Below are 72,089 nucleotides of genomic sequence, written 5' to 3' on the forward strand. Positions count from 1 at the left end.
TGAAGAATACGTGTATTTTAATTTTTTGTTCCATATTAACTCCCATTCTGCTAACCTAATTGAGTGTCCAAAATGTTTTGCCCATTCTATCATACATTTCTTTATTTCTTCAGTTTCTGTGGACCATTCTAACAACTGGTTATATATGATAGTAATATCTTTCTTATTGCTCTGTAACAATTTATCCCCAAAAAAATTTAATTCACTAAATCCTGTTTCTTTATCCTTCACAAATTGCTCTTTGATTTGTGCATATTGGAATCATGTTAAGTTGTTATACTTCTGTTTTACTTCTTCTTGAGATCTTAATTGGTATTCTCCCTTTTCCATTACAAGTAACTCTTTATATCTGGGCCATTCTGACCAGCCCAGATATTTCTTGCTGTTCGCCTCTAATGGTGATACCCACATTGGGGTTCTTGTGTATAGGTTTCTTTTATATGTATCCCAGATTTTAATTAATGCTGAACTGATAAAGTGGTTGCCAAAGTTTTTTTCTATATTTCTTTTTCCGTACCACAGGTACGCATGCCAACCACGTCTCAGGTCAAAACTTTCTAACGCTAAGATATTCTTCTTTTGTAGTAATGCCCAGTCTTTTAACCATGATAATGCACACGTTTCAAAGTAAAGTTTTAAATTTGGGAGGCCAAAGCCTCCCTTCTTTTTTGTGTCCGTCGTTATTGTATATCTTATTCTTGGTCTCTTTCCTTTCCAAATAAATTTTGTAATTTCTTTATTCCACTAATTAAAGATCTTATTGTTTCTTATTATTGGCAAATTTTGAAATAAATACAATTTCGGTAGAATATTCATTTTTATTATTGCTATACGACCTAATAGTGAAATATTTAAATTCTTCCAATTTTGCAAGTCCTTCACTATTTCTTTCCACTTCTCTTGGTAATTATTCTTTAATAGCTGTGCATTTTTCACAGTAAGCCAGATTCCTAGATATTTAATTTTCATTGTTATTTGTATTCCTAATTTCTATTGTAATACTTCCTGGTTCTTTTTGACATATTCTTTGTTAGAATTTTTGTTTTCTTTTTGTTAAGATAAAATCCTGCTAATGACCCATAATCTTCTATTTTCCTTATCCAATTGTATATTTGGGTTCTTGGTTCCTCAATTATGCAAATAATATCATTGGCGAAAGCCCTTACTTTGAACTCATGCTTCTCAACTTTCAACTATCCATCCCTGTCCCTTTCAACTATCCATCCCTTCTAATATTTCTTAATAGAATTTCAAGGGCAAAAATAAAAATTAATGGGGAGAGAGGACAACCTTGAGTAGCTCCTTTTTTATCCTTATATTTTCTGTACATTGACCATTCACCAAAATCCTGGCTTGTTGTTGATCATAGATGGCATTTCACTGCATTACTAAATTTGTAACCAATATCTATTTCTTTAAGAAGTAATTTAACGAACACCCAATTTAAATTATCAAAAGCCTTTTCCGTGTCAATTGACAGTAAAGCTACTTCTTTTTGGTGATTTGTCTCATAATATTCAATTATATTTAATATTGTTCTGACATTCTCTTTTATATTTCTTCCAGGAAGGAAGCCATTTTGTTGTTGTCCAATCCAATTATCTAAAAATTCTTTAAATCTGTTCGCTAATATATTTGTAAAAATTTTATAGTCCACATTTAATAAAGAGATTGGTTGATAATTCTTTTTTTAAAAATAGTTTTTATTGAATTTAAATTTTTCATACAATAATTACTTTTATCACATAGCAGATATATAATGTTTCATGCAATACTTGCATCATTCTTTTATATCTACTGTTGATTTATATCTACTACAATGTTAACATTTATCCATCTATATTTCTTCACCACTGTGTATCCTCCCACCCCGAGCCACTTCTTATGTATTGTCCAACCAAAATCTCATTTCTTACTGAGCCCTCCATCCCTTTTTTGAAGTCCTTTCTCAATAAATTTCCCCCATACATCCTCAAAATCATTTTTTTCCATATCCCTCTTTTAACTTTTAATTTGCATGTTAGCTTATCATTTATTGCCAATTTCCATACTTCTTTATACCATTCTTCAATCTGAACATTTATTTCTTTTCTCCAGTTCCTTGCTATAAGCAATCTTGCTATTGTCAATAAATTTGTTATTGCTTCTTTTTCTTTTTTATCCATCTTATTGTTATTATAAATTGATAATAATGCAATACCAGGCTTCTTTCCAATTTGATGTTCATTATATCCTCTATCTCTTTAAATATTTTACACTAAAATTTCCTTACATATTTACAATGTCACCACATGTGTATATATGTTTCCACTTCCTGACAGCCTCTCCAGCAATTTTTTGGATGGTTTTTATTAATATTTGACATTTTTAATGGCGTTAAATTTCCAAATTATCTTATAATAATTTTCTTTAACTCTTATTGATAAATTTTTCAAGTGCCTTTGTTTCCACAATTGCGACCATTCCATTTCATTTATTTTCATCTCTAACTCCTCCTCCCATATTTCCTTAAGAGTGGTATTTTTTCTCTCTCCTTCTTTTATTCCACCCAATATTCTATAGATTCTACCAGTTACACCTTTCAATTTTTTATAATCATCTGTATCCCTTCCATTTTGTATTATTTGTTCAAATTGGTTAGGTTCCCTCCCCTCTTTATTATTTTTACCCAATTCTTATACCATTGCTCTAGCTGAACTCCATGGAACCATGTCAATTTTATTTCCCCAAATTCCTCCTTTATCTTTTTCTTCTTCATTCCACTCTTAATCCAGTCTCCTATTTTGTTTAGGTTTTTTCCCCTTAATACTTTATCCATTATATTTTTAAAAATTTTTGGGAACTTCCTTTCCATTATAATTGGAATTATTCTTGAACCCTCCGGTATTAACTTTTTCTTATATTTAATCCATATGTCTAATACATTCTTTAACATTGGGTTTCCGATTTCCCTAATTTCCTTTCTTATAAAATCCTTAAAAAATATATTCCATATTTCTTCCTCTACTTTTTCAGAATCTATGTTTAACCATTCTATACCGTCCTTGTTTATCATTCCTTCAATAACCAGTCTTAATCTATTAGCTTCGTAATATTGTTTTGTATTTGGGAGTGCTGATCCTCCTTCCTTTTTGTGGTCTGTACCATAATTTTTTGTTTATTCTATTTCTCTTATTGCCATTACAATAATTGTTTATCATTAGCTGCCATTTATTCAATTCTTTTTCCATAATTTGGAGTGGTAGTATTCTGAATATAAAATTTATCCTTGGAAGTATTTTGATTTTTATTAATGCAATTTTCCCGAACCATGATAAATTTAAATTTCCATATTCTAATAATTGCTTTTTAACCTTATCCCTTAACACTATTATATTTTCCTCTTCCTTGGTTTATTTGCATTTTCAAAATTATTTTGTTTAATGTATTTTAAATGTTTTGCAGTTTGTTCTAATTCTAATTGATCTTTTTCTTTTTGCAAATTTCTAATTTCATTTTTTATTTTTTGGTCCTGGGGTTTTTATTTAAGTTCTTTTTCATTTATAACTAGTTTATTGGATAATTTCATTATTTTACTGTTTCTTTGTCTGTTTCTCCTGGTCTTTTGATGAATTAAATGTCCCCTCATCACTACTTTATATGTATCCCATACCACTTGTTCATTTACTTCTTTATTATCATTTATCATAAAGAATTCTTTTGTTAAATCTTTATTTTTCTTTATATCTTCTTCTGTTTTCATCAAAAAAATTTATCAAATTTCCATCTGAAAGATGCTCTTTTATGATTAATAGTCAATTCAATGGGATTATGGTCTGATTTTTCTCTGGGGAGAATATTTATCCAGTCAATTTTGGTAGTAATAGAATTTGTAGCCCAAATCATATCAATCCTTGACCATGTCTCATGTCTATTTGAATAAAATGTGTAGTTCTTTTCCCCAGGATTTTTTATTCGCCACACATCTTGAAGGTCATATTCCTCTTTTAAAGTTATAAAATTTTGGGGAAGCCTCCCAATCTTGTCTTTATTGTTCCTACTCGCTTTCTTACTTTTTTCCATTTCAGGATTTAATACCCCGTTAAAGTCCCCCAGGATAATTATATGATCTGTTTCTGTCTTTGAAATTTGTTCTCTTAAACCTTTTGTAAATTTAAATTTGGGGCCATTAGGTGCATAAATATTGCATATTAAAATCTTCTGCATATTAATTTTTATTTCGACTGCCACGAATCTTCCCTCTGTGTCCTTAAATTTTAGTTCAGCTGGAATATTATTGTTCACATATATTACCATTCCCCTTTTCTTTTTTAAGTCACTTGAGAAAAATTATTTTTTTTATTTACTAAATGTGATACATGTTTCTGGCAAATATGCATCTCCTGGAGTGCGACTACATCATATTTTCCTTTCATAATTTTATTTGCTATAGCCTTCCTCTTAATTGGTGAATTAATTCCGTTGACGTTGCTTGAATAGCATCTTAATTGTTGTAAATTTCACTCTTCATCTTGATTTTTTCCTTCTGTCGATTCACTGTCATTTCCTTCACCATCTGGGTTATCCCAGTCCATTCCGCCCATGGCCCCTCCAAGGTCTTGTTCTTCGGGGGAGTGATATCTAGCTCTCTTGGGCTTTTTCCTTTTATCCAAGGTGAACCAGTTGATTTTTCAAAATTCTCCTTTTTAAGTTTTTTAATAGAACTCCATTGCTTTCTCTTCAGACATAAGCCAATGTTTCTCTTCTCTAAAGGACACCGTAATACCTTCTGTCTTCTCTCACCTAAACCTGATTTTTTTGTTTTTTGAGTTCATCAGTTAAGAAAAAATATTTCCTTCTTCTATTTAAGATTGCCAAGGGGAATTCTTTTAAGATCACAATCCTAGTATCTTTATAATAAAGAGGTTGTCAACTGTTCTGTATTAGAACTTCATCTCTTATCCTTTTCTTCACGAAGTATACTATCGCATCCCTTGCTACCTTATTTCTTTTAGAATAATTAGTTTGAATCCTGTAGCACCTGTCAATCTCATTCTCTACCTCCTGATCCATAGTTTGTGGTAGATTCTCCATCATTTCAGCAACAATTTGTCTTATATTTTCATTCTCTTCCTCTTGAATAAATCTTAATCAAAATTGGTATTCCATTTCTCTTTGATCTAATTTTTCTTGCATCCTCTCAACTTTTGTATTTTTAAATCTCCAATCCTTCTATCTTCTTCTTCATTTTACTCCGTGATTTTTCTAAATTTGTTGTGCTCTCTTACATCCTCATATGTCTTTCTCATTTCATCTTTTAGTTGACTAATTTCATACTTGATTTCTTTCTTCATTTTGAACAGTTCTTGTTGAATTTCCCTTTGTCGTTTATTTTGTTCCTCTGCCATATTTTGTAATTCCTTTTGATAATTATCCTGTTTTTGAGACATTTTCTGAATTTCCTTCATAATGTCTTTCATGCTAATCTCCTCTGAGAGAATCTTCTTGCCATACCCTTATTGTCCTTGAATTCTTTTTCTAATTTTGTCTTAAGCCCTGCCATTGTTTTATTTTGGTTTTTTTAATTATTATTAAATTTATTTATTTATTTATTTAATTAATGGTTTCTTTTTATGGTCTATGTCACAGTCTATCCACTTATGCAATTCAGTCTCAATTCAATTCCCTAATAGTTATTAATAGTCCCTTCCTTGAGGTCTCTGTATGTTTAGCAACTTGTAATTAATTTTCCCCTTGTATATATTTATGCCTCTTCCCTATAATATATCCAATCCTCAGTCACAGTCAATCCTCTATCTTTCCCTCTTCCTGACCTCTCCAGCTGTCTCTTCTTTCCCGCACTGGTCTTTTTAACATCTGGTTCCCACCTTCTTCACTATGTCGATCTTCCCACACACCTTGACTCTCTCCTCTTCTCCATGTAATCTGCGATCCACCTAGTACATCTCTGGCATCTCTATTGTCCCCCGTCGTTCTTTTCACCTCTCTTTTCTTGCCTTTTGACCTCCTGTTCAGAAGCTACTGCTCTGTATCGCTATTTTTCTATGGTTCCTGTAATTATAGTCCTCCAGTCTGGCTTCTAAATGCTTCCACACCCACCCCCCCCGGGAGATTGACTTCCTGTCAGGAACTGTATGGTGGTGCATCTCTTTTAATCTTCCCTTTTTTGTTTCCTTTGTTTCTGCCCTTCCTTCTCGCCACCTCCTTTCGCTTCTTTCCACCCTTCTCTTTTTAGATTCCTTTTCCGGCCTCTCCTCCAGTTCCAACCTCTCAGTTGTTTATGAAGAAGGGCAGCCATAGTCAAAACAAACTTCGCCCAAGATCAGTGGCTCCATTTTGAGGTGTTTTACTGCCTTTTCCCCCATAATTCATAATAGTCTTTAATTGTCCATTTAAACCCTTCCTTTCCCCAGTCCAAATTCTTTATCTCTAATTATTTCTATCCTTCGGTGGCTTTAATATCCCATAATTTTTTAAGTCCCAATTTGTTTCCATTTAAATAGTCCCTCTGAGCAAAAGAATTCATTCTCATGGAAACTTACATCTCGTTTCCAAGATTCTTCTTGTTCTCTTCTTTTTATTTTAAAATGAGCTGGGCTGGCAGTTTGTGCAGAGGTTCCCCTCTGCTTCTCGCCTTGCGGTCTGCGCCCTCCGCAACTCAACCGGACCTGCCAAAACTCCTCTTTTCAGAGGGGTTTGGGATCTAGGGTGGTCGCTTTGGAGGCTTGCGTCCCTCCCTGACTCAATCAGCAGGGAGAGGGGAGCTGAAGGCCACATAGGCTGATGGCTTGCTAGGAGCCCTTAGCAAGTGCGTCCCGCCGCCATCGTGGCTCGCCAGAAGTCATATCATGGAGTGTTGTTCTTGATGCTTCCGGGGTGCAGTGTTGTTGTACCTTAAGTGCTTCTGGAGCTCTTGAGTGATGTTACTATAGTTCTCCAGGAGTGCATTAGGAATCGTAGCTGATGCCAGGGCATTCTGTAGGCGCATTAGTTGTTCTGTGGCCAAGAGCTCAGTTATTCTTTGGTTCAGACAGGGGGTCCATCTGACTCTGCAGTGGGTTCTTCCTGCTGGCAGTAAGAGGGGTTGATGGCATTCAACTGTGTGGGTTTCTTGGGTGAAGGAGTTTAAGTGGAGTGGGATAGGAAACTGATCGCTATGAAATTTAGGCTTGACTTCTAGAGGTTTTGGCATATGGAAGAAAGTCCCTTGAGAGGGCTATATAATCAATAGAACTCATTTTGAAGCCAGAGAGATAGGTAAATTCACCTGGATGGTCACCTTCCAGGGCACTGTTTAAAATGTGGAGGTTCAGTCTTGCGGTTGTTTGAGCCAGACACAAACCTGAAAAGTTTGATTTCTGGTCTTTGGAGCAATGAGTTAGGAGAGGTATATTGTATTTGTAGCACTTGTATTTGTAGCACTTGTAAAGGGTGGAGTTATCAGGTCCCATTCTTGTATTGCGGTCCCCTCCCATGATTACAGATGTGTTTGTGTTTTGCCCTATAAGGTCAGATGTGTAATTTTCCAGTTCTGACCATAAGGCTCTGATTTGGGCTATCTTCCTCATTGCAGGTATATAGACATTTATTATCAGCAGAGTGTGGTACTTGAATCGAATTATCACTGCCATGGCACTTGTTTTTAGTTGGGAAGGGGCCTTGTTATGGCACATAGGGTGGTGGAGTAGGAACCCAAATCTACCTTTAGCTCTTCTGGGTTTAGCCCCAGGCTCTGATCCTACTGAGTATGAGTGAAATCTGTTAATTATCAATTCATTTATAGACCATGTTTCCTGGATCAATATGATATCATGGTGATAAAGGAAGTCTGTGAAGCAGGGGTCTCTGGTGAATGCAAGCCACCCATGTTAGAAAGGTGATCTTATGCTGGTAATCTGGCTGTCATAAATCAGGGGGAGCTAGGGCAGTCTCTATTGGGCTTCTCTTCTTGTATGAAGGTGGTGTGGGTTGTGCTTCTGATGGAGAGGCTGATTCCTCAATCAGTGCCACATGTGTAGTAAAATGTGGATCATTGGTGAGCAAAGATAAAGGAAGTGAGGGAGGCTGTTTCTCCTGTAAGATGGGCTCCTTCTGAGTACGGGAAGACCTCACAGAGTGAGAAATGAATGGGGAGGCACATGGGGAAACAGCTCCAGTCTGTTTCTCTGAAGTGCTTGTGTGAAGTGGTAAGTGAGGTTTGCACTGCCCTTTGATTTTGTTTTTGGCTGTAGTTGCTGTTAGTGCTCTGAGTGTTTCAGAGGAACTACTGTCATTAGAGGAGTCACTTACAGATAAATCAGTACAGTGAACTGATAATTTCCTGATGTGCTTTCCCATGGAAGGAGAATTCAGAAGAGCAGCTGGATTTGGGCTCATGCTGGATTTCCATGTCATTGTTATTTGGTGCCTGTGTAATCATATTTTCAAACTGTGCTAATTTAATTTTCAAATTGCTGGGTTCTGTCTGAGTTTCTGATCCAGGAACCTTTAAAAGGTCATGCTCTCTTCCAGCGATGAGGTCACAGACTAATAAATCTTTAAAGACCCTATTGATAGCAATGAAATGTTTGAGCCATAGAGCATTTTTCAATTTTGTCAGGCCATCAGGTATTGAGGAATTGTGGAAGGTAAGAAGTATACATTTGGCACCTGTATAATTTGGGAGGTAATGATGATCTTTTAAATCTATCAGTCTGTGCTGATAATTTAGTATCTGTGATAGCGAGTTTAAAATGTGTTGGCGGCTGCTACATTTAAATTCATTTTGGTGAAAGCCAACATATCTCTTGACAAGGCTGAATGATGTATTTTTGGGAGGAGCTGGCTAAGTGAGGTTATCTCTGTTACTTTCCTGCTCTGGAGAATGTCCTGGGCTGGACCCTCGAAGTGGGGAGGCCAGTCTAGTTGGTGCTGGATTTATGGTAGGTGGTTCAAGAGATCTCTTACTCACAATTTTTTGTCGTCTCTGCAGAGGGAATGTAAGAGTCAATTCTCATCTGTTTTCCTGTTTCTGAATTATTTGTGAGTCCCTGTTTCATTGCTGGTGTTGGTCCAGGTTCTTTTCTTCCCCCTGAGTGACATTTTGAAATGTGGATCTTGGGTCATCTGGTGTGAGCTGCTCTCTGTTTGGGAGCTTAATTCAGGAGCTGTTAGTTGGTTGCCATCTTGGTCCCTTCCCCTTGTTATGTACACTCATTTCTTCCAAATCCTTGATTATCACACCTCTCTTATTATGTGGATCGTCAAACATTTGCAGCTTTTCTCTAACATCTGGTGATGGATTCAAAAGATCAAAGAACTCTTCATTGTATATTTCCAGGAAAGGCACTTTAATAGAAAATTCTGTACCATTCTCAGCAAACTTTTCAATTATTTGATGAAGTATACATGGAATAACACCACTAAGTGGATCCTCTTTCCATGTATATTCTTCATTAGGTGAGCTTTCTCCTTCCATAGTGAAGGTCTTTCCTGCACCAGTGTTCTGCACTCACTTATTGCGGGGTTACATTCCCACGATAAGTGAAAATCTGCAAAATAGGGGCACTATTTTTATTTTAATATTTATGCATTTTTAAAAATAGTTAGGTGGCCTTTCTCCCGGGGAGATGCTCCGGGGAGCCATGCCGGGAAATGTGGAGGACTTGGAAAAGGTGGCGGAGTTCTCCACGAGTCCCACCCCTACTTCCAAGTCTTCCCTGTTTCCTGGAGTAAAACAGCGAGTCCGCAATAAGTGAATCGCGAAGTAGCGGGGGAACACTGTAGATAAAGCCCATAAGCACTTCATTCAAGATGGGACAGATGACCCTGTGGTACACTTCAATTTGTTTTGCTTGAGCTCCAAAAACCATGTCAAAATTTGTCTTCATTGACATTTTATCAGCACGGTGGTGCAACGGCTTAAACTGCTGAGCTGTGGAACTTGCTGACCAAAAGGTCAGTGTTCTGAGCGGGGTGAGCTCCCATCGTTAGCCCCAGCTTCTGCCAACCTAGCAGTTTGAAACCATGCAAATATGAGTAGATCAATAGATACTGCTCTGGTGGGAAGGTAACTGTGCTCCATGCAGTCATGCTGGACACATGACCTAGGAGACATCTATGAATAACGCTGGCTCTTCAGCTTAGAAATGGAGATGAGCACCACCCCAGAGTTGGACATGACTAGACTTAATGTCAAGGGAAAACCTTTACCTTCACTATGTCTTCTATGATCTCACAATTTTGACTGATTGCCACACAAGGAAGGTAAAGCAAACTGCAGGCCCCTTTTCCTTTCCAAAAATGTAACCTGGAATATCTGTCTACTAGCTCCACCTGAATGTATATATTCAATTCATCTAAATCTCATCACAATAGGACAGGGCGTGAAAGTTGAGAGCATTTAAGGCACACACATGGAGTGCTCCCACTCTCATAAACACAGTCCATATTAACTCCATTAATTGAAGCCTCCTCCCATTGAGAAATGCTCATTTCATTGACATGTTATGCCATTAAGAAGTTTTCCAGCTTTCCATTGCCATTCGCTGATAAGTATCAGAGTGCAAATTGCAGGAAAGTTTTCACTCATAGTACTGTTTATGCCCCATAATTTTTCATTGTGTTTACCGGACCCCTTCCTTTGTGTAAACTCAAGTTGAATTGTTAAGTCAATTAGAAACTGATTTACATGTTACAAGCTGCATTCCTCGGGTTCATGCCCCTTTTGGAAGGCCAGTCAAAGAATAGACTCAGACTTCAAACCAACAAATGGCAGCTGTTTATTTTTCCCACCATGGGAGAACTAGCAATGGCATCAGGGAGAATCCCCAGCCAACAGAACAATCAGAGGTTGGTGCAGGTATTCCAAATGGCTGTCAAAATGAATAAATATTGTCTGTATATTCCAGTGGGATATGTCAGATCTTTGGGAGTGCAGACTTGAAAGAATAAACCTGTGTTCTTTCTCCTTCAATCTGGTTCATGTGCTGATTTGACCTTTGGGATAGTGTTGCATGCCGAGCTCTAAACCCATGGTTCTATGGGTTACTGAAATCACTTTACACTATCAAAAATACTTAAGTGCACATCTTGCTTAAACTGGAATTAATCATACAGACCCAGAGCTTGGTTTTCAAATGAATTCAATTCATATCTCACTGGAGTGAATTACAGCTCTCCCAGTAAACAAGCATCATTCTGGCTTGAATAACGTTTTTGCTATAATCTAGATCCACATAATGAATGAGCTTACCTTGAAATCCTTTTTGCCTTTCACCTTTTAATGAGAGTACCAAATGTTTCTTTTTGTTAGTAATGAAAATCCATTCATTACACAAAACAGCAGCTGGGAAGTAGGTGGTGGCAGAACTGTTCAAACTCTGAAGCAAACAGCCTGTTTTCACTTGTGTTGTTGTTTCCTCATATTTATGTCTGGTGGTTGCATAAAGCCACCCTTAATGGCATCTGTGGAGCATTTTTAAAATGTCATTTTTTCCCTAACAGACCTTTCCTGTTTAATCTCTGAAAAAATGAAATCACTTATTCAAGAACCTGAACAAGCTAGGTTTATTTTCTCCCTAATTATTTGCTTGCTTTCTGGCATTCCCTTAATATTTGAAATAAATGATCTCTGACATCAGCTGCGGAAGCTGTGAAGCTAAAAGAAAAGGATAAAGAAAAAGAAAGAAATTATGTGGCTTTCTAATAAAGCCTCAGGCTGGAATATTCAACATACAATTCTAACATCTACCCTTTTTGAAAATAATTTTGATGGGAGAATTTTAGTGGTTGTCTATTAATGTGCTTAGTTGCCAAGGAAGATATCTTTTCATTCAAATTATCTTCATGACACCAAAAAAGAAAATGTCTTTTTATTGACTTGTCCTTCACTGTTGCACACTGCTCATATTGCAGGACTTTGGTCCATTAATAGAGAATGCATTACAACAGAGATTTTTTTAGCACTTTTCTTAAGGCAAATGCAGTCTCTGTTCTGCCCTCTATTTCAAAAATATGCAATTTGAGATCATTTTAACTATCACGACTCAATGCTATGGAAACTGGATTTCTAGATTAATAAGGCACCAGCCCCCTTTGGCAGACTAAAAAACATGTAAAACTACAACTCTCATGATTACATAGTGTTGAGCCATGACACTTAAAGTAGTCTCAGACTGCATTAATTCTGTGGCATAAGTGCATCTTCAGGCACATTGTCATTGAAGAAGGAAAGATCTTGAAAACATCTACCAATTACGTTTGCTATTGTGTTGCAATTCCCATTATCCTCAGTCCACATGGCAGATAACAAAAAATGTTTGGGAGTTCAATAACATCTGGGGACCCAAACTGGGGAAAAACTAAAGAACACTAACTACCATGTAAAAAATATAGTTGGCCCTCTGTATCCATGGATTTTGCATCCAAGGCAACCATAAGGCTGATAAAAATGAATTTGACACCACTATACTCCTATTGATGCAGTCTAGAATCACATTGGCTAAAAGCTTCTGCATCACACTGTTGACTCATGTTCAGCTTGTGGTCTACCAGAACTTCTAGATCTCTTTCACGTGTACTGTTTACAAGCTAGGTGTTTCCCATCATGTATCTGTGCATTTCATTTTTTTCTGCCTAAGTGTAGCATTGTACAGTTTTTCCTGTTGAAATTCCTTTTGTTAATTTTGGCTGAGTTCTTCAATCAGTTGAAGTAATTTGGATTTTGATCTTGTCCTCTAGGGTATTAGCTACCCCTCCTAATTTAGTGTCAACTGCAAATTTTGTTACCAGACCTTTGTCTTTTGTGTGCTCAGCTTATGCTGATTTTTCTTTTAAAGTACAGATTGTGAAAGAGTTCCTTATAGGTTCTTTCCCTGTTTCTTCTTACACTTCTCTTGATCTGCCAAAGAGATAATGTCTTAGCTTTGTTTCAATAAACAGGCATTAAGTATGGCTCTCTATCTCTTCTAGCTAGTTAGCTAGCTAGTTAGAATGTTTCTATCTCAATGATTTTTTCATACTAAAGATTACCTTTCTCACTTAAGAGTAGATTCAATGTGATTACTTTCCAAGGAAATAGGCAAGGTCTTTGACCAGTCTGATATTTACAAAGTGTTCAGTCTGTATATATGTGAGCTACAAGTCCATGTTCAGCCATCACGGCTATTTTCTTTGTAGAAAATGCTGTAATATGGCAAGAGTTGTTAATATGGCATTTATTATACATTAAAATGGTACGTGACAAATATCCATAAGCATTTCTGTGCAAGAACCAACATCTCTGCATCAAAATATTATTGTTTCCGGCACAGAAAAAGCTGGTTGCTGTGCAAAACAACCACGCATGAAGTTTTTAACTGTGAAAATTTATATCAATCCAGGATTCTTCCTGTCACAATTACTTAACGCTTGAAAAGGATGTTTTTGATCATTTTTCTGAATATTTCTGAATTTTCTTTCCATCCATTGCATTCCCCCAGTGAAAGATTATCTTGGTTTGAAAGATGGAGAGCAATGCTATTTCCCCAAAAGACCTGCCACCTTGGGACTTACAACTGAAGATCAATCATGTTCTTATCGTACCATAATCTAAAAAGACACTTTGATGGGAGAGGTTCCTCTTATAGATTACCATTGGAAGCCAGTTAGGGTAATCTGGAGAGGAAAAAATGTTCTCTCCAACATGACCAACTATTCACACCTTAAACAGTATCAAATTGATATGTACTCTCCAATAATGTGTTTCTGTGCACTATCATGCAACACAAAGCTATACACTGCCCTGGCATTGTTAAGATAACCAATTAGTTCTCTGGCTATTTTAATCTGCATTATGGTCTGCTAGGTCACTGTTGCTGTCATCTTCTGGAGTTAAAATCCTTAGGCTGGCAGCAGAACATTCTTGGAGTCTTTGCAGTTCTGGAAGCTACTTGTTTTGGAAGTCAGCCAATGTCACAGTTTGGCAAGCTTCAGAGTGCAGAGTTTGCTATTCAGGCAGAGTGTTTTGTTTAATTTTAGGGCATTGTTTTTAACATCATTGCATCATTTTGGCAACAGAGCATTAATGACAAGGCTCTTTTTCTTTCTTTTCTAACCTCTAAAGGACATACATTCATACATGTGCATTTATTGTAAATAATTTAATATCTGGCATTTACATTCTTTTAACAATCTCAGAACACTTTTAGGTAGAACACTGTGTTGCCACCAGTGCTCGGTCTAAAATCACACACAGCAGTTTTGAGAGCAGCCCAAATAGTAAAGTGACAATATTAATGTAACTAAAGATACAATATGATATACAGTGTTCCCTCACTTATCGCGGGGATTAGGTTCCAGGACCACCCGTAATAAGTGAAAATCCATAAAGTAGGGACACTATATTTATTTTAATATTTATACATTATTTTAGTAGTTATACACTATTTTAAGTCTTTATTAAACAATCGTGTGTTGATAAATTCTTCTCCTCCTGTTGCTGCTTGGGCTCCTTTTTTCTTCCCATGGCTTCTTCCTCCCTTCCTTATGCTGTAAATTGTAATTTTTTTATGATTTATAATAGTCTTTTAGAGTTTATTGAAAAACCGCAAAACAGCGAATCCACGAAAAGTAAACCACGAAGTAGTGAGGGAACACTGTATACACTATTAGGTTTAAGTGACTATACAACAAGCACAATTGAGATGCCTGTACCACAAAGCATTAAGATACTTTACCTCATGATGCCCCTATCGTATGCTATTAGCATGATCAGAGGCAGCGACAACTTACTGGTATGGTGACCATCCCTATCACATCTCCAAGTGTGGTGCAATTGCGATGCTTCCAATTAGGGGCACAACTCTGCCCTCCTCCCAGTTTCACTTCTCCGGCATTTTCTTAAACCTTCTGACATTAAAAAACTTCACACTTTCAGTGATAAAATTCAAAGTTAGGGCATGCTAAGTACCAACAGACCTGCTCAGAATTTTCCCTCATGTACAGAGATGAGTCAGGATTGTGGACTTGTCCTCCAGTCCTTTAAGACAGTCTATCCTTGTGCAAAAATTCATATATTTCTAAAGTAAGTAAAGGTAAAGGTTTTCCCCTGACGTTAAGTCCAGTCGTTACCGACTCTGGGGGTTGGTGCTCATCTCCATTTCTAAGCTGAAGAGCCGACATTGTCCATAGACACCTCCAAGGTTATGTGGCCAGCATGACTGCATGGAGTGCCGTTACCTTCCCGCGGGAGCGTTACCTATTTATCTACTCACATTTGCATGTTTTCGAACTGCTAGGTTGGCAGGGTTTCTAAAGTAATCCAACAAATTTAAACTGTGAGTTTTAAAATTACATTATATTAATATTGTATTTTTATGTATGTATGCTATCGTGATGTGTTTTAGCTGTGTTGTGCCCTGCCTCGATCCATGAGGAGAGGCAGGTAACAAACAAAACAACAACAACAGCAACCTTTTCCTCCTCCTCCTCCTCCTCTTCATGTTTTAAATTTGCACAGCAAAGCTGAAAAAAACAAGTGCCTTTTCATCTGTTTGTTAACTCCCACCTAGGTGGCATTTATCACAAAATAAGATGAGTTTCAGGCAGCTGTCAAATTCATAAGCTCTTTTGCAAATTAAATCTAGAGATACAAATTTGGCCTAAGCATGTGGTAGCAGAGACCATCTACTGAAAAGAATGTTCATGGGAAGAGTTTGGAAAATGTGGCCTTTCAGATATTGTTGGACTGCAGTTTTAATCATTCCTAGCTAAGAGTCAGTTACAACGGTTGATAATTCTCTTTCCCTACATTGTGTGTAGAACAGGTGACTTTCAGGCACCCTGTGTCTGGGGCTACAGTTCGAAAAGGGCACCCAGAGATCTTAGGGGTACATTGGTTCCTTCTGTGCTGAATAAGCAACTGGCAGATATTTTTCCAAAAATGCTGGGCTTGCTTTTTACATCCCATCAGCTACATTTCCTGACTTGCTTTGAACATACTTCTACCCTGATTCAGTCATGCTGCATGCAGCTGTAAAGCTTGCACTTTTTTAAAATAGCATCCTGTGTTTTCATTCTTAAGATGATTGATGCATAAGATAGTAATTCTTGTAGATGGCATATGTGCTTGTCTCCCCCCTCTTTCAATCTTGAACAGGGCTGGAGGTTTTGCTTCTCAGCATGGGAGGAGGCGGCTGATGTGATTTCCTCCTTCTTTTTTCTTGACATTCACCTTGTTTGTGCCCTTGTCTCATCTACCATGAGTCAAAATTAAGAGTCCTTTGGCCACAGCAGGTGTTCGATCATTGCAGAAGACACAGCAGCTGTATACTCTCCTGCTGCCTTCAGGCATTTGAAGGGAGTAGCAGGATTTATTCACTTCTATGGCTCACCTTATTTATTTATTCCAGGTTTTTATCCACCTTTCTTCCAAGGAGTTTAAAGTGGCATACATCATGGATGTGAAAGCTAACATGGTGTAATGATTTGAATGTTGAATTTGAACTCTGGGAAACCAGGGTTCGAATATCTACTTGGCTGTGGACACCCATTAGTTGGCCTTGATAAAATCACACTCTCTCATCCTTAGAGGAAGGCAATGGCAAACCTCTTCTGAAGAAATCCAATTAAGAAAACACTTGAATAGGGTGACCTTAGGGTTGTCTAGGATGTGAAGACATACAACACCACAACATCATGGGGTGATCAGTTATGGCTAGGCTAACTAGGACTGGTGAAAGTTGAAGGCTTCAAACAAGATACACATTGATCCACACATGACGCACATGGCTTCCCACTCTCTTTTATCCTCATGAAGGCTCCACCAGGTGGTTCAGGCTAGGGAATGGTTGGGCTGAGGTCATCTGTTGAGCTTTATTACTTCACTAGGAATTTTAACTTGGTCCTATCCAGTGCTATAATCCACACAAGGTGAGATATGACTAATCTAATTCTATGGAATGAAAATTTATCTACAGTACGGTTTTGCAACCATATCTGTAGGAGATATGTTCAATAACTTACAGTGGAAACAGGAAACTGGATAACAGCAACCCCTATTGAAATGAAGGACTTCTTCCAGAGGTTACTACAAAGTCATCCTGAAGGACAGAGACATACAGGTATCCTGGGAATGCTACCAGAAACAATCAGAAGAAGAAAATTGGGCCAGTTAAGAGCAACATGATTCTTTCAGTGTTTGCGAGAAAACAAACCCCAGTTTACGTTTTCTTTCCAGTCCGTAGATCAACAATCACAGACAAGGAATGTTTGCCTAAGAAAAAATAGGCTGGCTAAACCTTTTAATTTCTGTGGATCAACTTATCTTATCTTTCCAGAGATAATCACTTGCACAGATAATATTATAATCACATTTTAAAGGATGTCAATATGTCTAGCATGTCTTCAGAAAGGCTTGCGTATTCCAATAAAATCAACCTTTTGGAGGAGGGGGGAAGAGAAAGGAAATGAAGTCGTCTGTATTAACATTCATTTCCAAGAAGCTTGATGGGGGTGGCTTTAGCCAAATACATTTCAGAATTTGATAAGGGGCATTGACCTTGCTGCCATTGAACTTTTCAGCATTCTTGATGTACCGTGTGGCTTTCCTGAGTTTTCAAAAGAATCCCAATCTATGCTTTCTGACTTGGAAGAAAATTGCTTTCACACTTCGTAAAACTAATCAAAAATTCTTTTTGCCACCCATCTAGTTTTGATTTGTATTGGCTTGCTCGGTGCATTTTCCTCACAAAGAAGCAATAATAGATTGGTCTTCAAATGGCATGTCATGTTATTAAGATTTCTTTTCATTGATACTCAGTTTTGCCTCTCTTTTAAAACTAGCCCTGCAGCCAGACACCCAGCGATCAAAAGGTGAAGCCATTCCTAGCATAAAAATAGAAATATTTACCAAATTTTCTTGTGACAGATTAATGCTGTCGGAAACACAGTAGCAGAAGCATTGTAAGACATTAGCAACAAGGTAAATGTTTTCCTCCACACTTTGCACTGTAGTTTCATAGGGCAAAATATTTAGACTCAGCTATTTGGTTCACAAGCTCTGAAAGCACCAGAACTATATACACCATTAATGTCACAGGAACAAAATTCTTTGCAGCCTAAGCTTATTTAGTCAAGAGTAAATTCCACTGATTTTAATGAGGCTTTCAAGAAACAGGGAAGGTTAGGATTAAAGCCAATCCACAACTCACAATAAAGCAGATCAGCTTATGGTCACATTGTACAGTTTGTCACTATTGTTGTCATCCATAGCAGATAAGGGACTGAGGTTTGCAGTTTGCAAGTTCCCCCAGTAAGTGTAGAGTTAAGTAACAGGATTTTTCCAAGGTTGCCTTTTATTCTTTTACAATATAAAATTGTTCAATTAAACCCCTCCATCCTCAAATAGAATAGACAGGAAATACTTTGCATTCTATCAACTTCGGCCTTATTTTAGCTGTTGTATCCCATCCGTGAGCCTTCAGGAGATACGATAACAAATAAAACTTATTATTATCATCATGGTGAAACATTATAGTGGGCAATCAGGATCTATGGGCTCTAGATTTGCAATCTCCACTAATTATGGATTGTGCCACATATTACCAAATGGTGGTGATGTGAACGCGGACACGCTGAAGCATGCACATTCATGTTTGTGTGATTTAATAATATGGGGCATGAGTTTTCATATTCATGCATGGTCTCAGAACCATACCCCCACAGGTATGGTAGGCACATTTTGTTTGTACTTATTAATTAGACTTTAGCTTCCCCCCTTTCCCCCTCAAATAGTAAATCTATGAAAAAAATATACAGTAGTGGTTCCCAACCTGTGGTTTGTGGACCACCAGTGGTCTTCAAGAACTAAAATATTGTCTGCGGCCTCATTGTTACTACTACGGATAATAACACAGCCCAAACAAACCAATTTTGTCCTTTGTGTCTTCATTTTTAGGCCTGTTACTGGGGTTATTTGGGGTGCTGATTCAGCACTAGATTATTAAATACGGTTTTCTGTGGGCGAGCAGATGGCAACTACTGGAGGGCATATGTTCTGTATCAGAAACTAGAGCTGATGTGGTCTATTCAGTGCAATTTTCTGAATCAGCACCCCAAATAACTAAACTGAATCTAGAATTGAATGTTAGAGAGTGGTCCCTGGTCAAGTGATCCCTGGTCAAAAAAAGGTTAGGAACCACTTATATATAGTATACACTTGGACAAAACATGGAATGCAAGGAAGCATCTGACTAACTTCAGCTTTAAGTTATAATTAAATTTTATCAGATTTATCAGATTTCAACTGAGAATGTTGAGCTAAATAGTCTCCTTATGCCCACCGTGTAATCTGCTTGGTCAGCTCCTGACAGAGGTAAACAGAAAGGATGCAGCATTTCTGTGCTCTTCTCATATTCAGATGCAGAATGACTGGATGCTAATGGATTCTGAAAGATCTGGAGCACAGGAAAAGATGGTTTCGAATTTTGGGATACTGGTATATACATACATTGATATATTGGAGGTGGCACCCAAATTTAAACATTAAATTCATTCTAAGGTTATTTTATGCACAATATTGTGAAAGGTAACGGTGCTCCATGCAGTCATGCCAGCCACATGACCTTGGAGGTGTCTACGGACAACGCCGGCTTTTCGGCTTAGAAATGGAGATGAGCACCAACCCCCAGAGTCAGACATGGCTGGACTTAACATCAGGGGAAACCTTTACCTTTACCTATTGTGAAATGATTTTGTGCATTGAAACAAAGTTTCTGGTACACCAAACAACTGAAAAGCAAAGGTGATGCTTTCTCAGCTGCCCATGCAGACAATTATTGAGAATGTCAGATTTCATAATATTTGATAAGGGATACTCTCCCTACATTAAAATAGAATATATAGTTTAAAAAACAGATAAATAAATAAGTGTCAAGGGCCAATCATCATCATCTCCAAGTAGAAGAACAGCAAAGCAGTTCCTGCCTTCAGGCTTATACTCTAATTAAGACATGACAACAAAGGAAAAAAGGATGGTAGGGTGGGAGGAGATTACCATTAATCCAGGAGATATACTCTTTTTTTTTCCTTCCCTGGGATGATTATTTTATTATTGTGTGCTGGGCTGCAGAGAGGGCTTTCTACCCACTTCTGGGGCTAGGTAAGATGAAACTATGTCTATGTTCCCTAAAGATCATGTCTGATCTTGGAATCTAAGCAGGGTCAGACATGACTAGTGCCAGTGACATATTAACACATGGGTATGCTGGGCAATTGCCTGCACCCCCCACAAACAAGGGGCCACTTGCTAATCTATACACAGAATGGAATGTAACACTAATTTTCTGATCATCAGCCTCGACATTCAAATATCCCACTAATTTGGTAGGAGGCGAAAAATTATGACTTGTAGCGAAGAGGTGGCATGTCCGCATTCATAAGAGAAACCTTCTCTTGCAATAAAGACATACAGTTTGCTTTTGTTCACATCTTCCCCTTTCTCCTTCTCTTCTTTTTATGTTTTAATTTTTAATAAGTTTTATTGAAGATTTTTTCCATAAATATAAAATCAAAACCAGAATAATATCGATAACCTGCATCCCTACCAAGAGAAAGAAAAAAAAGACAGAAAGACAGGAAAAAAGAGAAATATGCCCTCCCCCCGCCCCAGATGTGTGTGTGTGTGTGTAGGGGCGGGGGGAGTCTGGGGAAAAACAAAAATGCACACACACACATATACATGGGTGGAGTTACACTTAAGAAATGTATCTGTTCCAACTTACATACAAATGCAACTTAAGAGCAAACCTACAGAACTGATCTTGTTTGTAACTTGTATGCACTAATATTGTAGGCTCAGTTTCAGAGGAAGTGGCAAAATCACCTCTGAATACTCTTTGCCCTCCCCGCCAAAGAATGGGTGTGCCTTGCCAAACTACAAATCCCAGCATTCTATAGCACAGAGCCACGAAAGTGGAAGTGGTGTCAAACTGCATTAATTTGCCAGTGCATAGGCACCCTCATTGTAATTCATGGTTAAATAAAAGGCTGGTAAGTAGAGACATGTAAAACACATGCAAGATTGTGTTGTGTGTGAGAAAGAGAGCACTCAAAAATATTCAGTGGAGATTGAATGACAATCTGTTGAAATCAGAATTTGTAAAAAAAATAAAGAAAGAAAATGGCTGGTCAGGAAAATTAGAAAGAAAAAACAATCACAATATGTGACGAAAATTTGTTCAGAGGGAAAATCTTGCTCAAAAGACCAAGAAATAATAAACCAATTCGATACATTCTATAAAACGTTATACTTTAAGGACCAAATAAAGAAGGAGGGCAGGAAAACAGAAACTACAAAAAAATTACAGATCAACAAAGAGAAACTGAATTTCTTTTTTTACTTGGGTGATGGAGTTTTTATGCAGGTATATGCATAATGTAGGTTTTCTGTAAACCATGTTGCCCAATTGTTGATTGGGTTTGCGGATGACTAGGACATTTAGAAACAGCACTTTTCCTTCGTTTTCTTTCTCCATGGCGAATTGGATGTTTGGGTGGACGCAGAGGTTGTCCAGGAACTTGTTTAGTTTTTCTTCATCCACATATGTCAGCCATATAGTGGGTTTTTTGGTGCTTTTTCCAGGGCTTGTTTTACAAAGTGTTCCATGTAAAAATTTCCTATGACCGAGCTACTCCATCTTAACATAAGATTTTTTTGTTTTTTATTCGTTCAGTTGCTTCTGACTTTTTCTGACCTCATGGACCAGTCCACGCCAGAGCTCCCTGTCGGCCGTCGCCGCCCCTAGTTCCTTCAAAGTAAAGCCAGTCACTTCAAGGATACCGTCCATCCATCTTGCCCTTGGTCGGCCTCTCTTCCTTTTCCTTCCATTTTCCCCAGCATCGTGATCTTTTCCAAGCTTTTCTGTCTCCTCATGATGTGGCCAAAATACTTCAACTTTGCCTCTAATATCCTTCCCTCCAGTGAGCAGCCAGGCATTATTTCCTGAATGATGGACTGGTTGGATCTTCTTGCGGTCCAAGGCACTCTCAGGATTTTCCTCCAGCACCAAAGTTCAAAAGCGTCTATCTTCTTTCACTCAGCCTTGCTTATGGTCCAGCTCTCACATCCATAGGTTACTACGGAGAATACCATTGCTTTAATTAAGTAGACTTTTATTGCCAGTGTGATGTCTCTACTCTTCACTATTTTGTCAAGGTTGGCCATTGCTCTCCTCCCAAGAAGTAAACGTCTTCTGATTTCCTGGCTGCAGTCTGGTCTGCAGTGATCTTCATGCCTAGAAATATAAAGTCTGTCACTGCCTCCATGTTTTCTTCTTCTGTTTGCCAGTTATCAATCAGTCTGGTTGCTATAATCTTGGTTTTCTTGATGTTTAACCGCAACCCAGGTTTTGCACTTTCTTCTTTCACCTTGGTGATAAGGCTCCTCAGCTCCTCCTCGCTTTCGGCCATCAGAGTAGTATCATCTGCATACCTAAGGTTGTTAACGTTTCTTCCAGCAATTTTAACTCCTGCCTCGGATTCATCAAGCCCCGCATGTCGCATGATGTGTTCTGCGTGCAAGTTGAATACGGAGGGTCTTGTTCTGTCCAGAAATACAAACAGCTGGTAAACTGTGAGTTGTAGGTCAAAACACCCGGGGATCCACAAGTTGAGAACCACTGCAAGACCTTGTAAATCTACAGATCACCCAATTCCATAGCTTTGAGCCATGGCAGTTGAAGCAGTGTCAAAACTTAATGAATTCTTACGTTACTGAAAGTATTTGAATCCATGAGCAGGCAAAAGGCTGGTGTGCAAAGATGTAGGCAAAGCTCACTCTCTTACAGAGAGATGAATGTGCAATGTGAACTGTTGTGTAATATTGTATCCTGAAACATAGAATCATAGAGTTGGAAGAGACCTTGTGGGCCATCCTGCCCAACCTCCTGCCAAGAAGCAGGAAAAGGCATTCAAAGCACCCCGTGTAAGTGTGTGTTTGTGTGTGCGTGAGAAGGAGAGCGCGCATATCCTAGAGAGGCCGAGCCAGCTTCCACACAAAGCCCCAATTTCCTCGAGCCTCGCTCTGCGGAAGGATATTTTCCTTCTTTGCCCCGCAACCACCTCATTGAATGAGAAAGAGAAAAAAAACAGGGGCGGGGCGAGTGAGGCCTAGAGGGGTCGAGATTGGATGGCTGGGAGCGTGATTGACGCAGCTACGGCCCAATGGGTTTCGCGGCGGGCGGGCCTCGCGCGGGGACTCTCTCTGCCAGCGCAGTCGGGCGGCGCGCGGGCAGGCGGGCTTTGTATGTGTTCGGGGCTCGCGCCGCCAATGCAGAGCTCCTGCAGCCGCCGCCGCCACTGCCGCGTTGCAAAGGGAAGCGAGAGGATCCCGGCCACGTAAGCCGCTATTAATACCCGCCGTGCTGGGGGAAGAGGATGCCTTGCTGAAAAGGGGTGGGCTCGGCCATCCCTTCCTTCCTTCCTCTCCTCCCCAGCTCCGTCTACCTCCAAAACCGACGCCTGCAAGACATCCAGAATATATATTCATGCATGATCAAAACAGCTTGTATCGTCCTTTCTTTGCATCCCAAGGAAAGAAAGAGAAAGGGGATCCCCTTCCATCATCATCGTTTGGGTGCTGATTATTACTATTATTGCTTTATGGATAGCTGAAGGAGCGTTTTATCCTTGGTTGCACTTATTTTTTTATTATTATTCTGATCCAAGGGGAAAAGGGAGACAAATACCCTCAGGGTTTTTGTTTTTGCAGCGCGTGGTGGATCTTTGTGCACCTTTCTTTCTTTGCCTCCAGCGGAGTCCCAGGTTATCAAAGGAAGAGGAGGGGGAAATAACATCAAAGATCAATGACCAAATAGAGGGGAGATTCCCACTGAAGGGGACAAGGAACCGAGAGCTTTTTTTCCTCCCCTTGCCGGAGCTTCATTCTGAAAGTTAAATGCTCCCTCGTTTCTGGAGAGAGAGAGAGAAGGGGACAAAAAGCACCAGACGCCATCTACAGTTAAAAGGAAGGTAGAAAGAGCCAGCAGCATCATCATCATCGCAATTGCATCTCGGTTTCTAAAGTAAAGAACGGGAAATCCTGCCTGCTGGGTAAAGAAACAGTGAGTGCTTTTGAGAGAGGCGTGATCAAGGAAGACTTGGGAGAGCAACTTCATACGATTGTTTTTGTATTATTATTCCTATTCTGCACAGGACAAAAAGAAGCAAGCGGATGCTTTGCAATCGTGGGAAGACTTTGCATTGCAAAGAGCAACCAAATCGTATTTTATAATCATATATATGTATATATATACACAGAGAAGAAACAACTGAATGTTTTGTGTGACGCTTTTGGAAGAGGAGAGATCTGGATCAGCTCAGGCAAAGAGCAACCGAATACTCTCAGCCTTTTTGTTAGGCGCTATTATTGCACCAAGAATCCAAACGAAGCAGTGAATGTGAAGACTTCAGGAAAGAGGGAAGCTACCCAAGACGGAGAGGAACAATATTTTTAATAATAATAATCATTATAACAGTACAGAGAATCCAAGGAAGCAGTGGGTGCTTTGCAATCTCAGGAAGACTTTGCACCCAATACTATTTTCAATTATTATTCGAGTCCAAGGAAGCAGTGGATGCTTTGCAATCGCCTGAGGACTTTGCATAGTATTTTTTAATTATTCTTAATTACTAATTTATTAATAATATTAATAATTAATATTATAATAATAAGGGAAATCAAACTAAGCAAGGAGTGCTTTGCAATCGCGTGAGGACTTTGCGCCCAGGAAGCAAGGACTGAGCAACTTGATACAGCTTTTTCCACCCCAAATTATTATTATTATTTGCAGTCCAGAGAAGGTTGTGACGTTTCTGCCGGGGCGCGCGAGGAGTGTTTTGTTTTGCACCAACTCCAGGGGATCCCCAGCCTCCCAAGGAAGGAAGGCGGGAGCAGGGGATCGTGAAGGGAGATCCCGGCCCGCCGAGGGTGCTTGCGCGCGTGGGGCTTCCCCGGAGGGAGGGCTCGCCGCTCGCTCTCCCGCGCCTTCCCCATGAACATACAACGCTCGCCGCCGATCCCCATCGCGCGCTATGGGAGGCCCCCGCGGAGCAAGACGCAGGACTTCGAGGAGCAGCTCGCCGCCTCCGCCGCCTCGTCCGCCAGGCCGCCTCCTTCCAACGCCGCCGCCGAGCCCAGCCCCAGCTTCAGCCCCAACCTCGGCTCGCCCAGCCCGCCAGAGACTCCCAGCTTGTCGCATTGCGTTTCTTGCCTCGGGAAATACTTGCTGCTGGAGCCGCTGGAAGGAGACCACAGCTTCCGAGCCGTACATCTGCACAGCCAGGAGGAGCTCGTCTGCAAGGTAACCAACTCCTTTCCCCCCTTCCTTCCTCTCCCTTTTCTACCTTGGGGTCCTTCCATACAGCTGAATAAAATCCCACATTATCTGCTTTGAACTGGAATATATGGCAGTGTGGACTCAGATAACCCAGTTCAAAGCACATATTGTGGGATTTTCCGCCTTGATGTTGTGGGTTCTATGGCTGTGTGGAAGGGCCCTGGGTTGCATTCACACTGTGGAATGGATGCAGCTTGAGTTACTTGCCGTAGGGAAACCTCTATGAGATGACACTGAAGAGATGATGCACTTAAACTGCCTTGGGGCCCTTCCATACACATTGGGTAACTTTGGGCGAGTCACACTCTCTCAGGGCCCTTCCACACAGACATAAAAACCAAAATATCAAGGCAGAAAATCCCACAATATCTGTTTTCAACTGGGATATTTATTTGCCCCATTTGTACCCCGCCTTTCTCCACCCCAGAGGGGACTCAAGGCATCTTACACAGGCACTTGTTCAATGCCTACAGATACACATATCAGACATATCTGGGGCCTCTTCCACACAGCTGAATAAAATCCCACATTATCTGCTTTGAACTGTAATACAGTAGTCTCACTTATCCAACATAAACGGGCTGGCAGAACATTGGATAAGCTAATATGTTGGATAATGAGGAGGGATTAAGGAAAAACCTATTAAACATCAAATTAGGTTATGATTTTACAAATTAAGCACCAAAACATCATGTTATACAACACATTTGACAGAAAAAGTAGTTTAATACATAGTAATGTTATGTTGCAATTACTGTATTTACGAATTTATCACCAAAATATCATGATATATTGAAAACATTGACTACAAAATGTGTTGGATAATCTAGAATGTTGGATAAGCAAGTGTTGGATAAGCGAGACTCTACTGTATATGGCAATACGGACTCGAGATATCCCAGTTCAAAGCAGATATTGTGGGATTTTCTGCCCTGAGTCCACACTGCCATATATTCCAGTTCAAATCAGAGAATATGGGAGTTTATTCAGCTGTGTGGAAGCGGCCATGGGATTCCATAATATTGAGCCATGGCCATTAAAAGTTATGGGGTTATATTCATTTTGCAGTGGAGATGTGTTGTCCTTTGCTTACACTGGAAACAATGTATCTGAGGGCCCTTCCACACAGCCATATAACCCAGAATATCAAGGCAGATAAGATACAATATCTGTTTTGAACTGGGTTATCTGAGTCCACACTGCCATATAATCCAGTTCAATGTGGATTTTATACAGCTGTGTGGAAGGTGCCTCAGGGCCCTTCCAAAAAGGCCCTATATCCCGGGATCTGATCTCAGATTTTCTGCTTTAAACTGGATTATATGAGTCCACACTGCCAGATAATCTGGAATAAACAGACAACCTGGGATCAGGTCTTGGGATATAGGGCCTGTCTTGAAGTGCCCTGAGGCACCTTCCACACAGCTTTATAAAATCCACATTGAACTGGATTATATGGCAGTGTGGACTCAGGGTCTTTCAACACTGCCATATAACCCAGATTATCAAGGTAGGTAATCCACAATATTTGCTTTGAACTAGGTTATCTGAGCCCACATAGCCATATAACCCAGTTCAAAGCAGATAATGTGGGTTATCTACCTTGATAATCTGGATTGTATGGCAGTGTAGAAAGGGCCCGAGGACTCCTTGTCTTGGGAAACCTTAGATGCATGGAGTGATGGAGTCAAATAGAGGAGGGACGTTTTGATACAAAATGAACAGTTTGACTCCTTTCTAGCTGCCATGATTCACTGCTTTGGATTCCTGGAAGTTTTGCAAGGTTTTTAGCCTTCTCGTTGCAAAGAAGGCTGGTGCCACATCGAACTATAACTTCCAGGATTCCATAGCATTCAGCCATGGCAGTTAAAAGCAGGTTTCTGGATAGATACACTTTCTGGCCCCCTCCACACAGCTGAATAAAATCACACATTATGTGTTTTGAACTGGAATATATAGCAGTGTGGACTCAGATAACCCAGTTCAAAGGAGATATTGTGAGATTTTCTGTCTTGATATTCTGGGATATAGGACTGTGTGGAAAGGCTTTCAGTTTTTCACTTTTAGGGTGCATGTAGAATGAATTGTCTTTGAGTGTTTCTTGCTTTGGAAAACCCTATGAGATTCACAGAGACACTTTAGCACAACTAGGCGCCACTTTAATTGCCATGGCTCAAGGCTGTGGAATCCTGGGAGTTGTAGTTTTACAAGGTTTGTAGCATTCCCTGCCCAAAAGGGCTGGGGGCCTCACCAAACAGCAACTCCCAGCATTGACCCATGGCAGTCAAAAGGGAGTATTCATTCTAACAGTGTAGATGCACCCATAGAGAGCCGGGTTTTTTGTTTTGTCTGTCTGGCTTCTTTTGGAGTCACCGGGAATCACTGAGCCAGAAGCTCCCAGTTGGTTTAGGCACTAGGGGAGATTCAATAAAAGCAAACTGTGCAAAATACAACCGCAAGTTTATAAACAATGGCCACATTATGTGGGGGTGGTTTAATGGAAGCAGCCTCCAACCTTACAGAACACAACAGCAACTTTTCAGACAATGGTCACCGTTGCATGGGGACAATTCAGTGAAAGCAAACCCTGCAGAATGCAACAGCAACTTTTCAGACAATGGCCGCGTTATCACACGGTGGCCCAGAGCCAAAGCAAAAAGGAAGGTTGTGATGAACGGCTCGCTAGCTCCACAAACATATTTTCATTTCCTTCCTCTATCTCCACGATTTCCCCCCATCAGTGTTCCAAGTGAGGATTCCTTGCTAAATTTTCAGGATCTGGCCTGGTGTGGTGGAGTCTTGGGTCACCCTAGACTTGTCCTAATGAGCTGCTTTGTCCATCTGAGGCAGCAACCCTTGGGCAGAAACTCATGGAGTGGCCTGGGACAACAATCAACACAACATGCTCACAACATAACTTGGGACTGAGCTGCAAAGTGGTTTCGGTCTTCAATGCCCTTCAGTAAAATAGCCCTCTTAGGCTGGTAGAGGTTGTTTGCAAACAATTCCCCCCTTTCCCTCCAGCAAGCACTTAAAAACATCCTTTCAGAATTAACATTAAAAAAATGTTTCTGAGGAAGCTGTTTGAAAACATCCACTACCTTCCCAGCCTCCGGCTTTTCCTCCATTGTGAACTGGGGGGGGGGGGGGGGGGAGGAAACCCACATGCTCCCATTCGCTCACAGGCGACACTATTTCCTTTGTTCCTAAAGTGCTGTGGTGACTCTTCCAGTCTGCCTTGTGCGCCAGGCTTGGATTTCCATTTGTTTGAGCTCTTGGAAACAGTGGCGGGAAGGAGTGGGGGGGAGGTTGCCATGCTCCCCGCCGTCTAGACATTGTTCTAAAATATATAAATACAAATACCCCCGAATTCCTCTTCCCTCCCTAATAAAACAATAATCTTGGGGTTGAATTGACATGGAATGAAAAGTAAATGCAGTCACCCTTTTAAAATAGTAACTCAAGGGGCTGGATACAGTCCTGACAAGGGGATGTTTTTATTTAGATTCATATATTTATATGTATATATGAGAGAGAATTACACTCCCCAGTTACCTTTAAGGCTCTTGTTTCAGGGCAGAGTGAATTTCCCTGGTCATTTGTGGGCCGTGAACTCTGGGACTGTAATGAAGATTTAGTCCTCTGCAGTTTATGCCTGATTATGCCAAAGAGAGTCTCTGACCTTGACAAGCTGGCTGCAAGGTGCTGGAAATTGGAGTAATGATGCATGTTATTTTAAATGCATACCTTAGTTTGTCTAAATAGATGCAAATCAGTGTATTCGTAGCCTCCTGCTGTGAGGAAGTGTAGTCAAATGCCAAAGGAGGAGATTGACATGAAAGGATGCAGGCAAAATAAAACAAAAGCCAACCAAAAGTAGTGGTTATTTTGTTTTTTTAATTGTAGTTTGCCTTCAGCCCTTCTCTCAGAATCATAGTTGCTCCTCTAAGAGTTAGCATCTTGCTCCATTGTCATGATACTGCAGTCTCTTTTCGCCTTATTCAAGGTATTTTAAGAGTGTTTTAAGATTTCAGGATGCCTTTGAACATTCTTCATAATGGTCAGATGAACACCTTCATAGAAAATACTTAAGTGACTTCACTTGCTCATTGCAAGTCATTAAATTGTTTATTTGGGGTTTTCTCTGCTGTTTCAGAATCTCCTAAATCAACGTACTCCCTCTGTATAGTGGTAGTAAACATTTCGGCTGTCTCTTGTCTTACTAAAAATGGGCTTGTGACTTTTCCTGGCAACCCCCCCCCCCTCCCCATTTCCAACAAAGCATGAGGACGAGATAACAAAGGCATGCCAATGAGTCCTGATTTGGTGTGCATTATATCCTACTAGAATCCCAGTTGCTGATTACTTTGTATTGCTGGGAATTCATACATTTTCCTACCTTTAAAAAAAAGTCACATGATCTGATTTTGCATGAAAGAACAGCAGTTCAACAAAGATAAGCCCTCGTGAAGTCAATCCAAAATGACATTTTTTGAAATGGTTGTCAGATGTGAAATACCACTTGCGGAAGGATTACATGTTTTAAAATACTTGGGAGATAATTAAATGTCCCAAGGAAGCTTGTAAAGGTGAGGGGAATACCAAAAATGGGAGGGGGGGCTATTTTCAGAGCTTAAAAACATTTGTAATGCTGATATAGAATAGGTTGAGTTGCCCTTGGATCAGGCTCTGCGTTTTGGCAAAATCAAAGGCCACTGTTTCCCCTTTTCATATAGCAAAAGTTGAACTCAGCGAAAATTATCCCACCTTTTTGTGTGTGTGTGTGTGGGGGGGGGGAATACAAATGTGAGGGAGAGATTCATGGAATATTTAAGTTTGCGTTGCTAGAAACTTCCTTGATTTCAATCAAGCTGATTTAACAAAGGTTGCAGTTTTATCTTGGAGTGGGAGCCACTGAATTAGATACTTCTGAATATACTTTACATGGATAGGACTGGGTTGTAAGTCTTTTAAGGAAAGTGCTGTCCTGTTTCTGAAAATGGCACCAGATAATAGCTTTAAAGTAGAGTAGGCAACAGTGGCCATCCATTTTGTTGGACTACAATTCCCAGCATTCCTCTCCATAGATAGTACTGACTAGGAGTGATGGGAGTTGCAGACAAACAACCATTGGAAGGCTAGAATTGCCACTCCCCCCTCACATATAAAGTAGGCTTTTTATCCTGAAGACAGTACAGATTGGTGCCTATTTTCTAAAATGATAATGATAAGTAGTTAGCCCCATCTATTCTTGTGTTGTGCAACAATGTTAGCCCGTGTTCTTGAATAATATGTTTTTGTAACTTTCTGACCTTCATTGTTGAGAGACAGAGGCATCAGGAGAATCTTACGCATATACCAAGAATGAAAACCTTTGTTACTTGATATGTCTTCTTATTGCACTGCAACCATTATTCTCAATGAAATCTTCCTGTTGCCTCGGATCTCTGTGTGCTTTCCAAATGTCTCAAGCACTGATTCATTCATAATCACTGGATTAGTGTAGCATTTTTATGCTGGAGTTTCCCGTCATGCGTTATGCCTTTTTACCATTCATTCACAAGATCACAAGATGACATGGCTGTTACTGTGAGAAGCATTTCTTTGTTTCTGGAATTATTTTTTAAATGATTGATCACAAAGGTATACTCCAATTGAAGATTTTCGTATGTTATTTAAAAGGGAAATGTTTGGTCTAACCACAGAGTTCTCATTTGCTCTGCAACATCCATGCTCCAGAAGATAGTCCACGAAGCCGCTCCAGCTTTTTTTCTCTGTGTGAACATTCACTAGCAAGAAGCTTTTCAATTTGGCACATCCACACTCTCTCCTGCTCCTGTTGTCAGTGGTGTGTATCTTCTAGTCTTTTCTGACTTATGGAAAACCTTTCATGGGGTTTTATGGCCAGATTTGTTTGGTAGGGTCTGCTGTTGCCTTCCTCTGAGGCTGTGACTTGCCCAAGGTCAACCAGTGGGTTTCTATGGCTGAACTTGGGTCAAACCTTGGTGTTCAGAGTTTAGTCCAATGCTCAAACCACTATACTACACTTGTCCATCATTGTGTATAGCATACTCTTGATCTGGAATGTGAGCAAAGCCCTCTCTATCTGTTTCTTCGTGTGAAAAGCAAGAGAGGACTTGGCAAATGTTTTCTCAAGCTGCTTATATGCTAGACGAGTCAACTAGAAGCTGCATTGATCAGCTGAGGTGCAGAAGGAGAATATTTTTGTCTCTCGGCAGCTAATGGCTCCTCAACTAGTACTGGTCCATGGATCCCACCAGTTTGAGTGGGAGCACTCCAAGAGGGAGTGACAAAAGCCTTTGGGATCCACAGGCCAATGGTAGGATTCATGGACCAATGCCAGTTGAGGAGCCATTAGATGGCAGTTGCTGGAGAGTGTCCAGGAAGGAAAGTAGTAGTTTTAACCAATGGAAACAATGAGAAATTAGGCTATGACATATTAGGAGAAAAATAATGCACCTCTCTCTCCAACTGAAATTGCATTGCTCATGGTTGGGGTGCACCAGAAGCTTCTCTTTGTTGAAGCCCATTGAGAAGAGTGGGGTTCAAAAGCCCCTTTGCCTGAGTCTCTGGTTTACATACGAGTGATTCAGTGTGTTATTTGGTGACCTGTGGCCTTTGATTTGTTTTCTCTGACAATCTGAAAGTGAAATTGGCTACTCTGACTCTTTTCACTGCCAGAGAATAAAGGCAGGGCGTATAAAAGATAAGTAGTTGCCGGCTTAGATACTGGTCCCATTTGGCTTGTATGCAATATGTTTACAAGATGATAGGGTCCTTTTTTAATGGAGACCCTCAAGGTTTAAAAGGTTAACAGTGCCCTTTTAGTGTGACAACACAGACCATCAAGTTTCAGTCCTGAAATTCAATTACAGTAGTAGGCTGTCAGAGATTTCTAGTATGTTTACTTCTAGACAGAGTTGTTTGTTTTTAAATTATATAGTGACAGGAAATCGGTGCATCCCCTCTCCTTCCCCCAGCATTTTACCTATCCTTTATGAAGAATAGGTTTTATAAGGATGAAAGTAATTCCAGGCTTCGTAAGGAAGTGGTGCCTCTTATAGTGTGTGTGTTTTCTATTTGATAGGCTTCATTTGTTCTCGAAATGCCTGTCAGCTACAACATGTTTCTCTCTAATTTTCTAATCCTTTCTTTTATTGCCAACTGCGTTTCTAGGTGTTTGATATTGGCTGCTACCAAGAATTACTTGCGCCATGTTTTTGCCTGCCTCCTCAAGACAACATCAACCAAATCACTGAAATCATTCTTGGAGAGACAAAAGCCTATGTGTTTTTTGAGAGGAGCTATGGGGATATGCATTCCTTTGTTCGTACCTGCAAGAAGCTAAAGGAGGAGGAGGCAGCCAAACTCTTCTACCAGATAGCATCTGCTGTAGCGCATTGTCACGACGGTGGACTGGTACTGCGGGATCTCAAGCTGCGGAAATTCATTTTCAAGGATGAAGAAAGGTAAGGCAACTCTCTCCCCCCTCCCCACTTATGAATGCATTGTGAATGTCACTTTGAATGGGTTGTTTTCTTATCGTTAATTCTGTCCATGCTATATGGAAATGGCAGAAATACACACATTTTAATGGAGATTGCATAAGATGTGTAGTTCATCTAAGGATGCACCTGCATTGCGGAATTAATGCAGTTTGGCATCACATGCTAAGGTTCAGTGGTATGAAATCATGGGAGTTATAGTTTGGCAAAGCAGAGGCACTCTTTGGTAGAGAAAGCTAAAGACCTTGTAAATGGCACTGGACAAGGGCTGTTGGTGCTCTTAAGGCAGCACTGACGCTTTCTCCTCTCTGAGGAATGACTCCCAAGGGCCATATCAAATTCTATAAAAACTCCCTCAAATTGTATACAAGATGGACTTCTACTTGAGTATGTATTGTAGGTCTGGATGTGATTGGTATCATTGTGGAAACTCACCTATATGAGTTTAAGTTCCAGGAGAGAAGTGAGATAGGATATAGAAAAATAAAAAACATTTCTCAATCAGTTAATGGATTTGTTACATTGGTCATTAAGAGTTGAAATTGGAACACACACATAGAGGCTTTCCTTGTCCACTCCTCTGGTTAGGTTCATAGGAAGGGTGTATCACATTGTTCTGTATTAACTAATTACCACTGGATCAATGACCTCAAAACTCCCTATCCAAAATTTATCTGGGGTCATCCTTCAACCCTCTTTATTATTTACAGAAATCTTGTATTAAATGGGTCACTAAGATTCTATCCTTGGTTATTGAAAACAATAATACATTCCAAAGTTAAAAGAACACTTTGCAATTCAGGGAATCAGTAAGCTTACTGGGAGTTGTAGAAACTACAATCCACTCACTTGCACAATTCCTCTTGCATAGGAATGAAGAACCTTTGGTCCTTGAGATATTAATGGCTGCACCCTCAAAACGTATACATATGTACATTTGCACAACAGTGAACTGGACTGGAAGAGATTTTTGTACTTCTTTAATGTAATGAATTGACACTTGTTAAGCTGGTTTCCTAAGTGCTGCTAAGAATATCTGTGTAGGTAGAGAAACAGCAGGAGATGGGGGAGGACATGGCTTATTTCTATGATGTCCAACAAAACAACATGTGTAATTTTGGCTGTTTGCTATTTTCAGATTTCTTTTTTATTTTTATAGCACAAGTAATCAAGCATGAAAGAATATTATCTACCCATCTCTGTGTTTTGGGATTTAGGATATGAAAATTCAGTTTCTACTTATCAGTTCCCTAGAACATTTATATCATGTGTGATATTTATTTATCTAATGATTGCAGACACAGCATTGAATTATACTGACCTGTTGATGTGCTCTGTTTCTGCAGGACTGTCTACCACATTGTTAAAATCATGGTGTTGCGTTTCTTGGTAGTTGATGGTATTCAGAAGCCTTTAATTAAATACTCAGAAGGAAAGGAAGCCTTTGTATTTCTTTCCTATGAGTGTGTGTGTGTGAGAGAGAGCGAGAGAGAGGGAGGGAGAGAGAGAGAGAGAGAGACCGCACTTCCCTTTCTGATTGGCATTTTGTGTACTTCCACACTTGTTCCACATCACTAATTTTCTTTCTACCCCCTAGAGCTCTAGTATTCTCTTTGTTTCCTGTTGATGACAGTGCTTTGTCTACACGGATGTTCCCTCATTTCTATTGGTTGTGTGGCTTAGGAACAGAATGCTGAGCTGTTATGCTATTTAGCATGTATCTTGTTTGTATGCTGTGCTCAGGCTTTTCAGCTATGCATGGCCTTGTTTGTGATGCCATGTACTGGCACACAGTGAGTCTACAAAATACATGTGGACTTGCCTTGCATTGGTGTATGAATTGTGATCTGTAGTGATTCAGAATCTGTTCCTCAACTTGAGACATCTTTACTGGTGTTTGGGCCTTGTGTATTAGTAGAACTAGGAGGGGTTACTTTTGGACAATAACTCTCAATATCCTTTGGTTATTAATGATGGAAGAAGAAGCTTGAATGAACTGGATGCAAAGTTAAAGATGTCCATTTACATCTGGTGGTGCATATGATTTTTAGACAAAACACATGCTAGTAGTTATCATTTTCTTCTGTTGTTATTTTGGATAAGCTGTCTTGATGTGTCATAGCTATGTCTATATTTGTAGGCCTATTTATGGAACTTTTGGCACCTGGATCGCTTGGGTGGAGTGTGTTGTGACCATGCTGGTTCATAGTGGAAACCATCATTTTAGGTTGATGCAAAAATATGGATCCCACATAATCTACAAGTCTGTTGACTAGGGATTAAGTCAAAGGTCTAGTGAAATAACTTATAATTAAATGAGTTTTTATATTAAAGAGTTAGATTTTAAACATTATTTTGAGTTTGTTTTGAGTCAGTTTCTTCTTCTTCTATGGCAAGTAATTTTCCTGCCACCAAATTATTAATGTTTGAAGAGTGTTTTAAATCTTCAATTATATTCAAATATTAGCTGTCATAATATTTGATGCTTAAAAGTTCTTGCTTGTTAATCAGTCTTGTTACAAAGATCCCCCATCCATGTGTGTGTGTGTGTGTGTTCTGCACTGTAGGTGTTGGTTGACACTTATTTTATATGAGAAAGTTATCTCTAAGCAGGAGTTGAGTACGGCATGCCATTATATTTTGCATCACTAAAGTATTGGGACACTACATCAAAAGGCAAATTTCTGGTGTCCAGATACACTATATCTTCTGGGGCCTGCACATGGATTTCTATATATCTAGTCCCAGCTGGTGTCTTGGAGTTGAATAAGAACCAAAATCTCTGTGACAACAAATGTCTCAATGTCTGACCAATTAACACATCCCTACTTATAATAAAACAATGAGTGTGGTATAGTGGTTTAATCTCTGGATACCAAGATTCAAATCCTTGCTTGACCATGGAGACCCTCTGGGCAACACGCACTGAGCCCCATTAAATCCTATGAAGGTTCACCTTAGGGTGGCCATAAGTTGGAAACCACTTGGAAGACACACAACAACTGCAAGTCTTAGTGTAGATGTTCTTTCCACATGATACAATCATATCTAGGCACAAAAATCATGTGACATTCCTTCCAGCTCTAATAATAATAATAATAATAATAATAAACTTTATTTGTATCCCACCCTATTTTGAATGGATTCTGGACCCTCAGAAAAGATATTGGGGGATGAGGATATGCCATTTGCAATGCCTTCCTGGTCTATGAGTAATTATTTGACTACCAGAGGGTAGCTCCTATATCTCTGTTGACCACAGAGATTTAGCTTAAATCTCAGCTAATAGAACTTGTACAGCCCGCAGCATGTTGCATTACATTCTTTTGGAAAATAACTTCAGTAATTTTTAGACTGTTCTAGAGTTTAGTTTTCTAGAAAATTGAATGAAAACCACCTTGACCCATAAAATCTGAGAAGAGATACAAGCTGTTGCATTCCTTAGTGGTTACTAAGTGGTAGATTTGTCATAGCTGTCAGTTGCTTTTGGTTTTTCATTCACTTGCATATTCAGAGTGATTTATCATAGTCCTTAGAAATATCAGCATGAAGAATGTGTGATTTGTGAGAATATCTTAAAATATCCCCTAAATTGAGACACTGATATTTTTTGTTCCAGAGTTGATGTTTATTTATTAATTTGTCCTCCTTCATGGTTTCTGAATCACACTAATAGGTTATTCTGACACTTGAGTCTTAGTTTTGAAAAAAATAAAAATAAAATTAAGTAGTGATACGGTAGTACTGTAGTTATTTTTCAAATAATGTCTATCACAAATCCCTTATTTTTGTATAACTTATCCTCTCAGCAAACCTGCAGAGTAGCGTGCTGCTATTTCTATTTATACATTTAAGGAACTGAGTCTGGCAGTTCTTGGGCAAAGCCCACCCAAGAAGTTTGTGTCTTAACATACATCCTGTTCCTTGATTCTCTGTTAGATGTGAGTTATCCTGTCTGGAGGGTTGCACAGAATTAGTAGTAGATATCAACCTCTGATAGTAGTACTCACTACTGAGGTGCCAGGCTTATGCTTGACAGAATATATTTTAATTCAAATTAGGATTGCCACTTAAAGTTGAGCTGTAACACCAAGTAACGTCTTTCACAATTAGGATGCTAGATGCAATCAGAAAAGTGTGAAAACCCTTCTTCTGATTTTGGGAGGTCTCTGCAGACCACTAAAATGGAATCCCTGGTGCCTGGTTGTCTGAGTACCTAGGAATAATTCACTGTCAGCATCCAGCAATTTGGAGAAGTATTTTGGATGTTGATAGTGGGTTTCTCAGTCCAACTAGGTATCTGGGATTCTGTTATATATGTCTTCTGAAGCTTTCCAAAAATCAGAACAAAAGTTTTTGTGTTTTTTAAACTGTATCTGGCACACCCCAGTTGTAAAATGAGCAGCATGTACTTAGAGTTCAGCTACCTGCATGCAACTGTTTTAAAGGGGGAAAGAATATAAACTGTACTGTACATTCATGTCAAAAGAGGGAGTCATCTTGAAACTGCTGAGTTTATCTATGTTTTACAGTGACATACAATGGCCCTTGGTATCTGCTGGAATTTGGTTTCAGGATCCCATGGATACCAAAATCTGTAGATGCTAAAGTCCCATTATATAAAATGGTGTCCCTTGGACAAAATGGCAAAGTTGTGGGAATTTTTTTTAATAAATCAGATTATGTATAGTTGAATTTGTAAATATAGGATCCATGAAGGGCCAACTGTACTGCCTTTCCTTCAGTGAACTAAAGTTTATGTACCAAGATCTCCCATTCTTATTGGCAGGATAGGCTAAAGAATGATAGAGAGAGGCAACTCCAAAGTCACCTGGTTAATTTTGTGATTCAGTGGGACCAAGAACACAGTTCTCCCAATTACACACATTATAACACCTTGGGTTTGAGGCTGGCCTTTGTCTCCTTGTTCTGCCTTGCCACCTGACTCCACCAGACAGGGACTACTTTACATACCTTTGCTCATTATGCATTTCTTTTCTCAACTGGAAAAATAAAAGAGTTTAGGATTATAGTGTCCTACACAGTTCCAGTTCAGGCAGCAGCTTTCCTGTGACAGAAGGGAAAAGGATACAAATAGATATGTTGTTCTGTCCATCAATTGCCCTGTGGGCTTTGCTACCAGCACTGCTGCCAACTAATCCATGGTGGGTTGTTTGGAGGTACATGGTGTTGTACCATTTGCAGGTTTAAGTTTGCAGATTTGATTATTCACAGATTTAATTAACATGAGCTCTAGGAATCTCTAGGTCCTCCAGTGTAACTCTATGATTAACGTCATACAGAAAATGACCATAGGATTGCACTACCTAGAGCAGGCCTTCACAACCTGCAACCCTCCAGGTATTTTAGACTTCGGTTCCTAGGATTCCTGCCCATTGGACAAGCAGGCTAGGGCTTCTGAGAGTTGGAGGCCCAAACATCTGGAGGGCTACAGGTTGTGCAGGCCTAACCTAGAGAATCCATGATTTTTCACATAAAAAACAATTTTTTTAATTCACTACTTTTCCATTTTTGGGTGAGAGATCCATGCAAATGTGGAGGGCTGAATGTATTATTAATGATTTTTCCCATTATGTTATTCTTTCCCTTGTTTTCTCTCCACTGGTGTTTGTGTTGGCTTCTTTTCTTTGTTCAGTTTGATATTTATGCTGCTGCTGTACTATGAATCCTTATTCCCCTCCACCAGACACTGAAAACACATTGGTTATAGATGTGAAGATGAATAGGCTGTATTAACTCTGAACAGAGAGGGAAAGTTGCAAGGTCAAATAGAGTAGCTCCTTAGCTCTCAAAGGTGAAAGCAGAGATCAGTTTTCATCCCAGGAATAAATGTGTCTGGTAATTAATTTTGAATTTGCCAGTATGTGGGAAGACTGATTTTTGTCCTCCTAGGCTTTAAATCTCATTTATCAAATGTCAGGAAGTAGAGTGGTTATTCAACTTTATTTGACATAAAAGTTGACGCTGTATTTTCAATTAATACATTTCCGTTAGGATTTTAATGTCATGTTATGGGCTGTCATCATAATTGTTGTTATATTATACATATGTGGCTTCTTTTTTGCATCTTTATATAAGGCTATCTTTGCCAACCATATTGTTGCCAAATATATAAACAAAGTCACCCACCTGGGTGAGTTGTCAGACTAGACCCTCAAGCTAATCAGGTACATTTTTCATAAATAGCCATTTCAAGTTTGTGCCTGATGTGTATTAAAAAGACCTAAAGCAGTAGGTTGTGAGAAGTGATGAAGTGCTTAATAAATAAATTCTCAACATGATGCAGTGTGATGGGAAGTCAAGAAATTATAGTTTCATTTGTTTTCCCATGTGACATCCATGTAGCCCAGGCATGGGCAAACTTCAGCCCTCCAAGTATTTTGTACTTCAACTCCCAGTGAGAATTGAAGTTTGCCCATGCCTGATTTAGCCCTTGAACATTGAATTTCCTCAGTTAGGAAACTCCCAGTGTTCATAGTGAGATTGTTATTCAGTCCAGTGTAGTACTAGTTGAGTATCCTTTATCAAAAATGCTTGGAACTAGATGTGTTTTGTATTTTTGGTGTTTTTTTTCTTTTTGAATATCTGTATTTCCATGTATGTACGTAAGAAGATACCTTGGAGTTGAGACCCAAGTCCAAATAGGTAATCAATGTTTCCTGTATGCCTTATACACAGCCTGATAAAACATTATATGCAATATGTTTATTAGTTTTGTGTAGGAAACAAAGTTTGTACATTGACCTATCACAAAGCAAAGGTGTCACTATCTTAGCCATCAATTTGAACAATTTTGGATTTCTGATTTGGGAATTTCAGATAAGGGACACAGTGATTACTTTACCTTTGATTCATCACCATGGATCAGATGTAGGTAGTATATCACCTTCTAGAGGTTGTCAACATGCAACCCTCATCTGTTTAAGCCTGTTTAAGCCTGCATAACTAAAGATAAGGTATGGTGGGAATTGTACCTCAATGAGATCTTCCAGGAACACACATTCTTAAACCTTGAAAGAATCTGCTTTTTGGATTTACTTTTTTAAAAATTGTGAAGTGTGCCTACATACCATCTCTTTATTCAGAGCTTCCTTTTCCATTCAAGTTCATTGCTCTTTGGGAGTGAGTCCCTGCATTTGAGAATTATTGTCTACGCATAAAATATAAGGAAAGCAACACACTTGCTTCCATTCTCCATTGGCATCTAGAGTCAGTTAAGCTGTCTGCTGAGATGTTAGGGGTCATTGGTTCTTTGGAGAGTGCCTAAGGACAGGTGAATACTTTACGTAATACTGGCATAGAGCAAGTGAAGTATGCAGAATGCCTCATGTATGCTATCTCAGGTGTCTTTTAAAGCAGTTATGTAAAAAGAGAGTGTGAGAGAGCCAAAGCTAAAGGAAATGAGGTTTTCCTAAAGTTGATGGGTAGGTTTGTGACTGCATTGAAATTTAGAGATTGTAATAGTCCCCTCAGAAAGATAGCGCAGGCTTGTTGTTGTAACCAGCCCGCGCCTGTAAGTTGTTGTTGCTGCTGCTGCTGTTGTTGTTGTTATGTAATATACCCATAACTACAATGTGATGCCAATGACTACCGCCTTGAAATAATAATTTGATCCTGAAATGGGGTCTGTTACTACATTTTGCAACTCCATTAGTAAGCTTTTGGAATGCAACTTCCTGAATCCTCTATCCGTTAGATTTCAAGAGTTGCAATTCAAAAAGTTAAATTTCCTAAGCTCTGTGTGGTCTTTAGATATTTCCATCATATTTAATGTAGGAAGACATTCACTCGTCATTCTTTACTGCAGTAATTTTTTCTTATATGAGCTTCAGTGTGTTGCACCATAAAAAAAACATTTAAAGGATGATACCAGGCAGAAATGGATGGAGGAGGCATGGGGAAAATGTTTCAAGGCATAACCCCTTCATCGCATTTCAGGGCTTGCTTAGTGTATAAACATTACATTCCCAGTTACAACAGTATTGAGAATCTTAATGGATGATAGTACCTGCAGTCTTGCAGTCAGTCATCTGTAAAGCAGATATTGTAGTCCTCCAAATATTGTTGGGCTGCATTTCCTCATTGGCCATATTAGATGGGACTAATGGCAGCTGCATCCCAAACCTGGAAAACTGGAGGTTATCCATTCCTAACACAGTTGTGCAGATTTAATTTCATATTTCTGCTTCCTCATTGAGTCCCATTTACTCAACTTGGAGAGGTTCAAAATAGAACCATATAAACCATATAGAGTTATATTACATCACAAGATTATTTTTAACTACAGCTTCTTCATTTGAGTGAAAAAGAAGTGTACTGTATATTATTGGTTTTTGCTTTGATTATGGCTTTTTTCAGTTTTGTAATGAATTTATTCTATTTGTCATCAAAAGATTATGAACCAGCAGTTCTGTTGGTTTCCTGTCTGTGGGAGGAGACTATGGCTGCATCTACATGGTGAAATCAGTGCAGTTTGAAACCACTTCAACTGCCATGGCTTAATGCTATGGAATCCTCAGAGTTGCAGCTTGCTGAGGCACCACTACTCTTTTGCAGAGAAGACTGAAGACCTTGTAAAATCCCCATGATTCCATGACATTGTGGCAGTTCAAATGATGTCAAACTGCATTAATTCTGCAGTGTAGATGCACCATGTGAGCCTTGTGTTTTCCTTTTTTCCTCTTAGAATTATATTTGCATAAATGCCCGCAATTAAAAACACACATCTTTGAGAAAAGAACATGAACATGCTTTAGTTAATGGACAAAATGTGTAAAAGTGCATATATGAAGGTGGGGAAAAATACACTCTGGTTTCCGTAGGGGAAGAATAAACAGAGTCACGCATCACAGGGCATCGCAGTAAGGGTGGAAAGAAAACTGAGTGGTTTAGGCAGAGAAACACTTGAAACTACGACTGGGAGATTTTTCTTCCTCATTCTGTTGCTGACCACTTGAGTCTTTTTCTGCACACTTGAAGAGTCCCATTGGAAGCCTTTTGGGAGGGGGTAACATTTTGGCAGATCAGATGTGTTATTATGTTCCTGTGATTCATCTGCTCCTCTCCTCCTCCCCCCCCCAAAAAAAACAACAAACAAAACAAACACCACTAGTGTAGCCTTTTGTCAGCAAATGAAAGGAGGCTGGTATTAGAGGCAATGATATTGTGCTCGGTTAGTGTAAATGTGGGATAGGGTTTCCCTGCGAAGTCAGACACTCTTCAGAACCCCCAAATTCCTTCCGGGGGGGAGAATAATGTGAACCACTGTAATTTTGAAGGAGGGGGGCAGACAAGGGGCGTCTGGGACACACTGAATATTCTCCAGAAACAGATGCTAACTTAGGAGTTTGCATTGAAGGCCTTTCTGGAAGAGGCTTAATTGATCGGGTTTTGTTACATTGCTAAAGCACCAAGTCTGAATGCACTCAAGTAATGAATGGCATATTGATAAGATTTTCAGAATGGCTTTGTTTTTTCCGGGCTTCCCTGACGGTTTCTATGGGGACAAAGACGCATTTCCCATTTGAGTGCTATTTGCTGCCCTCTGATTGCACTTCTGTGGTTTCATTCACTAGTAATGGGAAAGCATTCATAGGCAGAATAGCTTCCCTTTTTGAAAAAAAGCAATGATTCAAGCTTGGTTCCCCTCCCTTCTCCAAAGCATTAGACTAATTCAGGGCTCCACTGGTGATCTGATAGATACGTAATGCTGTCTTTCCTAGGGTCTTTTCCATCTCCAGTCTTTGAATGAAAAGGATATACTGTAATTACATTGGTCTTGACAAAAGACCTTGCACCTATGGGAACTTGTATAAAGCAGATTTCATCTAGCAGTGAAAGCCCATATTCACTGACTGATTTTAATTTCTTCACCCCTGTTTGTCACAGTTGGAAGAAAAACTGCAAACAACTGATTGTGTTTCAAATGTGAGGTTGTTCAGGGTAAGGAAATTAAAATATATTTTTTCAAATAGAATTGGTAAGGGCATATGATATACATTGTCATCCCCATATCCTCAGAGGATACCTTCCAAGATTCCTCATGGCTACCAGAAACTGTTGATAATAGTGAACCTGATATTCTGACTATACTTAGTTCAGAATCATACCATAGACCAGGGGTCCTCAAACTTTTAAAGCAGAGGGCTGGTCCACAATCCTTCAGACTGTTGAGGGGCCAAATTATCATTTGAAAAAAAACCTGAACAAATTCTTATGCACACTGCACATATCTTATTTGTAGTGCAAAACAACAACAATAACAATGAAAGACCAATACAATATTTAAAAATGAAAACAATTTTAACCAACATAAACCTATCAGGATTTCAATAGGAAGTGTGGGCCTGCTTCTGGCCAAGGAGATAGATTAATTAGGATTGTTGTTGTTGTTGTTGTTTGTCTTCAAGTCATTTCAGACTTTGGGTGAGCCTAAGCTCAAAATTATTTATTCATTTACTACATTTATTTACTACATTTATATCCCACCCTTCTCACCCCGAAGGGAACTCAGAGCAGCTGTATATACATACAATATATTATATTATTAGCATTATATATTACTATACTGAACTATACCACTATACTGTAATATTATATGTAATATATAACATATAATTAATATTATTATATGATATTATTATTAGTATTATATTGTATAAAATGATAATAATATTATTATCAATATCATATGTATATACAATATATTATATTATTAAAACTGATATAAAATATTATATTATAAATGAGGGTGGAGGCCAGGTAAATGACCTTGGAGGGCCACATCCGGCCCCGGGCCTTAGTTTGGGGACCCCTGCCATAGACAATAGCACTGGAGAACCTATAGAGGCCCACAAACACTTCTTGGAAGGGGGGGGGGTATTTTTGGATACCAAACCATAGATGTTAAGTTCATGGATACGGGTAATCTCCTTGAATTAATACTTAGACATTGCAAGGGGGTCTAGTACTACTTTTAACTATGGTAAAACAAAAATAATTGCCAGCAGAGAGTAGAAAAGGCTCTTTTGTAAAACACCACAATTGCAAGAGTCTCTGGGATTCTAGAAGCTGTAGTTAAAAAAAATTGAAGCACTGCTGGCACAAAATGGTAAACTGCCACCATTGTTAAGTATTTTCATGTTCAGAAAATGGAACAGTTATGACACATTTACTTTTTGTTTTGTGCCACAAGCTGGCCCTTTTCTTTCTTCAGATCTCCTGCAAATACCTGAAAGACCTGGGCTTTCATTTAACCTGGGCTTTGAAGGAGAGACACAAAAGCCCTTAAGGGTCTCATGGCTTTCCACCTTCATTAGAAACTGGCATAAGATGTCACCCTTTACTGCCATGATTTTTGGGATGCCTCACTCACTAGATTATGGATATGGTTATATATTTACTATTTCTAATTCTCTTGCCACTTGGATGCACATTGATAGCAACAAATATAAGGGCAATTTTTGGTTATCTTAGCACCTTCTGCAATCTCAGTGTAATCAATTTCTTGATCATGTAAAGAATCCATTGTAAAAAAAAATAACACTGTCATTCCAAGTGTCTGTTCTAGTTCCAGCTTCTGAATGAAAATGATGTTCTGTGTTTGTGTGTGTGCAAAAAGCTATACAAGCACTGGTCCTCGGTGTATTTGCCTTGGACTAATCCATGCAACAGGATGAAAACAAGGGTGCTCCTCGTTTGCTTTATCCCGTCAGAGATTATGGTGGAGCAAGGAGATAAAGGCCAGCTGTTGTTTAACGGCCTAGTTTAAACAAAATCTGCTTTCTTGTGAATGCACAGCCTTGATTCTTCTATGCAGCAGACAGTGGCTTGGGTTTTCTTTTGTAAGAATTGAATGCAAGCAATTGTGATTTTCCAGATATGGCCTTGAGAAATGTGACTAGAGACTGGCTTTCATTCAATGAATCTACTGCACATTTGGTATCAGTCGTCTTGGCAGTGAGGAGAAGAGCTGAGAAGAAGAGGATGCCTGAGCCTGCTATGTTAGCTTTTTTTGTAGAAAAAAAGCAGAAGAATGCACAGGAAATTCAGAAACCCTTTGAAACCAAAGCTAGGACCAAAAAAAAGGGTGGGTGTCTTATCTCTGCTGTAACAGGTAGCCTGTGGTGGGTGACAGTGGCAGAGATAAATGGATGTTTCAGCATGGCTAAGCCATTAACTGTAGATGAATAGAATTAGTTTTCCTCTGTGCATGTTTGGCTTTGAATGTATATTTCTTTAATTGAATGAGTTATGATAGGGATAATCAGCTTCTGGATTATTGCTGTGGTTATTGTTGTTTGGGGGGCTTTTCATTCTGTCTATACTACCAAGTTCCAACCCAACCAACTATAAAAAGGGCTATCTTGTTGAATCCCTGTCGCTGAAGGTGGGACAAATTATATGTTATGTAGTAGAGATTTCATAGAATGCAAAAATTATAGGCTTGGATTTCATGGGGTCATCAATAGGTCCAGATAACTTAAATGAGATCTTAACTATAGGGAAGACCCATAGCTCTGTGGTAGAGCATGCAAAGACTACTATGACATCACTCAAGTAGACACATCTGGAACCATAGAATGCTGGTAATCAGTGGAAATGGTCCTGAACTTAGTGGTCAAGAGATCGGACTTGGCATGATGATGTTATAAAATTTCACTCCTGGAAACAATGTTTTTGGGTGTTCATGAATTAAGAATTGCCAGGGTTAGGTTAAGGCAAAATCCAGTCCCTTGACAATAGGCGGTACCTAATAGCAATATCATTAATACACAATATCTGTGTTGATTTTTTAAAAATTTCCCCAGTTCTCTTAAGTTTTTGTGGGTGTTCTGTTTGGAAATTCTATATGCACAGTTAGCTGGCAACCTTGTGTTGTAAATTTTGCTAGATCTGCAATTCAGAATGTCATTGCAGCTGTGGATTGCTCCATTTCTACAAATCATTTTTGGAACTGGAAGAACAATCAAAACAAATCTCATCATGGATCTCTAACATTGTGTTACAGCTTACTCGTGGTAAGAAACACAGGTGAACCTGGTGCCCTTTCGACATATAGCATTTCCAGATTATATTCATGAGCCAGCCTTTGGGACATAAAGCAATTAAGAACTGGAGTTCCAAAAGCAAATATTATTTTGGAAAGTCAGAGATTATAGCCATGGCATGAAACAAAAAGTAGACCAGGGGACAGAATGGTCATACTATGTCTATAGCACAGTATGTTGGTAGCACCGTTTGTAGCATTTTCCCCTGTCCTCCACTGGCACTGTTCTATCCCCATGCTATCTTAACTACTTGGAAGGTGAACTTGTGCAGGGAACAGAGTGGAGACTATATAGATGAATCAAACAAGAATTTATTAACTGACAATAATTTTAAGAGTTTCTATCCTCCTGAGTCTTGCTACAAAGTCTTTGAGGGACAGTCACAGTTCTGGCCAAACTGAGGCTCTTGAATCTTTATTTTTTCTTATTATCTCTTGTATGCTTTTCAACTGTCTCTAAGATGGTCTCAATATTTAACTCTGACTGGACATGGATACAGCTTATACAGCTCCGACTGGATGTGCTATTTTGTAGACTTTTCGGCCTTCCTCTCTCTTCACCTTCTAGCCACGAAAAGGCTGACTTTTCCAAGAACCAGAAGTGCCTTGTCTGAGGCTCCATCCCTGAATGGATTTTTAAAGGGGCAGAGTGAGGGAGGCCTTAAAGGGAAAGCAGCTATCTAGACTGACCCCTACAGAATCATATCTACAATGCTAATTCCTCTGACTAAAAATGCCTAAAATAGGGGTAAATGAGGGTTGTCATGGAGGCACCACAGGCACTGCAAGGACGCAATGGAGATTTTATGGTATGTCAGGATTATCTATCTATCTATATATACCCATAGGTAACAGAAATGGCATTAGGCTTGGGGGTGGATTTGTCTGTTCCTGGTCTCTAGTGATGTCTTTGATTTCATGCTGTAGATTCTCTGGTTTCCTGTGCAGCCACTTCATGCCTCAAAGCCACAAACAAAGTTGCACTAAAAGGAATAAGCTGCAGTTTCTTTGTAATTTAGTTGAGAAACTGTTCCATCTTCCATTCTCTTAAGCATATTCTTCTAGAGAATATTTCTAGAATGTGCTGAACAGCGGTCCTCAGTGCACTGTTACTGTTGCCTGCAGCAGGTCATAGCCTAGAGGGATCCATCCCTCCACCATTGGTAATGTACTATTTTCTCCACTTGTAGGGTTAGTTTTACTTTGGTTGCACTATAGTGCTTTTCCATTTTTATATATATTTCACAAAGGTAGAAGAATAGCCAGTGGCAAGGGGACTCTAGGTTAGTTGTTTCACTAGAAGTTTAGTTTTCTATGTGGAAGAAAATTTATTGCATAAGTGAGCATTTAGTTACATGAGTTCCATTTGAGTTCCAGTTACATGAGTTCTGAAGTGGGATGGTCCTGAAACAAAATTAAACAAAGCAAGACCATGGACCAGTTCTGTATCAATACATACAAGCAAATATCTGGTAATTACATTTTCAGATGTTGCCATATTTGCATTCATCAGCATTCTAAACGACTAGATCCAGGAAAACTCAGGCATTGATTTTTCTCACATTTTCATGATTAACTATCTGAGGGCTCATCAACACTGGACATTTTATCCCAGTGTAAAGCTGCCCCAGAGCAACCTCTGATTCCACACGTTTGTGCCGAATCTGGGGCCATTGTCTAGGAGTGAATCTGTCTTGCTGAGGTGGCCAGCATCTCATCTTCTCCATATTGCCATCCCTTCCCAGCCACGACATCTCTGCTGATGTCAGAAGGGTACCAATGTGACCTTGATCAGTGCAGGGAAAGAGTGATGACTCCAATGCCCCATCTGGACAGCAGATTAGGACAAATGGAATCTGACCCCAAGTCTAGACCTGCTTCTTAAACTTTCCCCAATTGCAATCCCCTTCTGCCTTGGAAATTGTGGTGTGACCTCAGATATACCAGTATAAAAGAGAGATAAAAAACAAACATTTATTGATAACAAACCAGCATTTGCAAGTCTTTCTATATAGGCTGATTTTCATTTTTGGGGAGTACAGATGCAGGGTCCTCTGTAAACACTGCTAACAGATTTGTGTAAATGGGTGGTGTTCAGAAATATTTTATTGCTATTAAATTTTTCATAACTCCAACATTGAGCTAAGGAGACCTGATTTGGGTCAAGACCAACAGTTTGAGAAGCAGTGGTCTAGACTGCCCTCAAGCTACAGGATACTCCATAGAGTTTCCAACAAACTCCAGTATCCTCCGTATTTGCCCAAAGCAAGGCAACATTGTTTTAGAGCACAAAACAAAGCAAAATAAAAACCTTGGTGTTACCAGAAGCCACTGTGCATCATGGGGACACCTAGTGAGCCATTTGGAGTGAGTCTTTTTGTTTTTGCCAGTGTTGACAAGCAGACAATATCAACTCATTATTATTTCAAAAGTGATATTTAGAACCGAAAATAAATGCATATGAGAACCAGAGGTTAACTTTGATGTGATATCAGTCTGACACTGGGCAGGTTTTTGAATACAGGGGACATTATTAAAGTACATCTCAAGTACAAACTGATGGGAGACATCTGAAATAGCTATTTAAATTGGGATAACGTTCATTCCATCCTGCTAGGTATGAACCACTTATTGTAAATTATGTATTTATTACTTCCTTATCCAACAGTCTTTGCCAGAAGGACTTTCACCTTTGCTAGTAAATGTGTCTGGGTGTTTAAAAGGTTCAGTATTTGCCTGGAAGCTTTAAAAACTGTAATAATATAAAGTGTAATGTTTTTCTTTAAGACATAGAATTGAGATTCTTTTTCTTTCACTTGTGTAATATTGAACAGGGTAGCTTGATTTATTTTCTTCCCTAGCTGTTTACATACTGCTGGTAGCATACTGAACTGGCACTCATTTTTCTTTGAACACAACCTGGTGAATGAAATTCAGAGGGCGATTCATTAATAAAAATTCAGTACCAGTAGACATTAACTAAAGAGAATGTATAGTATGTTACTCTCTGTTTCTTCCTATATTTACCTGTGACAAACAACTCTATTCTCTCATCGTTTGCTTTGAGTATCTCAACAATCACATTAACTTTAGGGCTTCAGGAAAAGGAAGAGTCAGACTACCTGGGAATTTCCAAAGGCTTATTCCAGTGGTTCTTAACCTGTGGGTCCCCAGGTGTTTTGGCCTACAATTCCCAGAAATCCCAGCAAGTTTACCAGCTGTTAAGATTTCTTGGAGTTGAAGGCCAAAACATCTGGGGACCCACAGGTTAAGAAACCACTGGAGATCTAGAACTTCTCCTTACCTCTTTATCTGATGGAAGACTTTCATACTATTTCATTTGAGGTAGTCATGTCTTGTTATTATTCTTCAGTAACCCTGAGTTCTTCACTTCAGGAATTACAATTAGGTCTCTGTCATGCATGTATCTCTGTCTTGCTTCTACTCCTTGAATTTACCTAATTTCCTCAGGCTCTGATCTATGTACCATTGGAAGTCAGTATTATAACCACAAGAGATAGGACATTCTTAGTAATAAATGTTGAACATCCTGTATCCCAAATCCCCCAAAGTATAGGCAGTCCCCAAGTTTCTTTAGGTTTGTTCTTAAGTCAAATATGTATGTAAGTCAGAACAGGTACATTTTTAAGTGTAATTTGAGCCATATATATATATGTGCTTTGGATATCATAGAAAAGGGTTAACATCCTTGTGTTTCTTTTTCTGTCTGTGCCCCTGTTCAGAATAGTTCAATCCCTGTGATTGTTGGATTTTGAAAAACTTGGCTTTTTTTTTTGTGTGAACACGGAATGGCGATAAAGCTTCAGTGGACACACCTTTTCCCCATGATAACACTTTTGGTGGTGAATTTCCCTTCCAAGTTGTAGATTTCTCTCACTCCCAGTTGTCTCACCCTTATTCTTAACAATGAGTTGTTTGTAAGTTGGATGTTTGTAACTTGGGGACCGCCTGTAATCCAAATGGTGCCTGAGATAGTGACACCTTTGTTTTCTAATAGTTCAGTGTACACAAACATTGCTTCATGTGCAAAGTTATTAACTGTATTGCCTAAAATTACCTTCAGGCTATGTGTGTAAGGTGTATATGAAGCATAAATGAATTTCGTGTTTAGACTTGGATTCCCATCTCATGCACAAAATTATTAACCATATTGTTTAAAATTACCTTCAGGTTATGTGTATAAGGTGTATATGAAACATAAATGAATGTCATGTTTAGATTTGGAGTCTCATCACCAAGACATCTCATGTTGTACATATATACAAATACAGGTATTTCCAAATCTGAAAAAATCCAAAACTTCTGGTCCCAAGCATTTTGGATTAGGGATACTAAACCTGTAGTGCCAAAAACTAGCACTTCCATCCTAAGAAAACTGTTAGACTTCTTTTGTTACGACTGTCATTTTTTAAAATATAGCTTTTGTTGTCATTGGAATAATAGAGGAATTTGCACTTCTTTAAAATTTAGTTTTGGTTTATCAGTTCTGTTCTGTTTTTTTTTATCTTTGTAATACTGGTTGTTGTCCTGTGATTTTCTTTAATGCTTTTTATACTTTTTCATCTGCACTGTAGTACACATTGGCAGTGTGCATTTTGTGATCACCACAGGTTTGAGTTGGCTTGAAGCAGCATTGAATGGTAAGGGTAGAAAAACCCAGAGATAATGTGATGTCAGGCCTTGTGTCAGCGGTAGTGAGGTTTGTGTGTATGTGTGTGTTTTCCAAACTGTAAACTCTTATCTGACCAAAGGAAACATGTATTCCAGAAGAAGAAAGCCTCCCATAAATGTTTTCCACTGTCTTACAAACTGTATGTTCTCTCTAGAGCCTTATCTTCAGGATAACAATTCTGTATATCCGTGAATAGGTTATCTCTCTGAAGGCTTAAGAGTTGGTATGGGGAACTATCTTGTAGCAAACTTTTTAGCATTTCATTGATTTTTCCCAGGTCAAAAACTGGAATTGTATGGGGGCTTAGTCTAATAGTTCTCCCTTGTTTCTTACCTTGCAGGACTCGAGTAAAATTAGAGAGCCTTGAAGATGCATACATTTTGAGAGGAAATGATGACTCCCTTTCCGATAAGCATGGATGCCCAGCATATGTGAGCCCAGAGATCTTGAATACAAATGGCAGCTACTCTGGCAAGGCAGCAGATGTATGGAGTCTAGGAGTCATGCTTTACACAATGCTCGTTGGACGCTACCCTTTCCATGACATTGAGCCTAGTTCCCTCTTCAGCAAAATCCGCCGTGGGCAGTTCAGCATTCCAGAGACTTTATCCCCAAAGGCAAAATGCCTTATACGTAGCATCCTACGCCGGGAACCCTCAGAGAGGCTGACTTCGCAGGAAATTCTGGACCATCCTTGGTTTTCCACAGATTTTAATGTGTTGAATTCAGGATATGGTGCTAAGGAAGTAACGGATCAGCTGGTGCCTGACGTCAACATGGAGGAGGAAGAGGACCCTTTCTTTAACTGAGCATTAGGACTAGTGTTTGAGTGGCGCGTGGTCCAGAAAAGGCAACATTGGAGTCCTTTCTGATCCTGCAGAATTATAGTGGTGTCTTGACCTGGCTTGATAGCAAAAAGACAACTTGAAGGAGTGGTTGTTTTGTGGGTTGTTTTGCTCTTTTGTTTCAGTTTTTGGTTGGAGAAGGAATGAGCTAACATAACAAATGCAGCATGAGGATGACTAGATGGGACAAATCCTTGCTATCAGGTTAGATTGACATGGAAATAGAAAGAGGCAGCAGCATGGAGCAACAGTAACTGCTCATCTTTATGGAGCCAAGGACACTGAATCTTCATGTTCCAGTGCAGCCACTAATCCACTCCCAATTCTGTTTCATTCAGATACTTAATGGTTCCAAGTAAATAGAGACTTTTGCCTCAATTTGCATCTTGGCATCGCACTGTTAGATATATTTAACTTCAGCCATTATTCAGGGAAGGTACAATTAGCTATCATGTTGTTATATTAATTTTTGTTTCCTGTTTCTAAAATCTGATGTTTAATAATTGCAGTGGGATTAATCTTCAGGAGGGCGGGTGGGAAGAGCACAAAGGGAAGACATGGGAAGTTGGGTGCTAAGTGGAAAGTTTTATTTCATGTCTCGGAACAGCTAGTTTTGAATTCATTTCTAAAGAAGTGGCTTTGATTTTTGAGAGGAGAAAAAGATATTTGAAATGCTCTTTTCCCTTAAGGCAGAAAGGGACTGGAACTTCACAAGTTGGGTAGTATATGGTTTTGTCCCCCTTTGCTAATGGAAGGACATTTACTTTTGGGGTTTTTTGGTTTCGTGTCAGGAGCAACCTGAGTTGCTTCTGGGGTGAGAGAATTGGCCGTCTGCAGGGACATTGCCCAGGGGACGCCCGGATGTTTTGATGTTTTACCATCCTTGTGGGAGGCTTCTCTTATGCATGGAGCTGGAGCTGATAGAGGGAGCTCATCCGCGCTCTCCCCGGGTGGGATTTGAACCTGGCAGCCTTCAAGTCAGCAGCCCAACCTTCAAGTCACAAGGCTTTAATCCACTAGGCCACGGGTTTTTTTTGGGGTAAATACAATTATCTCCCCTCAGCTGATGGAAGGCTGTTTGATGCAGCAGACACAAGAACCTGAATAGTGGATGGAGATTCCTTCTCCAACCTCCTCCCATCTTCAAAGGGTGGATGACTCTTGGAGCAGTATGGAAGGTCAGTGGCATTAGGGGCTTCAGAGAAAATACAGAGCCTCCCCTTATCTTCATGCGAAGCCCCTGCTACAAATTGGAGTCTTCCATCAGCAGAACACAGCTGGATACGACCCATTCTGGAAGAGTCTGGGGTTTTGGTCAAATGGCTTTGTTGCAGGAGGCAATTACAGGTCAGCCTTCCAGATGTGTTTGCTAAGCAAATCATGATTCTCAAAATAAATAAAATAAAGCAGGCGATTTGAAATACTGGCTTCCATGGTCCCACACTGCACATAAAATGTCACCATATTTGTGGGCAGCAGTGAAAGGACATCATTTAAGGAGAGAGAAAGAATTGAAACCTAACACAGGAACCAACAATTCCTCAAGACTACCTTAAACATGAGCGGAATGGGTCTTTATTAGTAAAGGACAAGGAGAAAGAAAGAAAGACATAGAGGAGTTTTCCTTTCTTCCCTCTTAATTTTATGGAAAGGCAGTGACTTGGTTTTTTTTGTTTTTGTTTTATGAAAAGGATGCTGTTAGTTTTCTTCTCATTGACATTTTAATAAGCTGAACATTACTAGGACACAGATCTGTCTCCTAAAAAGTACACAGTAATATGCACCTTTCGTATTGTCAAGACTTTATTTATTGATGAAACTGTCACGGTTGTGATGAATTAAGCCAGTACTTCAATTACGGGTTGACTTGGGGTGACATGTTACAAGCTGTAGTTGACACGCTTTCCTTTTACTTTTCAGGTATTCCTTATCCCTGAATGACATATTTTTTACTTTTAATTTTTAGCCCTGTTCTCTCCCTTCCTTAGAGAGCTTTTGATTTAATTTAGACTGGCAAAATGATTTTTATTACTGCTTTTTATATTGCTATATGATATTTGGGGCGGGGGGACAAAACAAAACAGATCTCTTGGCATAACTATTTGTGTTTTCCAGTACCTCAGTTGTTCTGATGTTACTGCCTGTATGCGTTTTTGTGAAGTGGTCATGTTTTTTGGATAGGTACATGTGGACTCTGTAGTATGTAAATGTTACTTGAATTTTGTGCTTAATTATAGTATGTGGCATGTGCGTACAGCTACTTGGCATTTGATGTATGGATGCTATTTTGCCTGCCCTGCAGGAAGGTTTTGATCCCACTCTCAAGCAGATGGTTCATAGTTCCTTATCAAGAGACAAAGCTGCAGCTGACCTGCCTTGGTTCTATTTTGGTATCTAAGAAAATATAAAGAGTAATGTTTTTACACTCTGAAGATGGTGCTGTGTTGAGGGACTTCTTTTTTTAAAAATGTTTATTTTATAAACTTGTAGGAAGAAAGATTGGTGATGTGCATGGTGGGATTTTACTGCCTCTGGTGCTTTGTCTTGTATTTGGTTTAATGTTTTTGTCCTAATCTCTTCAATAAACAAAATTGTGCATATTTAACTAAACTCAGCTTGTGATTACTTTTTTTTTACCATGTGCATCATTCTCAGGATATGTAGTAACATTGCCCTTATTATCAAAAGATGTACAGTAGAGTCTCGCTTATCCAACCTTTGCTTATCTATCCAATGTTCTGTATTATCCAACACAGTCTGCCTCCTACTCGGATCCACAGCTATTTCTCTAGGTAGCAATGCACGGTGGGCAACATGCCCAACAACAACACAAGTGCAGGCACACTCCCAAACAAGTGGCAGACTTGTTGTAAAACATGTTTTGGTGCTTAATTTCTAAAATCATAACGTAATTTGACATTTAATGGGATTTTCCTTATCCAATATTTTCGCTTATCCAACGTTCTGCCGGCCTGTTTGTGTTGGATAAGTGAGATTCTACTGTATTAAAAATGAGTTAATTCTTAGCTAGTATGCGTAGAATTGCAGCTTCAGTTAGCTTTTTCTTTAGTGGAAGAGAAGCAGAGCTGTCACCTTACTGTCTGTGTTGCCATCTTCATTGCCAGGTGACTGTAACTCCATAGAAACTCCTGGCTATTGCTGGCATTCTATACCTGAACTTCACCATTCACTGATGAGTGAATGGAAAAAACAATGTGACAGTGTCTCATGTGGACCCGATTCTGCTGTCCACTGCACTAAAGCTATGGGGTTGTTTCAGAGTTTCAAGCAAATCCCAAGCCTCCAACTTTTCGTAATGCGGGGCTAAAATTGTCTCCGCATTAATAAAGCACTGAGCTGCTGAACTTGCAGACCGAAAGGTCCCAGGTTCAAATCCCGGGAGCGGAGTGAGCGGCCGCTGTTGGCTCCAGCTTCTGCCAACATAGCAGTTCGAAAACATGCCAGTGTGAGTAGATCAATAGGTACCGCTCCGGCGGGAAGGTAACGGCGCTCCATGCAGTCATGCCGGCCACATGACCTTGGAGGTGTCTACGGACAACGCCAGCTCTTTGGCTTAGAAATGGAGATTAGCACCAACTCCCAGAGTTGGACACAACTGGACTTAACGTCAGGTGAAACCTTTACCTTTACCTAGACACACTCTTTATTGGGTTTGTTGAAGGGGCTGCTAATGATAATGATTATGCCCAATATCTGCCTACCTACAGCAATATCTGCCTACCCACAGATAGTACCATCACTTAAAGTATAAGTACATGTCCTTTAAAGATATACTTCCTCTGTGTACTTTTATAACACAAGAGCACACCACCATTGCCACTCAAGCAACAGTTGCCTTTGGTTGGAAAGAGCAAACAAAGTGAGAAGATAACAAATGGTATGAATACCTAGCTGATTTTATGCTTCAGGATTATATCCTTGAAAGGAGAACTAAATATATATCAGGCCGAATCAAAAAGAATTGGGAGCTGAAATGGGGAAGATTGATAAAGTCAAAGGACAAAGAAAATATAAAGAATTGAATCATTCTCTACTTAACGATTGATCAATTAAAATAATATCTGAATGAAAGAAAGTACTGTTCCCAGAGGGAGGGGTGAAAAACTACTTGACATAAATGGGAGATAAAAGTGGAACTAGCAAGTGTAATGTTACCGAGAATATGTGATTGGATGTGTATGTTGATGGATTTTGTTGTTGTTTCGCTGGTATCTACAATAAAAACATATTAAAAAAAAAAAAGCACACCATCCCTATGATTCCTTTGGTGGCTTTTGGTTAAATTTGGCGTGTTTTCTTACAGTTTCTTATTGTTCTTCAGAAAAGCAGTAAAAAAGGTTTCATTAATGTGTAAACTTGGAAAGACATTTATTTTAAATGCATTCAGAGCTTAAATCAACTTAAGCACTTTCCACTTATTCTCCTACCATAAATGTGCTTTATTTTCAGAACCGATTAAAAAAATAATAAAGCACAGCTTCAGTGAGATGATTTGAATCTTCCAGCTTCCCAAATTCTTCCTCCAGTCCACCTCTTTTCTTTGCAGCCTATGTGAGCAGCTTCTGTTCTGTTTGGGTGGAAATAGTTAGAACTGTGCATGTTTCCTTTGCACTGCCAATAATTATATAAAAACGTGGATGACTAATGGTTGCTCATTTGCAGCGAATTATATTAAACACTGGCCTGCTTCGTGCTGGTATGAAGAAAACCACTTTGATGAAAGGAGCCAATTTCCTAATAGGAGGCCAAGAGGCTGATTGTAAATGGCTTCTGCTAACCTGCACTGAACTTTCCTTGTTACACATGAACCAAAGGTTACTGGACTGGTAAGATTTTTTAAATAGCTGTATTATATATCTCCAAATGTTCTTTGGGGATTTTCTCACACGTAGGTCTAGTATGACAGTAGTGTCGGATGGTCCTAATTTTCCCCAAGCATTTTGACAGAAATGTTTGTATGTGTAATTCAGCACTGTCATCATCAGTCCCAATACATGGAATAGTGAATGGAAATTAGTTTTGACATCTAGGGGCAGATGTATTGTTTTGCTTCCCAAGCTGTAATCAAATTGAGGCAGCTACTAGGATTTGGTTCGAACAGCAATATTTAACAATGAAAATTAAATTATTGGTGACTCTCCACGTTTGCAGGTTTCACTTTTGTGGATTTGATGATTTGCAGATTTGATTAATATGGTCTTTCAAGGAATCTCTAGGTCCTCCAATGTCTCTCTATGGCTACTTCCTGCAGAAGGTGAGAATAGATTTTCACTGGAGAACCTAGACATTTCTGGAAAGTTGACTATTTCACTAGCTCCAACTATCACCATTGGAAACAAAAAGCCAAAAGACCTTATTGTGCTCTGAATCCTAAGGAAGACATGGCCTGATGGCTCTTTCTCATTACTTCATTAGCAAAAGTAGTATTCTTAAAATATGTAGCAGAGTGGGGCATTCTCCATGTTCTTTCTCATCTGTCTTATTGGCCTCTTCTTACAGCCAGTGGATAAATGGTGGAAACGATATATGCAACTGCAAAAACCATGCATAGATCTGAGTCGAGGGACATAAGCATGGTTCCCATGTTGCTAGGGTATTGAGAGGAGGCCCCTAAAATCCATAAAACAACAAATGAAGAGTTATGCCATTGGGGGCAAAAACAGCAGTATCATTTTCGGTGTTCCTTATTGTGGGAACTTGGAAGGTAGGTAGATGATACATTTCACAGTTGTCCAGCCCTGCCATTTCACTAAAAGTAACTGAATAAAGATCCCACCCCCTTCACCCATTTTCACCCATTCCTTCATGGTAAGCCTTATGCTTGCTATAACTTTTATGATTGCTGGCACACTGCCTGGTGTCATGTACTAACCACACTGTCCATATTCCAAGCTCATCCCCTTCACTTTGCATTGCAGTGATTGAAGAGTGATAGTGCAGGACATATCAATGAAAAAAATTCTCATGACGCTGGGATTGTTGGATTTTAATGGAAAGTGCTTCTATATAGAAGTTTAATGTCAGATTATCCATGATCATTTGTATGGAATTTTAGTAATAGCAGCACTCTTGCACTAACTTACTATTATCATTGTATTAGCAGTGTAGTATTTAGTTTAGATCTTCCCTAGTGCATAATTCTGCTAATTTGTCTAAAGCAGGATTAGAATTAGCTAGCCCTCCAGAGCTTGCAAGTTTCAACAGCCCTATCTGACTAAGCCAATGGTAAGAAGAGTTAAACTCCAACTACATCTTTAGGACTTGGATGTGGAGGGAGGTAATGGCCTAATATAAAGAGCTGTCTGAATTACTGGTATAATGGATGTTCGGGCTGGGCAGCTAAATCTTGTAAATATTGAAGTGCTGTTCCCATTATTTTAGCCATTGCAACCAGTGGTTAGAATGATGGAAATTGCAGTTCAACATTTAATAGACCATAGTTACTTACATTAAAGCAAGCAAAAAGCTTTGAGCACTCACAAACAGCAACCATGAACAACAGAGAAACTACTGCCTGCCATAAACATCTGAGAAACAGGCTAAAGTTCCCATCTCATTAGTATAACAATGCAGTGACCCAGTGAGACAGAATTATGTAATTCCTGCTATAGGGATTAGGGAAAGAAGAAAGTGACAATTGACAAGTCAGTGATACACAGTGTGATATACAGTGGATACAAAAAACAGTGATGGACATCTGAAGCAAGAATACTATAGACAAGACAAGAATGCCTAGATAAGGCATACATTGCTAGCTGTGAATAAATGAAACCATGTGTTCCAGTTCATAGAATGCATCAATAGTGTAGAATTAATGCAGTTTAACATCACTTTAACTGCCATGCTTCAATGCTGTGGAATCATGAAAGGTAAGGGAACTAGTTTTGTACCCTACCCTGAATTTTTTGAACTAGTGGAAATGTTTGGAGGAATGAATTCCTAGGATGAATGGTGCTTTGCTTTGAAGGAATGCTGGTCACTTTGGTATGCCGAATTTGATACTCTTTCTGCACAGAAATTGCTCAGTAATTTATTCAGTATGGCTTTTTTAAAACATCAGGATGCAGCTGAGTTTACTTTAGGTGTAGAAGTACGTGCCACTAAACAAACTGGAAGAGATGATGGGCTGCATCCAAACAAAATCTCCCATATTTTCCAACCTGGTGGAGAAGACAGGAAATATAACCTTAAGCCAATGGGGAAAATATTGGGCAAGGAGGAAAAACACTCTTTAAGTTCCTGAAATAATTCTGTCCAAACATGAAAATAGCTGACTGAGCCTTATGCACAACAAGCAACAAATGTGATAGCCCTTAAAAACTTTTAGTTGAAGTCAATGAAACACTTGTTAACAATCAGTATCCCAGGCCAAACAATTTTCTTTTACTTTCTTGTTTTATTTTGGTCCCTTTTATCCTCCGGCACTACATTTCCTGTTCAATCTCCTAGCAGGCAAGGAAACAATCTCTTGACAAATAAAGGCATTCTATTTGGATGCCCTTTGCTATTAAGGACAAAACACATAATTAAGATGTTAAATGGGAATTATATTCTGTAGCTACTTCTGGGAAGAAGTAGCTATATAATCGCTATAGATTAATATACATTATTTTATGCGTATTAATCTATAGTATTCTCCCTTGAAGTAGCAATCACTCCACTGTGGAGAAACTTTCTTCTTTGTGATTGTTGTGAATACACACAGATGAATCTAACTGTGTCTGCGCAGGACCTAACGGAAAGCTTCTCCAAGCTCTAACTTCAAATTGAGGTTGCCAGTGTGTGCACTACCATATTTAGGTCTTTCAATTCTAGGCAGGAGCACAGTTGGCATATAAGCTGATTCTGGCACTTGTATTAATTTAAAAGTGCCAGAATTCCCCATCCACCCAAGCTCTAATACACAATTTGTTCTATGGAGCCCTGTAACGCTAACATAATATATAACCTCAACATTTTTCCCAGCTCTGTCTGTGAAAAGGAAAAGGATGTGCCCAGAGTTCTCCAATTATTCATTCAGGAAAAATGCTATGGTAAGAAGTGAAAGCCAAAATATATTGTAATATTATCTTAGAGGATTCATCAGCTTATTTTCTTGCTAGTCTTGCATAACCTTCCTTTATTTTGAACTCTGCCTTCTGTGGATTTTCTGTTTTGTGTGTTCCACTTTCAAAGAACATTTAGGCAATTCACAGAAACAAATGACGCACTAATACTTTCTCTTGTGATGTTATCCTGATCTTCTGTAACCCATGGATTTGTGTATTGTTTTATAATAAGAGTTTCTGTTAGTTCAGCTCCAGACCAAATTCCAGATATATTTTCATTGTTGAAGAAAGACAGAAGACAGATCATCAAAACAACCTTGTTCCAATATTTGGAAATATGTGTCCATTTAAGGGAATTTTAAATGAAACATTGAAGTGAATTCAGACACAACATGAAACACCCTCACTTTGATCCAAAGTGTGAGGGGAGCACAAGTATGCATGAAGGTTCACTATCATCTCCATGTCTATTTAATGATCATAGGGTTGGCAGATGTGGACTATCCCAGGCCCTGAGATTTCAGTCCAAAGTTTGGACCCTAAGGAGGTGACAGGTCTTGGGAATTTATCACAAAAGGCAAACAAAATTGCAACCAAAGCATGATATTAGTGGAAATCATCACATGTTTCTTTTCTGTTGTTCTCTTGTTAGGAGACCACTGTAAAGTATTTCTTTCACAAAAGGAGGTCATTAACTGTGTTTGTAAAGGAAAGGCTTTTCCAAGCTGTGTTCCACTGGAAGAACGGTGAGAAAGCAAGGTCATGTTATAAGTCCCAGCCAAAGATGCCATTGTCCTGCTGTAATTAGAATGTGCTTGCCTTGTGTGATAAAATCCTTGGTAATGTTATGAAAGGCAGGCCCTGGTGAAGTCATTTGGCATCAGCCGCAACCACACATAGTACAAAATTTCAATTAAAAAAAACACCAATGGTGGTGGTTAGAAAGAGGTGATGTGAATACCAGCTGAGTACTGACAGCGGAATGCCCTTCACAGTCAAGACCTGAAGAAAAATACGAACTTGAAGCTACTTCAGTACCATGCCCCCAGCCCAAGTGTGCCATGTTACCAGCCCAAAATGTGAATCTAAGTGCCCACTCTGATAAAGTATCACTTCACATATGTTGAAGTTATTCAGTTGTGGAACAACTAGTAGTGCAGGTCTCTTCAGCCTGTGGCCCTCCAGGTGTTTCAAACTCCAACTTCCGGGAACTCCATCCAGTTTGTCCAATGGTCAGGAATTCTTGGAGCTGAAGTCCAAAACACTTGGAGGCTTGCAGGTGCACTCGTGTTTTGTAATTTGACACCTGGTTTCAGTGGTGTTACTAGTGTTGGTTTCATTCATTTCAATAACTCATGGTGTCACTCCTATACCCAGGGTCTCCAGGTGTCTACCTTAAAAAGGAGGAACACCCAGCAGGTGGGGGAGCAGTATCACCGGAAATACGGGACATGAACAGAAAGAAAATGGGACACAAGACATTTTCTTGAAATAAGGAACTGTCCCTCAAAATACAGGACACCTGGAAACACTGAAGGTACCAAAAAGGTCTGCAATATTTTAGCTAAAATTCTCCCCAAAATGACAAAAATTATTTATTTATTTACTTTATTTATACCTCTCTTTTCTCACTCCACAGGGAACTCCAAGCAACTCAAAATCAGAGACTATAAAAAATACAGCAGCACTGAAAACAACAGTGCATTCTTGTAACACATATGAATGGAAATATGTGATTCAACGCATTGTCGTAATTTATTAATAATCACATCTCTGAATTGCATGCACGTTGGAAATTTCAAAAAATAAACTGGCATAGTGTTTTAGCCTCATAGGTATAAAGATATGGTACGTGTAGGCTGGGCTTCTGAAGTATATTTTTGTGGTTATATCTAGCTACAGGGATACCTTTTACATAAAAATAGGTATCTGCTCAAACACTGCACAAAGATTTTTTAAACAATTATTTTGGGGTCACACCCTCTGATGGTGTCACCAGGTGCAGTTTGCTACATCACCCCTCCCCATATAACCCTATTGACTCCATTGCCTGAACTTTGCTTTTTTTTTGTAATGAGGCTTCACATGGAGTCCAATTTTTAATAACCTTCTAATACACTTTTGTTGGCAAAATTTTTTTATTGGTGGTTTACCATTTCCCTCCACTAGAGCTGAGAGGAAGTGACTTTGCCCTTGTCCGAGTGGTGATTTGAGTCCCGGTCTTCCAGAATCCTGGTCCAAAACTCAAACTAGTACAACCCTTCGGTTCTCTTCAAATCATGAGTGGAAATACTGGCAAGTAAGACCTGCTATTAAAAAGTGTGTGTGGGGAGGGGGGGGGGGGAGCTACATCCACATTATTTTTCTTGTTTTTCTGAGCTACTAAATACTGTTATCTTTTAGATTTTACCCTTGTTCATATCCTATGTTTGTTTTCTTTTTATGTGTAAATATCAATTCAAATGACTTACCTCATTCTCTTGGCAGGGTGAATTGAACAAAGACTTTAAAACATTGCTGATACGCCCTAATATTTGAAAAGTATTGTATAAGATGGCAGGAAATCTCTATAAGTGCATCCGGCATCTATTTTGATAAACATTAAATTTGCAGAGCAGAATGACCTGAAAATCATGAAATCCATTTCTCACAAAGCCTAAGCAGGATTTAGCCCAGCTCTTGAGAGGAAAAAAAAAGTATTAATCTACTTCAGTGCTACCATCAACACAGGAGAAAAATACTATATTGAGAGAAAATGAAACAGTTTTTTTTCCTATTTGTAATCTCAGTCTAAAAAGGTCACCTCCGCATTCCGACAAAGCTTTCTAATTTTTCATAGGAAAATCTTTCAATTACCTGTGGTCAGTATTTCTAGTCATGATAAATGCCCCCACCCTACCCCAGTACTTTGTCAGTAACCTTCAAGAATATGTAAGCCAATAGACTGAACTAGAAATTTGGGAGACCTTGGCTGGATCTACCCTGCCATATAATGCAATTAAATGCATAAGTTATATTATATGGCAGTGTAGATGAGGCCTTTCTTCCCAGTGTTGAGGATGTTCCAGTTGGAAGAATTGGGTGCCTGCTCCCAAAATGCTTTCATGCCCACATAGGCCTGTTTGAACATCCATGTTGTCAGGCTGGAGCGGAAGGATTGAAGGGTGGGGGCTAATCTAATCTCTTTTGGGAGGGTATTCCAGAGCCAGGGAGCCACCACAGAGAAGGCCCTCTCTCTTGTCCCCACCAACCACACATAGTATAACAGCATCTTTAAGTGAATAAATAAATACCTACAAGAGACTTGCAGGATTTTGTTCTAGATTCCATAATGCACCAAATCTACTCATGGGATTGCTGTCACAGTTTCTCACACTGGCATCTAGATGCAAAACATTCTTGGAAGGTAGCACTAAGAATTTTCAATTGAAATGCCCATATAATTTTTTCCTGGATATATTATTTCAGGGGCAGCTATGAAATGGGCATTCTTTATGTATGTATGAGTTCATAGAAGAGATAATGCTCTTTCACTGAGTCTTCTGATCCCACCCCAGGCATTTATATCCATCAGTGGAACTTGGCTGAGTCATTTTTCACATGGATGGAAGCAGCTGCTGGCCACCTCATTACACAGCAGCTCACAATGGAGTACTTCATTTCCCCAATAGTAGAGCTTTTGTGGTAGAAGAATCCCAAGAAGTGAGGCCGTGTTTGCATGTTGCTGTTCAAGCATACTCTGTGGCTTTATAATCACAGGATAATGTAGACGGGACCCTTCTGGTGCTGAATGAGCACATTTTTCATTAAATTTGAAGCTGGCTGTTATTTTGTCCCAATGAGGTATGTTGGACTGAAAAAAAATCCATACTGTACAGCATTTGATATCTCAAATTGAAAGCTCCTATGTGAGGACCTCCAGTTCCAAATTGAGTGGAGGTGGTAAAGGAAATTTCTTTTCTCATTTGGATCTACCTGGGAATTGAGATCCTCAGTTGACTGCCCCTGCAGCAATATTGTTAGGCAGAGTCAGGTAACCACTTCAGGCAGCACATATGTGCGAGAGAGAAAGCAGTGGTAAAGTCTAGCGATGTATAACTGCATGAAAATGGTGAACTGCAATTTTAAACACATAGCCACAGGATTAGAGAGGGCTTTAAGGACTGGTCCCTTCTCAGTAGAATAAATATCACTTGAAAATGTTCAACAGATAGCTATCCAAACTCAAAGTCATCTACTGAGGTTGAATAGATTCCTCCAGGGACTTTCTTCCATTGTGTTATGTTATGATGCATTGTAGTAAAAATATTTAAAAAAACTCTCCACTGCATGACTATCTACACAACTGATGAACTCCAATTGCCATTAAGCTTTGTGCAACATTTCTGTGGGTTCCCATCAAAGAAAATGGTGCTGCATTTGACTTGCATTTAATGGATGGGGAAGCTAGTCTTGCATAGTTAAGAACAATGCTGTTATTTATCCCTCCGCTTGTATCTTAACTCTGTAAGAAGGAAACAAACCCTGGGGTTATTATGCCTGTTAGTCCTGCAGATAAGTCATATAACAGACTTTAACAAATGAAACCAAGTGGAATGACAGATGTGAAGGGATGAATTTAGTCTTGGTGATTACAAAGTATGTGGGTCATCTCTCCTGAGGTGACAGGTTAGAGCTGTGAAGTACTTGTGTATTTTCCGTTTAGCAGACAAGCCTAGAAGGACTCAACACGAGCTGGTTTTCTGAGAGGAAGTTGAACCCGCCATCATTTGTGGGCAATAGGGGCTGGATCTACACTGCCATATAATCCAGTTTCTGAATCCAGATTATCTGCTTTGAACTAGATTGCATGACAGTGTAGACTCAAATAATCCAGTTCATAGCAGATAATCTGGATTCAAATACTGGATTGTATAGCAGTGTAGATGGGGTAAGGTTTAACTGAAAAGGCTTCTGGTCTTCAACGAAAGAAGGGGAAACAAAGGAAGTAGCAGCACTTTTAATGACCCAGACCATTGGTTTATCTGTCTTAGGGTTCATCTACATTGTAGAATTAATGCAATTTGATACTACTTTAATTACCATGGCTCAACATGATGGAACCTTAGGAGTTGTAGTTTTACAAGGTCTTCAGTCTTCTCTGCCAAAGAGTGTTGGTGCCTCACCAAACTATAACTCCCAGTATTCATAGAATCATAGAATCATAGAATCATAGAATAGTAGAGTTGGAAGAGACCACATGGGCCATCCAGTCCAACCCCCTGCTAAGAAGCAGGAAATCGCATTCAAAGCACCCCCGACAGATGGCCATCCAGCCTCTGCTTAAAAGCCTCCAAGGAAGGAGCCTCCACCACGGCCCCGGGGAGAGAGTTCCACTGCCGAACAGCCCTCACAGTGAGGAAGTTCTTCCTGATGTTCAGGTGGAATCTCCTTTCCTGTAGTTTGAAGCCATTGTTCCGTGTCCTAGTCTGCAGGGCAGCAGAAAACAAGCTTGCTCCCTCTTCCCTATGACTTCCCTTCACATATTTGTACATGGCTATCATGTCTCCTCTCAGCCTTCTCTTCTGCAGGCTAAACATGCCCAGCTCTTTAAGCCGCTCCTCATAGGGCTTGTTCTCCAGACCCTTAATTATTTTAGTCGCCCTCCTCTGGACGCCTTCCATAGCATTGAGCCACGGCAGTCAAAGTGGTGTCAAACTGCATTAATTCTCCAAAGTGCAGATGCACCCTTAGTATTGTCTGTACCAGGGGTTGAGTAGGCTTGGAGTTTGAGCCACCTTTGGTTCCAACCCAGTCCTTTGCCGGTCTTATAACCTTCCAGCACAAGTACGCAAGCTTTCAATTGTTTTCATTTTTTACAACCCTTAGTTGACAAAAGGGCTTAAAACTGCTGCAAAATGCACTTCTCAAACCATGACAAAAATAATTGAAAAATGTCCCAAAACAAAACCAGAATTGACATGATACCACTTCAATTTTGTTGGGTTTTTTTTTTTTTGGCACAGGTGTTGTCTGCTATGGAGCTGGAATGTATGGCCTTATTAGTACAACTGCCATTGATTGGTAATGTATTTCAAGGGTTGCAGACAGGGCACTGCCAAAGAACTATCAGGCAGATGCCAAGGATTAAATCTACTGCCTTCTGCATACAAAGCATGTGCTCTGCCATTGAGTGACAGGCAGGGCCAGCCCTAGGCAATTTTCAAGTGTAAGCGAACAGAATTTTGGTGCCCTCCCCCAAATTAATCACTGAAAAATAAAAGCATTGGATAAGTGAAAATGTTGGATAATAAGGAGGGATTAAGGCAAAGTCTAAATAAAGAACAACACTCTGAAAATGGGAAATCCAGATAGGAAACAATCAGGGCCAGCTAACACCTCCCAACCAAGGGAGGAAGCAGCCAGGCTTTGAATCTGCAAGGCCATTAAATGCTAATCAAGCTGGCCAATTACAACATTCACACTTGCTTCCAACAGACAAGAGCTCTTTCTTCCACCCTGGACATTCCACAGATATATAAACCCAATTTACCTAGCTTTCAACAGACCTCAGAACGTCTGAGGATGCCTGCCACAGATGTGGGCGAAATGTCAGGAGAGAATGCTTCTGGAACATGGCCAGGCAGCATAGAGACATGGCCTCGAGGACGAAGGCCAGAACAGGCCACGGCTGCAGAGGCAGGAAGGCCTCTTACCTGCCGGGGCCTCTGGTGACCCATCCTGAGGCAGGCGGCGGGACCGAGCTGCACTGGCCCCGCCAAGGGGGAGGAATAGCAAGATGGGCAAGGCACCCTCTCCAACCACTGTGCATGTGCATGCGACCGCTTGGCCCCACCTCATATCCTCGAAGTATACGGGATGGGGCCAAGCCGCCGCATGGTGCAAGCGGCCACCCATCTCGCTATTCCTCCCCTTGGTGGGGCCAGCACCGGTTTACGGCTCGGTCCCGCTGCCTGCCTTGGGATGGGACACCAGAGGCCCCGGCAAGTAAGAGGCCTTCCTGCCTCCGTGGCCTGGCCTGGCCTCCAACCAGGCTGCCCTGGCTGCTGCCCTTTTAAGGACAGGGACGCCATCCTGGCCTGCACCTGAGGGCTGTCTCCTCCCTGCCAAAGACACCTTCCCAAGGAGGCTTGGGAAGGTGTCTTTGGCAAGGAGGAGTCAGGATGGCTTCCCTGTCCTTAAAGGGGCAGCAGGGTGGCCTGGTTGGAGGCCAGGCCAGGCCACTGAGGCAGGAAGGCCATGCTTGGGAGGAGGTGCCTCAACATTTGCTGAAGGCACCATCCTCTAGGGGGCCCCTAGGGGGTGCCATTGAGGCACCTCCACCCAGGTGTGGCCTTCAGGCGGCTGTGGCCTGGCCATGGTCACCACTGAGGTAGGCCAGGCCACGGCCGCGGAGGCAGGAAGACCATGCCTGGGCAGAGGTGGCTCAACGGCACCCCCTAGAGGTTGGCGCCCTAAGCGACCGCATACTTCGCCTAACGGTTGAACCGCTCCTGGTGACAGGCTTTCTAGATTTTGGGACACAAAGCCAGAAATAACAGAATAACATCCAAGTTGCTGTTGACCAAGTTGACCATCAGTATTATCTGTCTATAAAAGAGTGAAGCCAGCTTGGAAAGAGAAAGGTGATGTTAGAGCTGTGGAACAGACACTGGATACATTTGGAAGCTGCATGACAACAATAGTAAAAATCATCAATCTTGCAAGGACAAGGGGAGATTTGAGATTACTAAAAGAAATGAAGAAGTTGGCTCCACCAGCAGGCTCTCTAGACACTGACTAACCCTAGGTTTAAGACCTTCCCCGCAATCCCCAGCCACAGGGGGACATTGCAACTCCTGGCTCTGACTTTCAAATGTAAATTGTTTTAGCCTCCTAAGTAGAAAGCCTGATATTTAAGGAGTACAGTAATTGCCAATATGCCTAGGATCTTGTTTCTAATTGCACTTTCCTGTCTGGGAAATTTCCTATGTCATAATTAATATCTGCTCAGACATTTCCCTTGGTTATTCACCCCAGTTTTGCATAATCATAACTTCCTGGCCTGTAAAATCTCCTGGTGGGGTGAGGAAGGATGGGTCTGTTGCCTATTGTGTAACTTCCAGCTCAGTAGAATGAGTTGACAATGACTAAGTTGGCTCATTATCATTTCAAAAGGCATACCTACATTTTCTCTGGGTCTTCTTCGGGCTCTAATTGGAAGGAGGGATTGAAATATTCACAATGGCAAAGCCTGACCTAGTTTTTTTTTTTTTTGGCAAATGGAGAAAAAACACGCTATATTTTCCCCCAACTATATAAACATAGACATTTGGCCCTTCTTTAAATTAAAATGCTCTCAACAAAGGCATCATTTGTCATAGTTCGGAATAAGATGTATACAGTCTGTGTTCTCTTTCAACATAATCCTATTTTGCTTACACAGAAGTAAATCCTTTTTGGTTGAACAGGATGTCAGCTCACCACAGCCGCTCCTGAATGAACACACGATACTCTCTGTGGTATCACCAGGAACTTTTACTGTAGGAAACATGAACATCAGAAAAGCCAAGAATGGGAGGCTCCGACCAACCCTCCTTTATATACCCTCCCCCTCATTTGAACAGTCTCTTCCCGCTCAGTAAAACCCCGCGCAAATTCCCCGCCAAGTCCATCAGCCGTTTCTCCTCCGAGTCCTGGGACGCAGGTGTCTTATCAATGTCAGTGACCCTGAAACTCAGAGCCACATCCAGGCTCTAGTAGCAGGGTTCTGACATGGCGTCCTCCTCCCCTTCGTCCTGGAAGGAAAAGATTAAACACAACTATTGTTCTCCGCTGTCCAGAGTTCCTTTATACTTTTTTAACAGGCTGCAATGGAATACCGGGTGTACCTTTCCTAGGTCCTTTGGTAGCCTCAGCTCATAGGTCACTTCGTTTATTCTTTTTGCTACCCTGAATGGCCCTATATAGCGTGGAGCCAATTTCTTGGATGGGAACCCCAATTTCAGGTTTTTTGTGCTCAGCCAAACCAGATCTCCTTCGCCCAATTTGTCCCCCTCTCGGCGCCTACGATCCGCAAAGAGCTTGTACTTCTTTTGTGTTTCCCGCAATGCCTCTACCACGGTTTGCCACCCTTGCTTGATTTTGGCCGGCCATTCCTCGTCGGTCTGGCCCTCCCCTTCCTTCCACTCGGGTAGCCTGGGGAAAGGTGCCACCTCCTGTCCGTATACTATTTCGAATGGGGCACGACCTGTGGCCGAATGTACGGCCCCGTTAAAAGCCATCTCAGCAAACGGAAGAAGGTCCGCCCAATCATCCTGTCTATAATTGGTGTACATCCTTAAGAATTGGCACAGTGTCTGTTGGGTACGTTCGACCCCCCCGTTGGTCGCGGGATGAAAGGCCGAGCTCAGGTTCCTTTCTGCTCCTAACAGCTGTAAGAATTTTCCCCAAAATTTTGCAGTAAATTGGACTCCCCGGTCACTAATTATCTTGTCGGGACACCCATGTAGGCGATATACATGCTTCACATACAAATCAGCAAGTTTTTCAGCTGAAGGGAGTTTTGGCAGAGCCACAAAGTGTGCCTGTTTTGAGAATAGGTCCAATATTGTCCAAATGTATCTGTGGCCTCTGCTGGGGGGTAGTTCGCCTACAAAATCCATGGCTACGCATTCCCATGGCCTCATGGGCTCCACCACCTTCTGCAATAGCCCCTGGGGCTTCCCCGGTGGTGTTTTTCCCTCTGCACATAATTCACACTGCGTGACGTATCCCCTGGCGTCTTTCCTCATTCCGGGCCACCAGCATTGTTTGGCCAACAGTTTAATAGTCCTGGTGGGGCCTAGATGACCCGCACCCTTGTTATCATGGTACTTCCTTAACATTTCTCGTCTTAAACATTCAGGAATATACAATTTCTTATTTACAAACACCAAATCCCCACACAATTCTCCCTTTTCTTTGTTTGTTTGTAACCATTTGTCCATTCCATACGCTCGCTTCAACTCTTCCTCCCATATTTCTCCTCCCCCCGTGGAAATGGCAGTACGTTTGTTTTCTTTGGCCGCTTGTGCTCGAGTTAGTACTGCCAGGCCCCATTGCTTATCAAGAAAAATACTCCCTTCAGATTCCTGAATTCCTCCCCCGTGCTGAGGCATCCGAGAGAGAGCGTCAGCGAGTATATTATGTTTCCCCTGGAAGAATCTGAGTCTGAAATCAAAACGGCTGAAATATTGGGCCCATCTAATTTGCTTCGCTGATAGTTTACGAGGGGATCTTAGATACTGTAAATTTCTATGGTCAGTCCACACCTCAAACGGTGTTCCACTTCCTTCCAGAAAGTGTCTCCAGCACTCTAGTGCTTTTAGAATCGCTAAGGCTTCTCTCTCCCAAATCGGCCAGTTTTTTTCTGTATCGCTAAACTTTTTTGACAGATAGCCACATGGCTTCAGGTTCCCCCCCTCGTCTTTCTGTAGCAGAACTGCCCCATATGCCCGGTCTGACGCATCGCAATGTAATACAAAGGCTTTAGACATATCAGGGTGCTGTAGGACAGGCTCCTCAGTAAAACGCTTTTTAAGGGCTTCGAAAGCTTCCTGGCATTCTATTGTCCAGGCCAGTTTGGCCCCTGGGGCCTTCACTTTGGCTGTTTCTCCCCTACCTTTAGTCTTTAACAAATCCGTTAATGGCAAAGTGAGGCGCGCAAAGTCCTTGATAAATGTTCTATAGAAGTTTGCGAACCCTAGGAAGGATTGCAGCTGCTTCCGTGTTTTGGGGGCTTCCCACCCCCTCACGTCTTCTACCTTCGCAGGGTCCATCGCCACTCCCTGGGAGGAAATCCTATACCCCAGAAAGTCTATCTGGTCTTTATTGAACTCGCACTTGGCAAGCTTCGCATACAGTTTTGCTTCTCTCAACTTTTGCAGGACTTCCCTGACTAGTTCTATGTGTTGCTCCTTAGTCCGAGATACTAACAATATGTCACCTAAAAAAAACAAAGACTCCCTTGTACAACAATGGATGCAACACTTCGTTGATTAATTGCATGAACGCGGCGCCTCCGCCGCACAAACCGAAAGGGAGCACACGATAATTGAATAATCCGAATGCACAGGAGAAGGCCGTCTTCCACCTGTCCTCTGGTTTAATCTGCAATTTATGGTACGCTTCAATTAAGTCCAATTTAGTGAATATCTGTCCCTCCGATAACTGGGCGATCAAGTCCTTCACTAAAGGTAGGGGGTATTTATTTCCAGAACTGATTGCATTCAGGCCCCTGTAGTCAATGCAGAGCCTCAGCGTTTGGTCCTTTTTGCGCCTGAACAACACAGGCGCCCCTAGAGGGGAATTTGAAGGCTCTATGAAACCCCTCGCTAGGTTTTTATCAATGTATTTTCTCAGTTCCTCCTTTTCCCTAGCCGACATTGGGTATATTTTTGCCTTAGGAAGCTCTGCTCCTGGGACTAGCTCTATCTTCACTTCAACTCTCCGCTTCGGTGGGAAACTGTCTGCTTCCTTCTCATCAAATACGTCCACAAAATCCCGATACTCTGGGGGTAATTTATCTGCCAGTTCTGCTATCCTGATAGAGTCTTCCTCCCCCCTTTTCCCCGGCTCCCTTTCCACTTCCTGGCTCCCTCCTTCCAACTTCATCCTGAAGATCATGCTCTTATCCTCCCAGTTGATTTGCGGGTTGGCCTGCCCCAGCCATGGCATGCCTAGTATAACATTATAGCTGGCTATTTGTGATATCACAAATGACACCTTTCCTTCCCAACTCCCTATCTTACACTTTACATCTTCGGCACTGTACTTAGCTAATGATCCCGATGCTGTGGATCCGTCCAACTGCGAAAAAGCTATTGGGGATTCTAGGTTCGTTCTTTCGCATCCCAATCCCTCGGCTAATTCAGGGGAGATGATGTTCCTGGAACATCCACAATCCACAAATGCTTTGCAGGTTGCTTGTTTGCTGCCACTTTCCAGCTGAATGGGGACCACTATCATGGCTTTGTCCTGACTTACCAACCCCCCCGAGTGGTGCCTCATCGGTGGTTCTTCCTCGGCGCGTTTCCCTGCCACGGCTCTTGGTTTGGGCGGGCCTCCGCCTTCCCCTTTTCTCTGCCAGCACTCGGCAGCCCTGTGGCCCAAACGGCCGCACACGAAGCAGCCCCTCCTGCTGGTGCTCACGTTCCCTGTCGGCTCCGTTCTCCTCCCGGCTGGGGTTGATCCCTCCTTCCGGCTCCCCTCTTTCATCTGCGGCCGCTGCTGTAGCCCTCCTCGGTGCCTCCTCGCCTGGGCCAGCGATGTCTCGATGCGCCCCGCCAGCTGAATCCATCCGCGCAGTGTGTCAGGCTCATCACGATGCACCGCCCAGGAGAGGATCTCCCGCCTGAGCCCCTCTTTGAAGAGTTCTATCTTTGTCACTGCAGACCATTCCGGCACCTTTTCAGCGAGGCATTGGAACTCCTCCGCATACTCAGATACCGACCTCTGCCCCTGGGAGACGGTCTTCAACTCCTCCCTCGCCCGGATCTGCTCCAGTGGATCT

The 72,089-nt window shown here is 40.4% G+C and overlaps 2 protein-coding genes across 2 annotated transcripts in view; one reads left to right on the forward strand and one right to left on the reverse strand.

Moving 5' to 3' along the window:
* Positions 1-23,235: 23,235 nt before the first annotated feature.
* On the forward strand, positions 23,236-54,098 carry trib2 (tribbles pseudokinase 2). The gene is made up of 3 exons (XM_003215418.4): positions 23,236-25,319; positions 32,553-32,845; positions 50,984-54,098. Exons 1-3 carry the CDS (start codon positions 25,011-25,013, stop codon positions 51,450-51,452), a joined length of 1,071 nt encoding a protein of 356 aa, XP_003215466.1. The 5' UTR covers positions 23,236-25,010; the 3' UTR covers positions 51,453-54,098.
* Positions 54,099-68,056: 13,958 nt separating this feature from the next.
* LOC134299862 (uncharacterized) overlaps positions 68,057-72,089 on the reverse strand; it is a 5,278-nt gene continuing 1,245 nt past the window's right edge. The window contains exons 1-2 of the mRNA XM_062983826.1: positions 71,564-72,089; positions 68,057-68,334 (exon numbers count right to left, since the gene is read on the reverse strand). The exon at positions 71,564-72,089 is cut by the window's right edge and continues 1,245 nt beyond it. Of these exons, the coding sequence (XP_062839896.1) occupies positions 68,293-68,334; positions 71,564-72,089 (568 nt within the window). The 3' untranslated portion in view covers positions 68,057-68,292. The remainder of the gene's footprint in view (positions 68,335-71,563) is intronic.

Source organism: Anolis carolinensis, chromosome 1 (assembly GCF_035594765.1).
Source record: "Anolis carolinensis isolate JA03-04 chromosome 1, rAnoCar3.1.pri, whole genome shotgun sequence".
Taxonomy (NCBI): Eukaryota; Metazoa; Chordata; class Lepidosauria; order Squamata; family Dactyloidae; genus Anolis; species Anolis carolinensis.

Coding starts and splice junctions, on each gene's coding strand:
- trib2 (XM_003215418.4), top strand. CDS start 25,011: ATGAACATACAACGCTCGCCGCCGATCCCCATCGCGCGCTATGGGAGG. Junction 25,320..32,552: donor AGGAGGAGCTCGTCTGCAAG/GTAACCAACTCC, acceptor CTGCGTTTCTAG/GTGTTTGATATTGGCTGCTA. Junction 32,846..50,983: donor ATTTTCAAGGATGAAGAAAG/GTAAGGCAACTC, acceptor CTTACCTTGCAG/GACTCGAGTAAAATTAGAGA.